Below are 70,275 nucleotides of genomic sequence, written 5' to 3'. Positions count from 1 at the left end.
TGTTCGGGAGAAGCCAAGAGGGCGGGACACTATGCTGGACAAACGAAGCGTCATCCAGGGCAATGTCAGACTAGAAGCAGCATTTAAACCGAGTTAGAGCAAGAACTCACCAGTTGTCTGTGGTCCAGCAGTGGACCAGTCGCAGGTGTCGTGGGCAGGTGGGATCCCCATGAGGTTAGATACCAGGAGAGCCCCTCCGAGCTTACGGCATCAGTGTCGTGAAATATAATACAATGAGGGGGTATATTTGGCAGGCCCAGCCAAGGTGCACCCCTGAGAAATTATGTCATGCAACAGATCAGGTGTAAAAAGATTGTTATTGGAGGAGAGGAGGGGAGTGAGGACTTGGGGAAGGGATATTGTCAGACAGGTGGACATGTAGACAGACAGACACAGGGAGAAGAGAGCCATGAGGGCAGAGAGGGCTGGGGTGGCTGGCGGTCCTTTTTATCTGCAGCCCACACTTGGCACACCTGGCGGTAAGTGATGACGTAAGCAGTTGCTAGGTCCCTTGAGAGCAGGCCCGTGGAATTGCCTGTACCCCGAGAACCAGTCTTGTAAGCAGGTTTTACATCCTCTGGTTTCCTAAAAAACCCAGTTGTGTTACCTGAACATGGTTTTGTCTTAATCCCAGATGTGGCGCTACTTTAGACTGTCCACAGCAGCTGGCTGCTTGCTTTGTGCGTGCTCTGGGAGGGCTGTGAGCTTTGCCAGCTGCAGACGCGGTTAATTCAGAGGAGTCTTGAGATGGTCTAAAGGGGAGAGCCTCAAGAGGTCCAGCGGCAATGGCTGCTCCCTCTGCTGCTACTGGCTGGTTCTGCTGCGGCGTTTATTATTTCTGGTTTACGGGACTGCTGGATATCTTCACGACAAAGAAGACTGGACTTGCGCTAAGGAACTATGTCCCTACTCAATAGGAAGTAGCAGATAGAGGTCTGTGTCCGTTTCCTCTGGAACCTTCTTTGTCTCCTACCTAGGGTTGGAAGGGAGATAGAGATAAAAGACCCCAAACAAAGTAGTCCCCCCCCCCCAAGTTATGCCTACAACACTTTGTGAGATTTTGTAAGATTTTATTAGGGGGCTTTGATGAACTGTGAGGAGAATCTCCGTAAAGACTCTCTCTGCTTTGTGTTCCTCGGATCCAGAGATCCCACGGGCTGACTAAGCAAAGATGGCTTCCAGGCCTGCCAGCTCCTGATAACAGGGCGTTATCTTTCTAAAGTGATCTTCTACAAGGGATATGCATGGGCCTCTTGTGGCAGAACTGGTTGAAGCCCTTGTCAGTCCTGTATTGCTAGAATAGCACATGGCCTTATTAGAGAGCTAAGTTTTTGGAGGAGCCAAACAGGTTAGTTTTCTTTAACTCCCGAGGAGCCGCCCACTGCCTTCGTGCTTCAGTTCCTGATCCTGCTCGCTTTGCACAGGATTCTGGGATCAGGAGCTGGACAAACGGCATGTCCCTATGCTGTGACTGTCACCTCAGTACCCTGCACCCTTCTTTTGGTGTTTATATCCCGTCTAAAGCTTAGGAAGATAGGTCTCCATGAATCAAGGATAGCCTGGTCTACATAGTAAATTCTAAGCCAGCCAAGGCTATAAAATAAGACCCTGTCTCAAAAAAAAAAAAAAAAAAAAAAAAAAAAAAAAAAGCCGTTCAAGTAAAACAGAGCTCTTGAGAGGGAAAAGGCAGTCTGCAAATCAAATATCCACACCCGCAGGGTGGCTTCACAGTCAAAGTGCCTGCCACCAACCATCATAAATCTGAGTTTGGTCCCTGGAACCCACACAGTGGAAGGAGAGAGGCGTCCTCTGCAGATTTGCCCTCTGACCCTCACATGCGTGCCCTGATGTGTACGCCCCTAGCCCTCCTCCCAAACAAAAAGAAATGTAATAAAAGCTATTCTCAAGCTGGGTGGGAATGGCATATGCCTTTTGCTCCCAGCACTCGGGAGGCAGAGGGACGTGGATCTCCTAGTTCAAGGCCAGTCTGGTCTACAAAGTGAGTCCCAGAACAGCCAGGGCCACACAGAGAAACCTTGTCTTGAAAAACAGAGCAAAACAAAAGTCAAATGACGTCCATGTTACCGCAGCTGGTAAAGGACCAGGCAAAAGGAAACACGTGACTTAGTGCTGGCGGAAACACATGACTTAGTGCTGGCAGAGAAGCGGAAGGATAAAGCCTGTGATTTCTGGAGAATCTGGACCTTATGATGCCGTATCACATGCCAGTCACAAAGCCCTGGGCTCCCGTTCTGATTCTCATCAATAGGAGACTTCTGAGAAAGGAACGTGGGCAAGGCCCCTTCCTGCAGGCTTCGGGTGACTGGCTGATCACGCACCGTCACTTCCCCTTCTTCTTCAGCCAGGCCTTTATCACCTGACTCTGGACATGTTTAGTATGGCTACACAGTTCTCTCTGTAGCTAAAGGGATTATCTGGTTTTCTGGTGGTATCAGTCCCGTAGTACAAGCGAGAACCCTACTGTAATGGTTCGAACACGTTGAGGGCTAGTGTTTTTCTTTGTGTTTGTAGTCCAGAGGACAACCTCAAGTGTCTTCCCTCAGACACCACCCACCTTTTTTTGCCTTTTGTGTGTGTGTGTGTGTGTGTATGTGTGTGTATGTGATAGGGTTTGTCATTGTCCTGAAACCCAACAAGTTGTGGAGGCTATAGGACAGTAAATTCCAGGAGTCTGTCTGTTTCTGCCTCTGCATCCCTGGTAGTACAAGAATACATGGGCCCAGCTTAGTTCTGGGAAACAAACTCAGGCCCCTGGATTTGCAGGGCAGGCAGCTTTTGCAGACTGAGATGTCTCTCCAGCCTCTGAGTGTTTTTCTTTCAAAACAAGAAGCCCAGCATGGAGAAAGGCAAGGGCCCATAAAGCTGTAGTTAGCATAGTGATTAGCATAATACCATAGTCATTGTTATAAGTACCTCTATTTTTAGATTTTTAGACTTGGTCCTTTGGTCACAAGGTGGCAGTTATATTTTCTGCCTTATGTGTATGATCAATCCAGTCAAAAAGAAGGGAGCAGAGGTGAAGTTTTTTTTAATATGGTCTTGCCGTTGTATCTGGGAAGGGTTACATTATAAAAAAATTTGAGGGCTAGACTTAGTGGGTAAGGGCACCTACCACCAAGCCGGGTGACCGTCTCTCAAGCCTCAGTACCTACATGGTGGTAGGCGAGACCCAAGCCTTACAAGCTGTCCTCTGAGCTCTCACCAGATACCTTGTTGTGTGCAGGCTTATACAGGCATATAAATACATTTAATCATTTTTTTAAAGATTTACTTATTTATTATATGTAAGTACACTCTGGCTGTCTTCAGACACACCAGAAGAAGGCATCGCATCAGATCTCATTACGAATGGTTGTGAGCCATCATGTGGTTGCTGGGATTTGAACTCAGGACCTCTGGAAGAGCAGTCAGTGGTCTTAACTACTGAGCCATCTCTCCAGCTCCTAATCATTTTTTATTTAAAATTTATGCTGTTTTTTAAAAGATAAAAAAAAAAACAACAACATGATTCTCTCCAGGTGGTTGTAGTGACAGTGGCAGTAGCAAGACACACACACCTTTAATCCTGGCACTCAACAGGCAGAGGCAGGCAGATCTCTGAGTTCGAAGCCAACTTTGTCTACAGAGTGAGCTCCAGAATGGCTAAGGCTTCACAGAGAAATGGCATATCAAGACAAAACAAAATAACAAAAAAAACCAAAAAACTAAACCCAGCCGAGCAGGGGTGATACACGCCTTTAATCCCAGCCTGGTCTACAGCGCAAGCCCCAGGACAGCCAGGGCTACAGAGAAACCCTGTCTTAAAACAAACCAAACCGAAGCCATGATTTGCCCAAGTATAAAATCTATGTGACAAGAATTTTATTTCTTTCTTTATTTCACAGGGTGTTGGCGTACAGACAATTCCGCTGGGCTCTGCCCAACAGCTACCTAGCAACAGCTTGCGTCCTCCTGCCAGGTGTGAGCCTATAAGAAGACAGCTCATTACCATATTCTCCCCCCCCCCCCTCATGCACTCACCATCTTCTTTTTCTTTCTGTTCCCAAGTGTTCCTGGCCAACCTCTCTTCCCCTGTTCCTTTCTTCCTCTCTTTCTTTCTCCATCTCCCCCTTTTTCTCTGCCTCTGTATCTTTCCAGATCTTCTTCCCTTCCCCCATAAACTTCCTTTATACTAGGTCTGTAGTATGGCGTGATTCCTCAGTGAGACATCTTAGCCATTCGGCCAGGTATTCCTGCCCCCCCACCCTCCGCTGTAATTACACCAGATTATATCACCTCATAAAACATAACACAAGGAAAGATGCTAATTACTAGTTCAAAGAGAATTTAAAAACAAAGCAAGTTGAATGTATGTCCATGGACCAGTACTTGCCTGGAATACCTGACTTTGATGTCCAGGACCAAATAAAAAACGCTTGGGCTTGCCTTAGTTAAGGTTACTATTGCTGTGACGAGACACCCTGACCTGAGCAACGTGGGGAGGAAAGGGTGTATTTGGCTTATGCCTTATCATCACTGCTTATCTTCGAAGGAAATCAGGACAGGAACTCAAAACAGGAGGCAGGGGCTGGTGCAGAGGCTGTGGAGGGTGCTGCTTACTGACTTGCCCAGCCTGCTTTCCTATAGATCTCGGGACCACCCGCTCGGGATGGCACCACTCAAAATGGGCTGTATACCCCACTGAAAGCGAAGAGTAATTATCAGCCGCACTCAGCTATGAACCCTGCAAGCTACAACTCTGGCCTGCCTGGTGAGGTATATGCTCGGGTGCTTTAGTGGCCTGAGTGCCAGTCAGTCACTTTGTTTGGACTGAAGGCCCACTCGGTGAAATGGAACCCATGCTAGACACAGTCACTGAGGTCAAGAGCCTGTGCCTAGAGGACAATGTTACCATTTTGTTTAGGCTCCGCCCCACAGTTACCTGGCAACGGGGGATGCTTGCCCCTCCTCCCTCCCTCCCCCCTCCTTCTTTCACTCACTCTGTCCTCTCGTTCCTTCCCTCCTCCCTTTCCCTCATCCCTCCCTCTCCACGTGCTCATGGCCAGCCTTTACTCCTACCTTTCTCTATCTCTACTCCTCTCTCTCTCTTTTGAGACAGGGTTTCTCTGTGTAGCCCTGGCTGTCCTGGAACTCACTCTGTAGACCAGGCTGGCCTCGAATTCAGAAATCCACCTGCCTCTGCCTCCCAAGTGCTGGGATTACAGGCGTGCGCCACCACCTCCTGGCTTAAATGTCTCCTACTGACTTAATTCTATATGCACGGATCAGCGAAGGGATCACTCATCAGAGCAGGTGCTTTCTGCAGAAGATCCTAATCAACAGAGACCCACGACTGGAGAATGGGCAGAAACTGGGAGCCCTCGGAATGCTCAGTCCTAAATGGGCTGATCCATCACGTTCCTCTGCTCAAGGCTTAGGGACCTATGTGCTAGACGCCGCGGAAAGATTTGCAAGAACCAGAGGCAGTGGCTACCTTCAAGGAACAGCATTGTCCAGATACAACAGGGCAGATGCATGCATAAACTGACAGACAGTGTGACGGTGCCAAGACCTGGACAAGCTCAAGCCAGACAAAACTCAAGCACAGAGGAAGGGAGGTGGGCACCGAGTCCCACCCCCAGCTAAGGAGTTCTCAGCGTGCTGGGCAGACATCTACTCTCTATGCTATTAGATTCTACTTTCCTATCGTAACCCCGAGTTGTCACTTAGTATGTGTCATCTGGGTTGCTCTTAACTCCGATTGGCCAACCTCAGGGCCACATGCTTATGGCTCTCCTAACCCATGGAGGCTCCCCTTCCTCCTTCACTTTCTCCTCACCTTGTGCTTCTCCTCTGACCCCAAGCCCAGGAACGCTAAACCCTACCTATGTCTCTTCAGCCCAGCTATTGGCTGTTGGCATCTTTATTTACCAATCAGAAATAACTTGAGGGCAGGGCCACATAGCGCCACTGGGGTCTATGTGCAGACTCCAGGTCTTGTGGGTTCACACTTAGCATAACAATAGACATCAAGACCAAACCTCACTTCAATGGAGGGATGACACTTCCTGGCAGGTCTGAAGTTCAGGATCAACACTAGTGGACTTGACGTTTTGTTTTGGGGTTTTGACTTGTTTGGGGGGGGGTGATAAATATGAAGTTTGGGAGATGCTGGGGTAAGGGGAATTCCCAATTAAAAATATAGTCTTAAAAAAATCAGCAAGTAAATAAATACAAAATACACCAAAGCACAAACAAAAAAACTAAGAAAACCAATGTGTGTATGTGTGTGTGTGTGTGTGTGTGTGTGTGTGTGTGTGTACAACTATATTTATAACCCTATATGCACAGGCCATCAGAAAGGCTGAGATGAATTTCAATATAATCCAGAAACTACCTAATACTGCTACACAGAGATCAAACCCAGTTTTTCCAACTGAGACTCACTTGCACATATGTGGACAGCAGCCAGTTCTGTTAGCATCAGTGTTAGGCAATCGTGAAACACCAAAAACTGTGGAAGATGGGGTGGCAAGGAAGAGAACACTAGGACCAGGTCGGTCGGTCAGGATTTAATTTTTCTTCTTTTGCAATGGGGTGTCCCTAAGCATCCCTGGCTGTCCTGGTTCTCATGACTCACGATGTAGACCAGGATGGCCTTGAACTCACAGAAATCTGCCTGTCTCCCCCTCTGCCTCTTGAGTGCTGGGATTAAAGGCACACATCACCAGGGCCAGGCTATTTAATACTTTTTTTTTTTTAAAGCACATATGAGCACGAGGATGCCATAGTAGATAGCTGCTATTTTCTTTAATAATCATTAAATTAATTTTCTTTTGTAATCATGTGTATATATCTGGGTAGGGGTGCCTGTGTTCAGAAGTGGTGCCGGCGTTAATGGGTAAGATGCCCAGCATGAGCGTTTGCAATGGAAATCCAGTCTTCAGGAAGAGAAGCAAGAACTCTTAAGCACTGGAGCCAATTCTCTAGCCCAGCCTTGAACTCTTAACCCTTCTCTCAGGTGCTGGAACTGCAGGGCATACCAACGCACCTGCTGCTTTGTCCAGAAGGGGGTGCCTTTGAATTTGAACCCCGGGGCTTTCTGCCTGCTTGCTAGACAAGGACTGTACCAACTAAAGTACATTCCCAGAGCCCTGAGTAGGGCTGTGCTTGAGAGGAAGACCTCATGTCTCTGAGAGAGATTCTCCCAACTGCTCAGTGGCACAAAATACAAATTTGGGTCCTGGTGCCAAGTGTCCAACTGAAAACCAAAACCACCATGTAAGCGCGCAAAGCAAAAGATGATTGAATTCTGCAAACCGGTTTCGTGTGGATTGAAACTGCTGAGTGGGTGTGGCCACACACGTGTGGGCGTGGACTTGAGCTTCAGCAAGATTCAGAGTGGGCGGGGCATCACAGAATTCCTGGCAATAGAATCCCCAAGAGTGAAGAAGGGGGCAGGGAGGAGGAGGGAGGCGAGGGGACACACGACATGGCAGTTAGGGCCAGATGTGTTGCTCAGGGTGAAAGAAGGCTGCTTCTATGGGCGCCTCCCACTGGCAGATCACCAGCCTAGAAGCTAGGGAACCAAAGGCTGGAACAACAGTCTGTGTGGCACCCGCTTCTGGACAAAGCGCAGGAGGAAAAGGTGAGAAATAAAAGCTCGAGGACATTGGTATCTCAGGCACTTAGCACTCGACAGGTGCCATAGCATCTGTGTCTAACAGCCATTGTCACATGCACATTATCTTAGGTACCGTTACAGTGCTACCAAGTGGGCTGAAGAGATGGCTCAGCGGGTAAGAGGACTGGCTATTCTTTTATGTTTTGTTTTGTTTTTTTGTTTTTGTTTTTGTTTTTTCGAGACAGGGTTTCTCTGTATAGCCCTGGCTGTCCTGGAACTCACTCTGTAGACCAGGCTGGCCTCTAGCTCAGAGATCTGCCTGCCTCTGCCTCCCAAGTGCTGGGATTAAAGGCGTGGGCCAGCACTGCCCATCAGCCCTGGCTATTCTTCCAGAGGACCCAGGTTCAATCTCCTCATGGCAGCTTACACCTGCTGGGAGGATCTGACACCCTTACACAGACATATGTGCAGGCAAAACACCAATATACATGAAATAAAGATAAATACATTCTTAAAAATGAATAAATGTTTAAAAATGTGAACAAGCAAACTGATATTAACAATCCATTGCTCTGCGCTTTGATGTTTTAATGGGTAGATGTATATTCATATTTGTGTGTATGTGAGGTGTGTACCTATGTGTATGTGGGGGGTGTGGTGAGGTGTTGTACCTGTGTGTGTGTGGCATGGTGTGGTGTACATGTGTGTGTGTGGCATGGTGTGGTGTACATGTGTGTGTGTGGCATGGTGTGGTGTTGTATATGTGTGGGTGTGGTGTGGTGTGGTGGTATGCATGTATGTGTGTATGTGTGGGGTGTGTGTGTGGTGTGTTGGTGTGCATGTATGTATATGTGTGTGTATATGTGGTGTGTGTGTGTGTGTATGTGTGTGTGGTATGGTGTAGTGGTGTGCATGTGTGTGTGTGTGGTGTGGTGTGTGTGGTGTGTGTGTGTGGTATGTGTGTGTGTGGTGTGGTGTAGTGTGTGTCTATGAGGGATGTGGTACGTGTGTGAGTGGTGTGGTACTGTGCATGTGTGTGTATGTGTGGTGTGGTGTGTGTGTGTGTGGTGTGTGTGTGGTGTGGTGTGGTGTAGTGTGTGTCTATGAGGGATGTGGTACGTGTGTGAGTGGTGTGGTACTGTGCATGTGTGTGTATGTGTGGTGTGGTGTGTGTGTGTGTGTGTGTGGTGTGTGTGTGGTGTGGTGTGGTGTAGTGTGTGTCTATGAGGGATGTGGTACGTGTGTGAGTGGTGTGGTACTGTGCATGTGTGTGTATGTGTGGTGTGGTGTGTGTGTGTGTGTGTGTGTGTGTGTGTGTGTGGTGTGTGTGTGTGTGTGTGTGGTGTGTGTGTGGTGTGTGTGTGTGTGTGTGTATGTGGGGTGTAGTGCATGCATGTGTGTAGGCAGGGGTCAACACCGAGTGTCACCCTTTTGACACAGATCTCTTCACTGGCCTGGACCTCACCGGATAGCAAAGGCTGGCTGCTCAGTGAACCCCAAGGATCTTCACGCTCCAGTGCCGCAGCACAGGGATTAGAAAGGCGCAGCACCACATCCGGCTCCAAGTCTTTGTTTGTTTGTCTTGTTTATTGGTTTAATACGGTTGGGCGTGCCACGGAGCGCAAGTGGAGGTCGGAGGATGACTCTGTGGAGTGAGTTCTCTCCTCCCACCATTATGTGTGTGTTCCAAGGCCCCAACTCTCAGGCTGCTAGGTTGTGTGGTGGGTCCTCTGCTGGCTTGGCATCTCAGTCTCCACCCTGGCTTTGGTCTTGCATCCTAGCAATCTAATTTAGATCTTCCTGCTTGCCAAAGGGGCCAGGCTCCAAGCCCCACCTCATGGTGTGCTTTTCTTTTTCTTTCTGGTTTGTTTTTTCCTTTTCATTTTAACCTAGGTCTTACTGTGTAGCTTTGGGTGACCTCAAACTCAGCAATCCTCCTGTTTCAACTGTCTAAGTGCTGAAACTACAGGCATATGCTACCACGTCTGTAAAATATGCATTTTTAAAAGTTTTTTTTCTTTTTTGTTTTTTTTTTTTGAGACAGGGTTTCTCTGTGTAGCCCTGGCTGCCCTGGAACTCACTCTGTAGACCAAGCTGGCCTCGAACTCAGAAATCCACCTGCCTCTGCCTCCCAGAGTGCTGGGATTATAGGCGAGTACCACCACCGCCAGGCCGCATTTTTTTCTTTTTTCTTTTTAAAGAAAGGGTTTCTCTGTGTAGCTCTTGCTATCCTGGAGCTCGCTCTGTAGATCAGGCTGACCTCAAACTTAGAAATCCTCCTGTCTCTGCCTCCTGATTGTTGGGATTAAAGGTGTGTGCCACCATGTTTAGCAAAACATACATCTTTGCTGTGTGTGTGTGTTATGTGTGTGTGTGTGCATGTGTGTGTTTCCAGTCTGTAGATTGAACCCAGAATCTTGTTCATTCAAGGCAAATGCCCTATGACTGAGCTGCAGGCCAACCACTCTGAACTTTGTAGACTCGGCTGGTCTTGAACTCAGAGATTGCCCTGCCTCTGTCTCCCAGTCTCCCAAGTGCTGGGATAGGGCTGGGCCTGTAACTCAAGGCAGAGTGTTTGTCTAGCACTCTCAAAGCTCTGGGTTCAATTCCTGGTACCCAAAGAAAGTTGCAGGAGGAGCCATGTGTTGGGTAGCTTAGTTCACCCAGGTGATGTTAAGTAAAAGAGCAGTGGTCTTTCTACCAGGCCCTTTCTGAGCTCTGAAAAGCGTCCCAGTGTTATTCCTGTTTCACAAGTGGGACTTGGGCTGAGTATGCAGATGAAGGGATTTCCCCAAAATAAAAAGAAGGAAGCAAAATTTAGACAAGGATGTGTGTGGTTAAAACCAGAAATCCCAAGACGGGACGGGAAAATCCCAGTATAGAACATGTAGAAAGTGAAATATGCACAAAGGAGCATCTGGAAACAGTTGTCAGCCTGATGATAGAAATTCGAACAGTAATTAATACGAGCTTTGCACGGGTAATTCCTATTTAGGAAATCACAATGAAATAAAACCCTATGTTTCATTCAGCCACAATCTCTCCGCCGAGTGGTTAGTCAGGACTCTAGGATGTAGCCCAGACACTGGGGCAAAGCTGTCCACATCATTAATAGGGAGTCACCTGTGACTCAAGGGCCTCTGCTCCAGTCCAGTCCACGCCCCTTGGCGCAGGAACATCCACAGCCGCTCGCTCGCCCTTGCCAATAGGTAGCGAGCGCCTCCTACTGGCCGTCCGCCTCCACGCCACTCGGTCCTATGCCCCTCCCACCCCTTCCACCCTCGTTCAACGCAGGGCGCATGCTCCTCCCTTTCTGCCCCGCCCACCCACGGTACGCAAGCTTCTCGCGACATCCGCCTAGCGGCTGCCGGGATATCGCGATAAAGGCTTATTGTCTCGCGCGAGCGTGCCTGGCAGGCGGATTTCGGGCAGCAGTGGCCGGGAAGAGGAGTTGCATGTGTCGCTTCAGCTGGCGGGAGCGGAGGCGGCGGGGGCTGTGCGACCGGCTGGGTAACGAGCGCTCGCGCTGCTGCGGCTTCGGTGGAGCTTGGTGGAGCTCTGAGGGCAGCCGAGGCGCTGCCTAAAGGAAGGGGGCCGGGCCGGGCGTCTCCACGCCCGCCCAAATGGGGGCCTCCTGTGGCGTCCCCGGGATCTCCCCTTAGCCCAGCCTTCCTACGGGCTGCCCGTCCTTTTCCTAGTCCTGGCCCGATTTCATCGTCCCAGGCTGTGGCACTTCCATCCTTGTCCCTGGCTTGGTCCCTTTCGGTATTTGGCTGTCGCCGCACCTTGCATTCTGGGCACCTCGAGTGACTCGTCCCTGTCGTGCCAAGATGTCTATAGCCTTGAACTGCAGTTCGCATCCCGCCCCTATCAGCCTCAGACCTGCCCCGTCTCTACTGAAGTCACCCAACCCAACTATTTCCCCCCCCCACTGCCTCCTCTTTTCCTCTGGTTCTCTTTTGCCCCTCGCCCCAACTCTGAGCCTTCATGGCCCATTTTTTTCTTGCTTCCCTGTAAACCCGTGTAGCAGGTAGATGAGTCTCCAATTGATCCTTAGTGAATCTAATGAGACTCCGCGTCCTTTTTTCCTTTTTCTTGTTTTTAGTAGACTCCAACAGCTTTGGTGTTCAGGGATACCCAGTGGAAGCTCAAACTACACCCCGGTGCTGCTTTTCGGGCTCCCAGATAGTGAAGTTGTCATTTTTGTTGTCAGGTTTGTGAGATGGCTACTGACATTTCTGAATCCAGCGGTGCGGATTGCAAAGGCGACACGAAGAACAGTGTCAAGTTAGACACGGATTACCCTCTCCGAGTCCTTTACTGTGGAGGCAAGTGTTGGAATGACTTGCTCACTGAATTTATACCTAATGTTGACAGTTTCACATTTGGTTGTTTTAAGTTCCCCAAAGTCCCCAAACGTTGTGGTTTGGTGGATTTTTAGTTGAGGGAGGGGGGGGGCTAGCTGAGGATCATGGGTTAATAGATACTCCTTTTCCTGTGTCATTTGGGTTTTGCTTCCTGGTCTGGAGGAGTTTACTGTCCAATTGGAATAGAGATAGACAGGTAGATGGCTCCAGCCTGATGGGTGTTGCTTTGCTAAGAGAGCTTCTTGGATATGGAGTCTTAAGGGATGGTGAAGGATGGAAGAGCTGAGGAAGGGAATTGTAAAGGAAGAGAAGTGTTAAGAGGAAGGGGCAGGGCCTGGAGATGTTGCTTAGTGGTACAGCACTTGTCTGGAAAGTTCAAAGCCTCCAGATTCCGTCCCAGTACTGGAGTGAGGAGGGGTGTTGGGGGGAGCTTGATGTCTGACTAGAATCATGAGCAGGTTTTTTTTTTTTTCCTTCTTTCTATTACCTTTTAATTTCATTTGTGCTTGTGTGTACTTGTGTCATGATCCGAGTGTGGATGTCGAGGGTCTCGTGGGCCTTAGTTCTGTCTATTGTGTGGATCCTGGGGATTGAACTCTGGTCCTCAGGCTTGGTGTCAGTACCTTTGCCCCATGAGGTCCTTGAGCAACGTTAATTCTTACAGCACAGGGAGGGGGTTGGTAGATGGAGAAGATGAGGTCGGAGCGATGTGTAGTAGGACAGTCTGGTTTGAATGATAGGATTGGGTTTTATGTGTGTATGTGTTTGCGTGTGCACGGGATGCCAGAGGCTAGCGTTGGATAACCTCTCACTCACTTCATCCTGTGGAGTCTTTCACTGCATCTGCACTCACTAATGAGCTGCACTAGCAGGCTAGCAAGGCTAGCACTGTGGTTCTGTGCATCGGTCTCCCTGGGGTTGGCACTGTGGTCCTGTGCATCGGTCTCCCTGGGGTTGGCACTGTGGTCCTGTGCCTCAGCCTCCCTGGGGTTGGCACTGTGGTCCTGTGCCTCTGTGCTGGTTTTACATGGATACTGAGGTTGCTAGGGATCCTGACTCAGTCTTTAGCCTTATGTGGCAAGTACTTTATACAATAAGACTTTTTTGCCCCCCAAAGACAAAGCCTTGTTATGCAGCCTTGGCTATCCTGGAACTCACTCTGTGGACCAGGCTGGGCTCGAACTCAGAAATCTGCCTGCTTCTGCCTCCCTGCCTAGACTTTTTTTAAATAACATAAAATTGGAGTTTAGTGAGAAGCAGGCTCCCACTCCCCCATCACCAAGGAAAGCCAGGCGCCGTCTCTAGTCATCATTCACTTGTTCTTTTTATTGTTGGATTACTTTTGGGCGCTTTGGCCAGCCTGGAACTCAGATCTCCCTGTCTCTGCTCAGAGTGTAGGGATTAAAGGTCTATACTATCATGCCTAGCTACTTTTTAAAATGGGTTTATTTGTATACCTGAATATGTGCACCACGTGTGCAGAAAACCATGGGAGTTAGAAGAGGGCATTGGATCCCTTAAAACTGGAGTTACAGGCAGTGCTGAGCTACCAAGTGGGTGCTAGGAGTCAAGCCTGGGTCTTCTGTAAAAACAGTAAGTCTCTTGAGCACTGAGCCATCTCTTTTAACCTCCACCCTTTGTCCCACTCCCACCCCACCCTTTTAAACAAGCTTGGTTAGCTTTATTGTAGAGAACCTGTGTGGTAGCCGCCGTTAAATCCTGGGTACATTCCTTGGAGATTCTGGTTTGAGTTTTCACAAGACCATCTGTAAACTACTGATAAGGGGATATTAGCCGGGCAGTGGTGGCACACGCCTGTAATCCCAGCACTTGAGAGGCAGAGGCAGGCGGACTTCTGAGTTCAAGGCCAGCCTGTTCTACAGAGTGAGTTCCAGGACAGCCAGGGCTTCACAGAGAAACCCTGTCTCAAAAACAGAAAACCAGCCTGGCGGTGGTGGCACATGCCTGTAATCCCAGCACTCTGGGAGGCAGAGGCAAGCGGATTTCTGAGTTCGAGGCCAGCCTGGTCTACAGAGTGAGTTCCAGGACAGCCAGGGCTATACAGAGAAACCCTGTCTCGAAAAAACCAAATCAGAAAAAACAAAAAACAAAACAAAACAAAAAAAAACCCAGAAAACCAAAAAGAAGGGGGGGAAGGGGCATTTTAATGAACATGGTCTCTTTCCAGAGAGTCAGCTAGTTGTAGAATCAGAGCTGGCCTTGGTGAAGTTGATCAGGTGGCTGTGTAGTAGTCTGGACTAAAGTACAGTGGTCATTTCCAGTGCTAGCCACTGGCACCAGCTTCCTGGACATAGGAGCCAAGATGGTGCCAGTGGCCTTTAGTGGAGATGCGATGAAGCAGCACAAAGCTACAGCAGCCTGCCACGTTATATGGGGTGTGCAGGTCTTGTCCCTTAGTAACCCCTCTGCGTAAGGATGGTGGAGAGCTTGGCCAGGAAGACAACTCCTTGGATGGCAGTGGCTACCTTTGGAGCATTTAACTTCAGACTAGTGCGACTGTAGTCCCCAGGGGCAGTAAATGCCTTGAATCTGGTCTGCTGGCTGTGCGCTTCTACCTCAGCACTTACCCTTAAGGGATGTCCCCAGGAGAAAGTCCGAATTCTGATTCCATGAAGGGCGGGGAGAAGATACTTGGTTCTCATGGCCTTGACCAAGTGGCTCAGCTTGGTGTTAAAGATCCACTCCTCGCCTTTGGTCTTCACTCCATGAATAAAATACTCCTGTGGCCTCAGCCCTGGCTCCTATCATGACCCCAGAGACTTCTGCCAAGGCCTCTGAGGAAGATCCAGTGGCCTCCCAGGCCTGGGCCCCTGAGCCTCTGGGTCCTCTGATATATCAGCATCAGCTCCCTGTAGGGTTTTCTCAGGGAAGATGCAGGAAAGAGTTTTAGTGTGGATCCTAAGCACGGGCTTTAAGGGAGATAGTAGGAGGTACTTAGGAAAAGGAAAGAGCACAGCCAGTTTGCAGGCTTCCTAGGAGAGCTGTCAGGGTGGCTCAGTGGTGAGGAGATGCTTGAGCATGCTTGCTGAGAGAGAGCCTGGCCACTAAACTCGTTCTCTGGATTCATGTACAGGAACACACATTGACATCCCTGCATTCATGAAGCTCAGGCAGGAAGCTCTCAAAGTCCCAGGCCAGCCTGGGCTATGTAATAGACTCTGCTTAAAACTCTTGAAAGGGAGGGAAGGGGCTGAGGTAGAAAGGAAGAAATTACATAGAACTGATTGAGTTTTGTTACGATATATTGGTTGTGAGACGTGATGGACCAGAGTGTGCTTTCTGACTTCCTAGGTATGTGACCCTAGGCAGGCTACCTGATTTCTGTAAGATTTAGAGATTTGTGTCTTAAGGTTTAAGATGAGAAGAAAAGAGGACACATTGAGATGAGCCTGGCATGGTGGCAGATGTCAGGAGACAAAAGCTATCTGGCCTGGTCTACAAGGAAGTTCCAAGCCTGCTAAAGCTATATAGTGAGAGCCAGTTTCAAAAACAAGACACAAAACCAAAAACATCTTAAGACAGATGACTTATATAAATTCTCAGGCACATTTAATCTAAGAATAAAATACTAATTCAATAGTGTTTTTCAGCCTGGGTTTTTCTATATATCCCAACTGGCCTGGAACTTGCTGCATAGACCAGACTGCCATTGAAGTCACCGAGCTCCTCCTCACTGCCTCCGCCTCTACTCCTTTTTTTGTTTTTTGTTTTTTCTTGTTTGTTTTTTTTGTTTTTGTTTTTTTTTTTTGAGACAGGGTTTCTCTGTGTAGCCCTGGCTGTCCTGGAACTCACTCTGTAGACCAGGCTGGCCTCGAACTCAGAAATCCGCCTGCCTCTGCTTCCCAAGTGCTGAGATTACAGGCGTGCGCCACCACTGCCCAGCTAGGAGTTGATGTTCTTAACCACTGAGCCATGTCTAACCCCTGGCTTTCCTTTAGGTTTTGTTTATGGTATACATTCCCATCTGTGTGAGTGGTGTCCACAGCCTGGTGTCTATGTTCTTTAGCACTATATTACTTTTCTAGCACATTCCTGTACCTTAAAAAAAGGTATTCTTTTGTTTGTTTCTTGTTTATGAGATAGGGTTTACTATGTGGTACTTGCTTGGTACTTGGTGTACTCTAGGCTGGCCTCTGCTTCCCAGCTGTTGGTATTAAAGGTGTGACCCATCACCCTCTGCTAGATTTAAGGGGAAAAGGGTCATATAGCCCAGGCTGTCCTTGAACTTGCTCTATGGATGCTCTATGGCTCTTGTTCAGCCTGCTGAGCACTGGCCTCAGCCGTGTGCCTCTGTGTCCCGTCTATAGAGTGTTAAGCATCAAACCCAGGAGTTCGTGGGTTAGAGAAACAATAAACTGGTCTACAATCCTAGACTTTATGTATGTCACCTGAAAGGTGACTTTTGATTCTGTCCCACTAAATGAACAGTTTCTGATCTTTTGTTGTTTTTATTTTACTTTTATTTTCTTGTGTATGTGTGAGCGTAGGGCTCAGGATAACTTTTGAGAGTTAATCTCCCTTTGTTGAGAAGTGAACTCAGGTAATCAGGCTTAGGCTGACTGCAAATGTCCTTACCTGCCAAATGGTCCTGTTCCCAGTCCCTAGCCTTTTTGAGAAACGTGTGCTCTTTTTTCATTTCCCTCCCTAAGTTTTGTACTGGTATTACAGATTCTAAGGGAAGGGGTGCTTCTAACTCCCAGGACAGTTAGAAGTAGATCCCACTGAGATCTACATGTGTAAGAAACCCTTGGGGGTAACGGGCTCTCTGGTGAAGGAGCTTGCTGCCAAGCCTGACGGCCTGCGTTCAGTCCTTGGAACCTACATGGTGGAAGGAGAGAATCACTTAGGGAATAGAAAGCACTGGATTAAGTAATACTGATACAGCGATACATTAGTCGAGGAGTGGAAGGTCTCTGAAGAGTGCAGTCAGGAGGACAAGCAAATGGGCTGTGTCCAGCCTTGGGTCATAGGTGTCCCACGATACTTTCTGTGAAACAACAGTTTTTATTGATTGCCTGTGTGAGTCAGTGATACGCTGTGCTTTCTGTGGCTCCAGGCTTAGTAAACCAGGCTTGTGGGGCAGAGGCTGCCAAGAGTTGTACAGTAGTGTGCTCTGATGGTGGGCTTCAGTAGCCAGCTTGGTCGGAAGTACAGTGGCATTCTTGATAGGTCCTGTCATGGTGAATCAGTATTGGTGTGGTATGTCTGGATAAGGTGCTGTGCTAGATTCTGGGAAGGACTGGAAAACAGCAAGTCTCTGCCTGTTCTCTGCATGTGACTTACATTGAGTAGCTGTTAGTATTTTGGGGGTAAGGAGCTTGGGGTATTCAGGTGTAATTGGTAGCAGAGGGAAACAAGAAATACACATCTGGCACAGTCACAGTGGTAGTGTGGAAGGGGAGGAGAGGTTCTTCCAGTTGTGGAGAGTTGGAGGAGATTCTAGAGGTAAGCACAGTTGGTAGGAATTGGAGGGAAGGTAGAATTCCTGCAGGCACAGAAGAGCAGCTAGGCCAGGCCACAGAGCAGGAAAAGATAGGAAAGGATGGGCAACATCGAGTCACAGTGTGCTTGAAGTAGGAGCAGAACATTGAGACTGCGGGGTCTGGGGCCAAAGTGAGGGGACTTGGTCCTTAGCTGCTGTAGGTCACTGAAGGTTTTTGAGCAAAGAAGCTATAATGTTCTCACATAGCTTCACATCTGGCAGCAGGATAAAAATCGGAGGAAGCAAACTTAGTGACTGAGCAGCCTATAGTAAGATTTAGTCAAAACTAAGCGGGATTTAGAAGAATGGTGTAGTGACACACAGTGTTATGTGATATAGTCCCAGCTGCTCAGGAGACTGAGGCAAGATCACCAGGAATCCCAGCCTAGCCTGGGCAGTAGTGTTATGTGACCCTGTCTCTATCTTGTCCCTCTGTCTCCTTCTCTGTTTTTATTTATGAGCCTGTGTGTGTTTATGCCACATCGTGGAAGTTCACGGATGCTGGGAGAGGGCGTCAGATCTGGAGCCCGAGTTACCGATGGTTGTGAGCCAATGATGTAGGTGCTGGGAACTGAACTCTCATCTTTTCGAGAGCAACAGGTGTGCTGAAGTGCTGTGCCACCTCTCCAGCCCCTGGAGAAAGATAGGAGTTAGAGGACACTGGTCTCATCTCTCAGCTAGAAACTTAGCGGGATTTAGAGAATAGCTTGAGTTTATTTAGAAAACATGTTTCATGTGTCTGCTCTGTGCCATTGTGTCTCCTTCAGAGAAATGAGTAATGCACAATTGTCTTGAAGCTCTCAACTGAAGACTAGCACTTTACAGATGAGTTCGAAAATACTAAAAAGTTTGATATTTAGATCAAAATGTCGGAATACTGTCATTTGAAATAATCATGTACCTTTTACCAAGGAAACCTGCAGGATAAAAGTATTTGAAAAGTAAGTAGAGAAAATGAAGGCAGACAGGCTTGGTGCATGCTTGTAACCTCAGCACAGAGAGGCTGAGGCAGAACGGTCGTGGCGTTTGATGCTGGTGTGTGCCTCCTGGCTGGTACTCAGTATTCTTGGAGCGTTAAGAGAGGGAAAATCCTAGAATATTTGATTTGAGAAGTGGAAGAGGAGGCAACACATAGGTGACTTTAAAAAAGGAGACAGATGAAAGGCTAGAGGGGAAAGAATGAAGTACTGTGTCAGCTAGAAAGTGTTAGGAGGCTGGTGTTCCGTGGTTCTAACCTCTCCATCTTTTTTCTCTCCATCTCTAGTCTGTTCATTACCAACAGAGGTAAGTCCTGCTTGGGGAGGGGGGCCCTTGTCCTCTTTTCTGCATATGACATCACTCAGTGTTAGAGCTAATCTAAGAACTTATGTTTTTCATTTCCTATCATTTGATAGTGTTTCAACTTTATCTATAGAGAACTTTGGATGAGAATACTTTGTGTGTGTGTGTGTGCGCGCGCGCGCGCGCGCGCACACACACACACACACACACACACACACACTCATGTGCACATGCCTGTGTGCGTGTCATGTTCCACATTGCACTTGTGCAGGTCCGAAGACAGCTTGGAGTCAGTCCTCTCCTGTCTGTGGGTTTCTGACATCAAGGCAAGCCAGTTTGGTGGCAAGCACAGGAACTCACTGAGCCATCGTGTGATCCTGGATCAGAATACTTTTTATCTTATAAATTAGACTTTTGACTTGTACATGTACTCTGTTACTTGCTTGTTTTTTTAATTAGAGTCTTAGCCAGGTGTGATGGTACACGCCTTTAATCCCAGCACTCAGGAGGGCAGAGGCAAGTGGATCTCTTGTTTGAGGCCAGCCTAGCCTACAGAGTGAGTTCCAGGACAGCCAGGGCTACACAGAGAAACTATCTCAACCAAAAATGAATGAATGTTGGAGGGTCTTACTATCTTGCCCAGATTATCCTTGAACTCAAGTGTTCAGACAATCCTCTTGTCTCAGCCTCCTGAGTAACTGTGACTATAGATGTCCTTTTTTCTTTAAAAAGATAGAGTTATGTGTCTTTTTTTATGTGTCTGTGCCTACATGAATTGTGTGTATTGTGTGTGCATAGTGGCCTTAGGTCAAAGAAGGTAGTGGATTCACTAGACATGGAGTTACAGATGGCTGACAGCTGACTTGTGTGTGCCAGGACTTAAATCCAGGTTCTCTGCAAGAGCTATAAATACTCTTAACTGCTGAGTATCTCTTGGCTATAGGTTTTAGATTTTTGTATGGAATTCATGGGTAGTCAACTGATGGAAGCAAAATAACCTGAAAGCCAAGACTTACATGCTTGAGTAGAGGAAGAATGAGGAGTAAACTGTGTAAGACTTTCTTTCTGTCAAGCTCTGTGGACAAGTCAGGAAAATAATGAGGGCTGGGCTTTTGTTTGTGACTCCCTGCCCTTCCTCTTGTTCCTCAGACTCATGGCCCGCTGTGTGGTTTGTGACTTTGACCTCACAGTCCTGGGCCTGATCCTCTGAGTGCTGGGCTTACAGGTATGTCTGTGCACTTGGAGTAAGCAGCTGCCCTGGGGTCCTGAACTGGCTTTTATTTCTTTCGGGATATTTCCTGGGGATGAGTCAGGTGAGGCTGAGCATGGTGACCTGTAATTCCAGCACTCCACAAGCCAGAGGACTTGGATGTAGAGGACTCCCTGGCTACATAGTGAGACAGAAGGAGCTGCAGTTTATTATTCTTTGTGGGGAGAGCATATGGGATGGTTTTTAATGGAGCTGTATTGATTGAAATGCATGATTTCTCACTTAATCGTTCGTTTCCTTCTCTTCTAGTACTGTGAATACATGCCTGATGTCGCTAAATGTAGACAATGGCTAGAGAAGAACTTTCCAAATGAATTTGCAAAACTTACTGTAGGTATGGACTCTTACTCTTTTTTGAACATTGTTTTGTTTTTAAGTTAGAATAGTATTGAACAAATGCACGTGGGAATTTTAAACATAAGAAAGATTAGCTGGGGTGTGTGTGCTGAAGAGATGGCTCAGCAATTAAGAGCACTGAGTTCAGTTCCCAGCAACCACATGGTGGCTCACAACCTGTAATGGATCTGATGCCCTCTTCTGGTGTGTCTGAAGACAGCAACAGTGTATATACATACATAACATAAATAAATAATTCTTTTTTTTTCTTTTAAATATTTATTTATTTTCTGGGTTTTTTTTGAGACAGGGTTTTTCTCTGTGTAGCCCTGGCTGTCCTGGAACTCACTCTGTAGACCAGGCTGGCCCTGAATTCAGAAATCCTCCTGCCTCTGCCTCCCAAGTGCTGGAATTACAGGCGTGCGCCACCACCGCCTGGCACGATTTATTTTTATATATATGAGTATCTAACTGGCAGATCTCAGAGGAAGATTTAGTCTCACAAATGAACTGCTGTTTTGTTTGTGGAGCAGCAAGTGAACTTTATAATTTAAGTACATTAATGACAAATGAATTGATCCTTTTCTTTTTGAGACAGGGTCTCATGTAGTCCATAATTCACTGCCTATCAAGGCTGGCCTCATGCTCCCTATCTTCCTGCTCCCACTTCCCAGATCTTGGCACACGGGCATGCCGCCATGCACTGGCTAAATGGAATTTTCTCCCAGTTGGCTGCAAGGCAACTTTTCTTTTATGAACATTGACATTTAGATTGAGTCCTTTCTGTTACATCCCTGCGGTTCTTAACTGCCCCTGTAATGTTAATAACAAGTTGTTTATATTGTTTATATTGTATTTTTATTTCTATCTTAACAATACAGGTTGTTTTGTTTTGGAGACAGTCTCACCATAACTCTGGCTGACTGGTGGGGGGAGGAGGGGAGGAAGAAAGAAAAGAAAAGAAAAGAAAAGAAAGTTTCCCTTTTTTCCTTTTTTATTATTACTTTTAGATTTTATTTTTATTTCATGTATATAGATATTTTGCTTGCATGTGTGTCTGTGCACAACATATATGCCTGTGGAGTCCAGAAGAGGGTGTAGGACCCTGTAGCTGGAGGCTGGAGTTCCAGATCCCTGTGAGCCACCATGTAGGTGCTGGTCCTCGGACCTGGCTCCTCCACAAGAGCAGTAGTTGCCTTTGCTCGCTAAGCTCTGTGGCCCTGTGAGAAATTTTCTTGATCTCAGTGTTTTGCTTCCCTTCCATGTGGCTAAAAAAGAATCATAATTAGTGAGCTAGGTGTAATGATATATCCTATAGTCTACGACCTGGGTGGCTGAGGCAGAGACTTGCTGGGTGTTTTGTGTTTTGATTTTAGATTTTTGAGACAAGGTCTTCTTATGTAGCCCTGGCTGTCCTGGAACTCACAATGGAGATCAGGCTGTCCAGTAACTCAGAGATCCACCTGCCTCTCAATGATGGGATTGAAGGCCTGAATCACAGTACCTGGCTTTAGTTTTTTGGTTTTTGTTTTTGTTTGGTTTTTTTTGTTTGGTTTTGTTTTAAACTATTATTTTTTTAAGTTAGGTGTGTGTACACTTATGTGCAGGTGTCTGAGGAGGCCAGAGGTGTCAGGATCCCCTTGGAGCTGGAATTAACAGTTAGAAGCCACCTGATGTGAGTGTTGGAAACTGAACTCTCTTCAAAAGCAGCAAATGCTCTTAACCTCTAAGCCATGTCTCTACCCTGTTTCATGTTGAAACAGGCTTTACTATGTAGTCCATTGTTCTTTATCACCATCGCTATAGCAGGCACCTAAAATCACAGACTTATAAGGAGAAAAGGCTGCTTTTGCCCATGGTTCATCTTAGGGACCCCAGTCCTTTGCTGTGGCCCTGTTGCCGTGTGCCTGCACTAAGGCAGCAGGAGCCATTCATGCCTGGGAAACGGAAGGGAGAGACTGGCTACCATGGGCTCCTGGGTGGAGCCCCCAATGACTGTCTGTTTCTAGACCATGGTGCTTCTGTCTCGATGAAACCCTTCTTCTATATCTCACCCCTTAAAGCAGGAATACCTTCTTGGGGCTAAGTCTTTAGCACCTGAGCCTTTGGAGGATAATTAACCAGACTGTGCCACTTACTGTAATACTGTAGAGTTCAATTTCATTCGAGTATAGTAAAGCCATTTCCATTTTAGATTATCAGTGGCTTTACTTATTTATAAAGTTGTTCAGAAGTGAATTTTCAAAAACATTTAGTGTTGTAGCTAAGTGTGTGTCTGTGTGTGTAGGCTAGAGGACAATTTGTGGGAGCTGTGCCAGGAACAAACTCATGTTGTTAAGCTTTGAAGCAAGTGCCTCATCCATCGAACCATCTCAACAGTCCTGTCCTGTTTTGTTTCAAGACAGATCTCTTGTAGACCAGGCTAGCCTCAAACTTGTTATGCATCAGAGGACTTTGTATTTGTATGTGTATGTGTTTTTTGGTTTTTTCCTTCCAGCAATTGAAAGAAGAGTTTATTGAGGGGAGATGAGAGGAAACCCATAAATGCAGTAGACACACAGAAAAAAATGACCTCAGCAGTACAGAAACGGGCACTGTTTACTTGCCTGCTCTTGGGTTGGTCAGTTTGAAGGAAGCAAGATGGTTGGTTGGCCCAGAACTATTGTGAGGCATGTCCTGAGCAGGCCTTGAGCTTGCTGAGCCAGCCCGGCGGGAGCAGGAGTGGGAGCCAGCTGCTAGTGGGACTAAGCCTACACGGCCTGTTTGAAGTTGCTGGGCTTTTGTCTCAACTCTGGAGGCTGAGGAGCAAGCCAGACATCTTGGAAACATGCCACCTTTATTACCCAGCCGTGGCCTCTCTTCCCTTTCTGTATGCCTACCATGGGATCTGCCAAGCTCCTAGTTTCTCCTTCCCTTCTCTCAGAGGTCACCCTAAACTGTTCTTAGGGGACTCAGGGAGGAGGATGTGTGCAGCAGTCACAGTGCCCTGGAGGGGAGTCTGTGTGGTGGCACATGAGCTGTCGGGCAGAAGACACCCATTTGGTGATGGTGTGTATCTTTGGAGCTTGCCGTCTGAGTGCAGGAGCTTCATAACAAAGCGTGAGGCTGTTAGTAGTGCTGTAATTACTGCTGAGAATGTAGTCGGAAAAAAGCTGGGGCAGCCTTGCCCTTATCAGGAAGAGAGCAATCTCAGGAATCCTTGGCAGGTTCCTTATCAACCTGAGACTGATGATTTTTCTGTCACCATTGTCTACCGTAAGATGTGCGCTATGGAGAGAGCCATTTGTCCGCTTTAAGAGTTGAAGGAATAAAGTGCACAGTGGAGCACGCCTTTAATCCCGACTCTCGAGAGGCAGAAGCCAGTGAGTTTGAGGCCAGCCATATCTACATTGAGTTACAAAACAGAGAGAAACCTTGTCTCAAAAATCGTAAGAACCAAACAAGAAAAACATTGGCCATTGAGTTTCTTTGATTGAATTTCATGGGGAACATTTAGATAGAAGGTTAATGAGGAAAAATTTTTGGCATCCTGATAAACAAAAGTTTTGTTTAATAAAACGAGGCATAACTTTGTAGCTGGCAGGAGATACCTCTGTTGATAGTCCTTAAAGAAAATCTGAGACAAGCCCTGCAAAATGATATAGTCTAGAGGTTTTAATCAGGTTCCTTTTCTCTTGTCAGTTAAATAATTTAAAAAAATAGGAAAAATCTGGTAGCAGTAGAGAAATCTCAAGCACTACAGACAATCAGCAGTGCAGAATGGCATTTGTTGGGAGTAAGGAAACACCCGTCAGCAGACACACTTGGAAAGCCAAAACTTCCAAGCCTTGCTCTTCTGGTCCTCCTGCGTCTACCTCAGTGCTAGAATTAAAGTAAGGGCAGAACCCAGGGATTTGTGCATTCATGCCTGAGCCACATCCTCAGCAGGTTTCTTTCATTTAATTTCTCCTCAGCATTTCTTTCTTTTTTAAAAATAGTATAAAATGATGTTCATGCTCTTCTGTTTCATTGTTCTATCCAGAAAATTCACCCAAACAAGAAACTGGAATTACTGAAGGCCAAGCACCAGTAGGGGAAGAGGAGGAGAAGAAAAAACAAAAAAGAGGTAAGGCCTCCACCCAGTCTTGATTCCTGCAGACATTCCTTCCTTACAGAGGCAGGTGGAGTGAAGGGGCTGCGAGCTGGAGCCCGGCTGCGGGCGATGGGAGCCAGCATGGCAGCTCACGCTCCACATGTTAGTGTTGGAGAGACTAAGGCCAGAGCACTGCTGGGGACTCAGGACCAGCCTCGGCTACACAGTGAGACTGTGGTCTCAAAAAAAGACGTCAGTGAGTTCCAGGGCAGCTAAGGGTGTGTAGAGACCCTGCCTCAGAAGGAGAAAGAAGACTTACTCAAAACACATGCACAGTTGCCCTATGTGCACTCAGAATGCAACTAGCCCGCTGACGGTTCCTTCGGTTGAGATGAAGTGTTACTCACACTAAGCTCTCTCCTCTCTCAACCGGCTTTGTGCTGGAGCACCCCTCCCCTGGTCACCTCTTCCTCCCTGTTTTGTGACTTAAATGAGCTCTTTTTTTTTTTTTTAAATATAATTTTTTGGGTTCTTTTTGAGACAGGGTTTCTGTGTGTATCCCTGGCTGTCCTGGAACTCACTCTGTAGACCAGACTGGACTTGAACTCAGAAATCCACCTGCCTCCCAAGCCCTGGGATTAAAGGCGTGCGCCACCACCGCCCAGCCCACAATTTATTTTTATTTTATATGTGTGGGTATTTTGCCTGTATGTGTATGCACCATGGGCATGCTTTGCCCATGGAAGACAAACAGTAGGAGTCCATCTCTGGAGCTGGAGTTACAGGGGGTTGTTAGCAGTCATGTGGACACTGGAAACCAAACCTGGGGTCATCTTAGAAGCATCAGGTCCTTAACTGCTGAGCCATTTGTCCAGCCTATGTTAAAGCTGTTGTCTCCCCTATTTTCCCTCGGTGCTGGGCCTTGAACCTGAGGCCTTCTACATGCTGTCTAGGAGAGGCCAAGAGGCTCTTGCTCCCTTTTCTCACTGTTTTCCTGTGTTCCCAGTCAGATGTCTGCACTGAAGTAGACTCACCCCACGCCTCTCACTTACTGCTCTGTCTTAACCTGACTTTATTTAACCTTACTGAAACTGATGTAAAAGTCATCAGTGTCTTGGTATTTGCTAAGTAGGAAGAACACATGAACCTTTCTGAAGGTGAATTTCTATGGCTCACACTTTTAATCCCAGCACTAGGAGACAGAGGCAAGTGGATTTCTGAGTTCCGGAACAGCATGGACTACACAGAGAAACCCTATCTTCAAAAAAAACAAGAAAACAAAAACCAAAACTGTATATATTTATTGTATATATACATGTGGGGGTAGGAGGACAATTTGCAGTAGCCAGTTCACATGGGCTCTGGAGTTTGAACTCAGGTCATCAGGCTTGGCAGCAAGTGCCTTTACTTGATAACAAATTCATAGGCCCATAAGACGTGGTCTTACTAAATAAGGCAGGCTGGACTTGAGCTCAGTCTGCTGATGCTACAGGCCTGCGCCACCAGGTTGGTTAAACACCCCACCACCTCTCATTTTAATGGACTGTGAGTCTGGAGGATGGGACCTGTGTTCGGTTTATCTTTGTTTTGGTTTTTTTTTTTTTTTTTTTTTTTTTTTTTTTTTTTTTTTTTTTTTTTTTTTGGTTTTTTGAGACAGGGTTTCTCTGTGTAGCCCTGGCTGTCCTGGAACTCACTCTGTAGACCAGCCTGGCCTCAAACTCAGAAATCCGCCTGCCTCTGCCTCCCAAGTGCTGGAATTACAGACGTGTGCCACCACGCCTTCGGTTTATCTTTGCACCCTGGTCCTTAGTGCAGTGCCCAGCACATAGTAGGGGCCAGTTGACAAATGTTTATTGGATAAGTAGCCTGGGTAATTTTGTTTTAGGAAAGAACTTAAAAAGAAACCAGAAGACTCAGTATTGTGTAGTGATTTATGACTGTGGTGAAGGAAGCAATTGATGTGAGTTCTTTCTTTCTTTCTTTCTTTTTTTTTTTTTTTTTGAGACAGGGTTTCTCTGTGTAGCCCTGGCTGTCCTGGAACTCACTCTGTAGACCAGGCTGGCCTCGAACTCAGAAATCCCACCTGCTTCTGCCTCCCAAGTGGGATTAAAGGTGTGCGCCACCACTGCCCTACTGATGTGAGTTCTTTCTTAATGAAGGTGGACGAGGTCAAATAAAACAGAAGAAGAAGACAGTACCACAGAAGGTCACAATAGCCAAAATCCCTAGAGCAAAGAAGAAATATGTGACAAGAGTGTGTGGCCTTGCAACTTTTGGTGAGTTGAGATTTAGTTCTTTAGCCTCAGAATATAGCGGCTAAGGTGTATAAGGTGGAGTCTGTCTGTGTCATCAAGTCTCACAGTTCTGCTGCAAGCCTGTCTGTGGTGTGAGGACGCTGCATCCCCAACTTCGTGTACCTCCATATGTCAGCGGTCCTAAAGGAGGTTGGCATTTCTTTACATTTTGGTTGTTTTGTTTTATTTTATATGTATGGGTGTTTCACCTGCATGTATGTCTTGGCACCATGTATCCGCCTGGTGCAAGAGGATTCCGGAACTGGAGAGATAGTTCAGTGGTTAAGAGCACTGACTGCTCTTCTGAAGGTCCAGAGTTCAAATCCCAGCAACCACATGGTGGCTTACAACCATCTGTAATGAGATCTGATGGCCTCTTCTGGGGTATCTGAAGACAGTTACAGTGTACTTACGTATAATAAATGAATGAATGAATGAATGAATGAATGAATGATTAAGTAATTAAGTAAATAAAGTATTTTCTTTAAAAAGGTGAGGAGGCCGGGCAGTGGTGGCACACGCCTTTAATCTCAGGACTTGGGAGGCAGAGGCAGGCGGATTTCTGAGTTTGAGGCCAGGCTGGTCTACAGAGTGAGTTCCAGGACAGCCAGGGCTACACAGAAACCCTGTCTTGAAAAAAAACAAAACAAAACAACAGCAAAAAAAGGTGGGGAGTTCCAGATTCTCTGGAACTAGAGTTACAAACAGTTGGGAGCCTCTGTATGGAAGCTTTGAATTGGACCCAGACCTTGTACAAGAGCAGCCAATGCTCTTAACTACTGAGCAACCTCTTTCTGGCCCTTGCTCTCAGAATTTTATTTTAGACAAGATCTTGCTCTATAGCCCAGGCTAGCCTGGAACTTATTGTCTAGTTCAGGCAGTCCACTCACCTTATTTTCTAGGTGTTGGGGATTATAGGCATGTGCCATGTTTAGCACGTTTGGTTTTCTGTTGTTGCTTTAAGTCTCTGTTGTACCTTAAAGGTAGGGTTGCCAGGTATGATGTATGCCCCTTTAATTCCAGCACTCAGGAGGCAGAGGCAGAGTCAGAAGCAGGTGTATTCCAGTCTGGTCTATATACAGAGTTCTAGAGCAGTCAGGGATTCATAGTGAAACCTTGCCTCAAAAACAAACAAACAACAAAAAGAAAAAAAGAAAAATGTCTCAGGCTGGGCTGGCTCTGCCAGTAATGAAGGATGTCCTCGATGATCTTCCTACTTCCACCCCCAAGTCCTGCTTTCTAGGAGGGTAGCACCCTGCCCAGTGTATGTCTGCTGCTGGAGATTCAAGTGAAGGCTCCCAAAGAGTCCTAGGCAAGGACTCTTCTTACTCATCTAATCTCCGGCCCTGGGTCTTGTATTTCTAGTTAATTTTAGAATTAACATTTAAAATCTTTTGTAGAAAAACTAGCACCTTCCCTCCCCCCTTTTTGGTATTTTTGTTTGGTTTTTGTTTATTGAGATGCTATCTTGGTATGTCGCCTTGGTGACCTCAAACTACTAATTAGCTTCTTAAGTATCTGGAGTTGCAGGTATGCACCAGTGCCCAGCTCTTAAGTGATTATTGCTTGGATATTTGTACAGAATGCAGAGGGGTAGATAGAATTTAATACTGGCCAGGACTGCTCCAATTTCCAGTGAGCTAACCAGCAGAACCACTTCCACAAAAAGAAGCAACAGTGCCTGCCCTGCATGAACAAGGCCCTGGGCCACTGACAGTCTTTTTTGAGAGATTTGAAAACTAGCCCATCTCTAAGATTTGACAGTAGAGGTGAGCGAAGGTGGGTAATGGTGGGAAGGTTTGTCCAAAGCCCTTTAGTTGCTAGATTTAAGTTGTTGAGATGGCGCATACCCATAATCCTGCCACGTGGGAAGCTAAGACTGGAAGGGAGGCGTGCAGGTTCAAGGCCCGTGGACTTAATATAACAGTTTGGGTCTCTGTCTTCAGTTTCCTACTGTAAAGAGCCTACTTAAGCATGGTGGATGTGATGCTTGGAAGTAAACGCGGTGTTTCTATGTGGCACTGGATATCCTGGGATTCACTGTGTAGACCAGGCTGGCCTGTAACCCAGAGATCGGGCTTTCTGCCTCTGCCGTATGAGTGTTGGGATTAAAGGTGTGAGTTACCATACCTAGCCATTTTGGTCTGTGATGGGATAGTGTGGAGGACGATGTTCTATGTACTGAGACTGTATGGCCTTGAACACACATGTTAAGAGCTCTGCCTATGGTAGTTTTAGTTACTCCTGGGGCAGGAGAGGGTCATTAATAACATCTGCTAAATGCTTTTAAAATGTAGATGAAATTTCAAAATAAAGAAATACCTTTGTTTTACAATTCCAATTATGTTCTCGCCCCCTTTTTTTTTTTCTAAAACAAACAAACTGAAACAGAAATTGATCTCAAAGAAGCACAAAGATTTTTTGCTCAAAAATTCTCCTGCGGTGCCTCAGTAACAGGGGAGGATGAGATCATCATTCAGGGAGACTTCACAGATGACATAATCGATGTCATTCAGGAAAAGTGGCCAGAGGTAAGTGTCTAGGACACATGTACCCATTAGAGGCAAGTTGCTTCCTTTCTTTCTTCATTTTTGCCACAGTTCATGAAGTTCTTTTGCCTGTGTCTTGTAGGTGGATGATGACAGCATTGAAGACCTTGGGGAGGTGAAGAAGTGATCCTAAGGTCACATGACTGACTATGACCGAGTCGGCACGGCCAACAGAGGAGAGGCCTTCCAGAAGTATATACATATGTACATATGTGTGTATAGTTCCTGCAGTAAAGCTGTAGACTCCTCGTCCTTGGCGTCCTCGGCGTCCTCACTGTTCTGTACAAGGCTGCTTGGTGGGTTGGTTGGTTTGGTTTTGTTTTAATTGCCAAAGTCTGAAAAGTGAGAGAGAGACTGTCATGCTTATGCATGAATCTGAATTTAGTCAAATAAAACGTTTTGGTCATTTGGTACTGATTTTTTTCTCTTTTTAACTTTTCATTTTAGAAAAATCCTATAGATTGTCCCTCCACTTAGTCTGTCAGTGGCCCAGGGCCCTGTTCATGCAGGGCAGGCACTGCCACTTCTTTTTGGGGGAGGTGGTTCTGCTGAGTAAACTGTTCAAAAGAATTTGTATTTTTTCTTCTTACTAGAAGTAGGTCTCCTTGGTTGGTGAGACTCTAATGGACCTTTAGTTGGATTAGTTCCTTCATTAACCTAAGTCCACTCTGTTGATGGAAGAACATGGGGTGGGTAGGTTTGCTCAAGCCATTTGGAGATCACTTGGTGAAATGTGTTAAAAGCCTTAGAACCTGTGCACTGTTTTTCCCCCGTAAACTGCCTCAGCACCATCATGAGTAAGCGCAAGTCCTGCATACAGCTCACGGACAGGGTACCTGCCAGCCAATGCTACTCACAGTGCTGGAGCATAAATAATACAGATGGTTACAGAAATGGGGCCGCTTCTGGTAGGGTACTTTGTATTTGAAAATGCCTTTTCCAAGAGTATTAGGAACCTGTTTGGTGATGTTGACTAGGGCCAGACTGCAAATTTGTTTTAGACATTCATTCTTAACGTTAGGAGTGAAAGATACTCAGAAGAGCTAGGGAATCTTGTTCTGGCTATACCAGAACAAGATACTATAGGATTTTACCGCGGGGTAAAATCCTAACCAATGAAAAACGGCATCTGTCTGTATAGGGAAGTAGCAATTACACTAACTTATGGAGAAACTAGTCATTTTAATGAATTAATTGGATGAACTTAAACTTTGAAAATCAGGTGTTAGATGTGAAAGTGTTTTATCTTTTAAATTGCCTTAGGTGTGGGAATATATGTAGCTGGGCAGTAGAAATGCTTACCTACCATCCCTGTAGTGTCAAAAAGACACAAGCTGTTAAAGATTCCTTTAGGAATATAGAGACCATGAAATCATTATCATGCAAAAACATCCTTCCTTGAATGAAAGGGTGCTTCTTGTTTATTTTAAAGTCTTAGAAAAAATGTGTAATAAAGATGTGAAATTAAAAATGAAATTCTTCACTAACTGAATTTTGCTAAGTAGGAACATTTGGCAAAGCAAGTTCACCAGTCATGGATATTCCAGCGTGGGTGCTGATGGTATTTTCTTGGTGCTGTAAGATTTCCCCGTGTAGGTACTACACCCTACGTGTTCGTGGAAAAGACACATCGGTGTCCACAGACTGGCCCTCCTTGGGTGTGATGCCCAAGGAAGCTAGAAGAACCTGAAGGGCCCCCTGTAGCTGGAGTTAGAAGGTGGTTGTGATCTGCACATTTGCATGCTGGGAAATGGCACTTGGGCCTTGTGCTAGAGGAGGAAGCACTGTTAGCCACTGAGCCCAGTCCCGAAACAGTTATTGAAAAATGCATGAAAAATGTTGAAAAAAGGCTCATCCTTATCATCAGCCAGATGTTACTGCTAGAAAATGAAGGTTTACAATTGTCCTTATTGATAATGTGATTTTTACCCCTTCACTTGAAATTTAACCTAATCCATAGTTTAAAGATTGACTTCAATGCTAATTGTCTAATTGTGACAATCTTGGTTTGGTTTGATTTGGTTTGGTTTGGTTTGGTTTTTTTGAAGCAGGGTTTTTCATTGTGCCCCCTGCTGTCTTGGAACTTGCTCTGTAGACCAGGCTGACTCCCAAGTGCTGGGATTTAAGGTGTGACCAACGCCTGGCTAGTTTTTATTTTTTGCTTTTAATTTGTTATTTTATTTGTTTTTTTTGGATTTGGTTGATTTGGTTTTTTTTGAGACAGGGTTACTCTGTGTAGCCCTGGCTGTCCTGGAACTCACTCTGTAGACCAGGCTGGCCTCAAACTCAGAAATCTGCCTGCCTCTGTCCCCCAGAGTGCTGGGATTACAGGCGTGCGCCACCACTGCCCAGCTAATTTGTTACATTTTTATTAGGTGTGTTCGCATGTGGTAAGGCGTTTGCTTCCTGATGACGACAGGGTATATTATACATGATCCTTAGTACACGTGTAATTTTAAGTTTATTCGCTTGTTATTTTGGTGTGTGCGTTCGTGTGCAGAGAGAGAAAACAACTTTGAATTCTCTCCTTCCATTGTGGATTCCTAGGCTAGCCTCTCAGGTGGTCAGGCCTGGGTGGAGATCGCCCTTAGGGTCCAGGGTCCTTCTGCTTGCCCTCCTCTGACCCCTAACCTAAAACAAAAGGCCGCCCGCCTGTCGTGTGCAGTGGCAGCCCTAGAGCTGGGAAGCAGGCAGGTTACTCTAGAAGTTACCCTCTCCGCTGCGCACGCACGGACGCAGGAATGCGAACACGCGCAGATAAGTGAGACCCAGAGCCCCCCAGGTGTCGCCTCTCCACCTCAGCCGCGGATCCAGCAGTAACAGTAAAAGTGATAACGGAATGTTCTCATCACTATGAAGAGCAGCTAGATGGCTGATGTGGACCCACTACATGTCCACAGGGAGGCAAACAGCAGACGCTCTAGCTGAGGTAAAGGGGAGCCAGACACCAAGGGAACCAGGGTCACTGGGACCCAGAAACGGCTTTTCATTTCACTTGGTCTTTGGCGCCGCGACGCACTCCCAGCGTGGGAATGTAGGTTCGCGTTCTCAAGCCGCGAGCACTCAAGTCTCGCGAGACTCGGAGCGTCCCTCCTGCGCGACGCCCTAGCGCGGCCGGGCGGTTTGGGTGCGCATGCGTAGCCTTGAGGGTGCGGCGTCCTGGGCCGTGGCCTTACCCCCGCCGCTGCGGCCCTGCACCTATGGCACGTCTGAGGTGACCCGCTGCTGGCACCAACTCTCTCTGGGGGCGGGGGCATCATCCATGAACCCTCCGGCGACCTTATACCGGCGCCAGGTGAGCGCCGCTGCCCCGGGAGGCGATGCGGAGAGGCCGTTTTCTCAGCCCAACAAAACCCGGACCCTAGCTGGGACCCGGCGCGCAGGCGCGAGCACCCGGGCACTGCAGTTGAACGTTGGCGGGGACATTGCCCTCCCCCGTTTATTTAACAGTAGCCTAGCGAGTGGACGGACTTCTTACTTCCCTTTAGCAGACAGTCTTGAAAGTGAATTTGCCCAAGGTTTGCACTTCTGTATCCGTGTAGGGTGACGTGCACACTTGGTGTGTGCTTGGTTTATTGCCTGGTTACCTCCACTGAGCCCCGCTGCCATTCCTATAGACTGGAATTCAGGTATTGTGACTTGGAATTCCAAGTTCTTTTGTGTGTGTATTTAGGTACTAGTAAGTAACTGTAAGTCATTATTTATAAATCTTTTCCAAGAAGCATATACATGACTGCCCTGTGAACTTGTACTGCCCTCCACGCCCTGGGTAGACCACGCTGGCATCCCTGTAACTCCGCCCCTTCTTGCCCCGCCTCCTAAGTTCTGAGACTATTGGTGTGAGCCATCGGATCCCAGCGTTAAATATTGTCTTTAAGCTGGGGTTAGGCTTAGCTTAGGGGTAGAGTTATCTAGCATGCATGAGGCAAGTTCAGTCCCCACCTTTTTTACACGAAAACAGAACATAATTTTTACCATTTGATTTATAGTAAAACTTAATAGTAGCTAATATTAGGCCAATGAGATGGCCCAGTGGTTTCATGAAGCTGGCCAGATTTGTGTTCTATCCCTCGAGTCCATATGGTAGAAGAAGGGAAACCAACTCCTGAAAGTTCTCTTACCTATACACATACACATGATTAAGCTAGGTGTGGTGGTGCACGCCTGTAATCTCAGAAGGTGCATGGGAAGTAAAGGCTTATTGAGTTCTGTGAGTTCAAGGCCAGTTTGCAGAACTGACAGGGCTGCATAGCAAGGCCCTGTCTAAATAATAATAATGGTAGCTAATGTTGCGTGGTCACTATATGCCAGGCACTTAAAAAAAACTATAGGTCTGTAATCCCAACTACTTTGGAGACTGGAAATTTCAAGGCCTTAGAGTGAGCCCAGGAGCAAAGCAATTTAGTGAGACTAAGTCTCAAAAGGTATTTTTTTTAAAGGCTGTAGGTATTAAAGAGATGGTTCAATAGTTGGCTTAAGAGAACTGATTACTCTTCCAAAAGACCTAGGTTTGATTCCCAGGGCCCATATGGTGACTTGTAAATGTCAGCAGCTCTGACAGCAACTTCTGACCTCCACAGGCACCAAGCATGCAAGCGATACCCCAGTGTACATGCAGTAAAACAATCATACACAAAAGTGATAATAATTAAAAAATACTGTAGATACTGCTCAGTGGTAGAACACTTGCCCAATAGTACTTCTGTTACCATTTGACAGGTAAAGAAACGAAGAGTGAGAAATGCCAAGTAACTTGATTACGGTTATATAACCACTAAGCGGCCAACTCCAGAATCAGGTTGATAGGACCTGACATACACTGGACTTTAAAATGGTTCGTCACAGCCAGGTGGTGGTGGTACACGTCTTTAATCCCAACCCTGGGAGACAAAGGCACGCGGATCTCTTGAGTTCAAGGCCAGCTTGGTCAACAGAACAAGTTCTAGGACAGCCAGGGCTATACCGAGAAACACTCTCAAAAACACAACAGCAAGGTGATAATAACCAAGAAGGATTATAGGTAATTTTTGCCTTGATAAGCACCACCATGCCTGGCCTATTGTTTAAATTACATGTGTGCATATGACATGTGGATGTAGCACATGTGTACATGTGTGTGTGTGTGGATGTAGCACAAGTGTACATGTGGAAGCCAGAGGACAGCTTTGTGGAGTTGCTAAGTTCTTTCCCTCCAACTTTTACCTGGGTCCTGGGCATGGCCCTCATGTTGCCAGGCTGTAAAGCAAACACTTTTGTCTCCCGAGCCCTCCCACCCTTTTTATGATTTATTTGTTCTTTTATACACGTGGGTGTTTTACCTGCATATATGTCTGCACACCATGTGTGTGCCTGGTGCTCAAGGAGGCCAAAAGAGAGCATCAGACCCTCTGGCCCTAGAGGTGAAGGCAGTTCTGAGCTGCTATGTGGGTACTGAGAATCAAGTCTGAGTCCCCTGGGTCCTCTTGGCCCTTGCTTTAATTATATATGTTGAGGATGACAAGCAACAATATTACATTTCAGGGCTGGAGAGATGCCTCAGAGATTAAGAGCACTGCTCTTCCAGAAGTCCTGAGTTCAATTCCCAGCGACCACATGGTGGCTCCTAGCCATCTATAATGAGTCTGGTGCCATTTTCTGGCCTATGGGTGGGCATACCTACAAGCAGAACACTGTATACATAATAAATAAATCTTTAAAAAATGCTAAATTGCCCTTGATAGATTGAATATTTCAATAATGCATGTGTTAATATTTAGAATTTAATTAGTTTGTTTATTTATATTTTTGTTGTTGCTGCCATAGAGTCTAACTATGTAGTTCTGGCTGGCTTGGAACTTGATGTATAGACTAGATTGGCCTTGAACTCATAGAGATCCACCTACCTCCACCTCTGGAGTGCTGGAACTAACGAGTTGTACTACCACAGCTAGCTTAATTTTCTTACAGATTAAAATTCCCATTATTTGATGAGAATTAGCTATAATATTGTTAAAAAACAATTATTTCATGTTTATCTTTTCCTTTGTTTCTCCAAAATTTTTAGGCCAAGGATTGGGGATATAACTTAGTAGTTAAATCACACACTCATTAATGCTCTGGGTTTGAGCTCCAGTACCACACACACACACACACACACACACACACACATACACACAAAGCAGCAGGAGGTCTCTACGTGTACGGTGTGCACATGTGTGCATGCGTGTGCTGGAGTACACAGAAGGACAGAGCATTGTTGACTGTAACAGGAAGATTGACAGTAAAGGGCGGGGAAAGCAGAAGCTGAGGGCCCTGGAATTAGCCAGAAGCTTAGGACGAGGTCCTAATTGTATGATGGAGGATGATGGGGCAGACTGCAACAGGCTTGAACATAAACAGATATAACTTGATATATTGTTCTTAAAAGAGCATACAATTTAATTTCACAGTTCAGAGATGGCCACAAAAGAGTATAGTTGTTCGGAAAGTTAATTATGGCTGATGTGTGGTGTTGGGTTTCTCTTGATTCAAAACCACCCTCCATATTTAGAACATCGGATCAGAAGTTGAGAATTCCACTATTGAGAAACAGCGGAAGGAGCTTCAGTTGCTCATTGGAGAATTGAAAGATCGAGATAAAGAGCTCAATGATATGGTTGCAGTGCATCAGAGACAACTTCTTTCGTGGGAAGAGGATCGGCAGAAAGTATTGACTTTGGAGGAACGCTGCAGCAAATTAGAAGGTCAGAAACGTGAAGGTCCTGTGCATATGCGTGTGTGCTGACATGTTAAGAGGGCTCATGAGAAAGCACATAGAGGTAAAGAAAACGGCTCCTCATGTCATGGGGTTTGGCCCTGTTGAAGATGGGAGGACTTTATAAACAGTCACCCTGATGTACAGACACAAGAGAGGCAGAGTACTCAAATGTAGGAAGTGCTGGCCAGAGCTACAGTTAAACACGGTGTTAACATGGATGATATCTGAGGGTGTAGTTCAGTGCTAGGGAATGCTCAAAGCCCTGAGTCACCATGATCATGTTTTAAAATGGAGGAGGGTGGCACGGTGGCTCGGCACATAAAGGTGCTCCCTCCTAAGCCTAACAGCCCAAGCCCAGCCCTTAGTGCCTAAGCTTGGGGAGAGAGCGTTGACTCCCACACGTTATTTGATGAGTTTATGATTATTATATTTTTTTAGGGGGGGGTTTCGAGACAGGGTTCTCTGTGTAGCCCTGGCTGTCCTGGAACTCACTCTGTAGACCAGGCTGGCCTCGAACGCAGAAATCCGCCTGCCTCTGCCTTCCAGCTTTTATTGTTATTCTACCTCTCCAGCTTTTATTGTTATTATGTGTAGGGTGTGTGTGTATGTGCATGTGGGTTGGTACTAATGCCAGAGGGTCCTGGTGGCAGAGTCTGATCCTCTAGAGCTGGAGTTAAAGGCAGTTGAGCCGGGCGGTGGTGGCGCACACCTATAATCCCAGCACTCTGGGAGGCAGAGGCAGGTGAATTTCTGAGTTAGAGGCCAGCATGGTCTACAGAGTGAGTTCCAGGACAGCCAGGGCTACACAGAGAAACCCTGTCTCGAAAAAACAAAACAAAACAAAACAAAAAAAAAAAAAAAAACAGTTGTGAGCCACAGAGTGCAGGTACTAGGAATCAAACTTGAGTCCTCAGTAAGAGCAGAATAAGCTCTTTAACACGGAGTCATCTCTTCAGCACTTTGTCTTTTATTTATTTTTCAAATTTGAGATAGAGTATTCTGCCATTTAGGCTGGTTTTGGACTTTCTTTGTAGCAAAGGATGAACTTGAACCCCTATTCTTACTGTTTTCACTGACCTAGTGCTGGAGTGCTGGGAGCTAGGCACTGCATGCCTGGATCAGGACCCTGCATTTCTAGCAGTATCTCCAGTGATCCTAAATCTGCAGGAGTAAGGACCACATTTTGAGCAGCAAAGCAGAAATACCTCAAGATACACATAAGGGGATATTCAGAGCAGCACTATTTAATAGCTGCCAAGTGAGGACGACCTGCGTAATCACCAAGAGCAGAGCAGATACGTACATGTTGCTGTTCTAACTTAATAAACTGTCATGTAGCAGCGTTAGTGATAAATATAAGTTACAACTTTGATGGCTCTCGGGATCTTACAAGTGAAGAGACCAATTCCTGAGTATAATTCTGTTTGTATATGGTTATGTTATACTTTGGGGGTAGATGCAGAGATAGGTAGGAGAACAATAATAGTAAAAAGCAAGGCTGTTGGCCTGGAGTGTAGCTCAGTGGTGGACAGGTGCCTGGCCTACCACCCTTAGCATGGGGAGTGGATACCCAGAAAGGCAGTGATGATTCTACAATCCGGGCAGTGGCTGGGATGTGGACATGAACAGAGATTATGTGTACAAAGGTGACTTTTGGTTGGTGTCAGTGTTTGTGTCTGGAATTCATATGGTATTGTACATTTCATAGTAAAATGGTTTAAAATGTGCATCCTTTTATTTATTGAAAGACCTTTATTTCATAATCACTGATTTTGAAAATGCTGCCTATTACGTCTCAGTATAGACAAAGTGACTGAAATTTCCCTCAGGTGAGCTGAATAAAAGAACTGACATAATCAAGTCACTCATGAAGAAGGTCAAAACCCTTGAATCCAATCAAACAGAATGTCAGACAGCTCTTCAGAAGACTCAGCAACAGCTCCAGGAAATGGCTCAAAAGGCTACACATTCTGCCCTCCTTTCTGAAGACCTTGAGGTTTGTTTTAATTTTTGATGAACTTTATTAGTCTGAATTCTGGGTTTCAATTACAGAAAACTTAACTTTAAATGTCATCATTAGAAGCAGCTGTGTGTATGGGAGCGTGAAGTGTGTGTGTTTTGTCCATCTTAGCTCTGTGTTTGCCCTGCCTCCTGCACAGCTGCACAGCTGCACAACTGCACAGCATTGCTCTGTGCTGGGATGAAGTCTCATCACAGTCTATACACATAGAGGGTTTGCTATTTGCTTTAGAGCCAGTGTCCATTTGAACAACAATGGGTTATTTCAGAAAACCTTTCTCAAAGTCTGAAATAAGAATCTTCAAGTTTGGTTAGCTTCAGATATGGCTTTCCAGATCCTGAATCCCTCCCCTCCACTTCCCTTGGCCTCTCTCATCCCCCCCTTCCCGTCTCCCCTCCCTCCCCTCTCCTCTCCTTTTCCTGTAGTGGAGATTAAACCCAGGGCCTTGATGATGAAAATACTTTATATTCCCAGAATTTTTTTTTTAATTTTTATTTTGAAACATGTCTCCCTAAGTCTCCTCTAACTAGTATTGAGGCTTCAGTCCTCCAGTCTCAGCCTCTGAAGTACTGGGATTAACCTAAGGTCTTGTCTGATATGATAGACACACCCATGCCAAAGCTAGGAACTCATCTGAGATAAAATTGGCAAAATTGGGTTTGTTTTCTTTCCTTCCTTCCATCCTTCCTTCTTATGGACTATGTAGCCTAGGCTGTTGTCCCTGCTGCCTTAGCCTCCTGAATGCGATAGTCACAGTGGGCCACTATGCTCAGCTAAGCTTTATATCTTAGAGCAGTTTTAGGGTCACAGCAAAACTGAGTGGAGAGTCCAGAGTTCCCATGTCTGCTGTGTTCACACACATGGCACCCCACTTCTGAGGCACTGCACCATGGAACTGCTCTCTGGAACTGGTGAATACATGTGGACTCAGTCCTCATCACCCCAGCACCGGTTTATGTAATGGCTCACTTTTTGTGCTTTACTTTCTATAGGATTTGGACAAATGTATGTCAGCTATTGAGCCAAACCCAGCGTATTGAGCCAAACCCAGGGTAAAGATTTTTAGCCTAGATGTTAAAAAAAGATGTAGCCAGGTGTGGTGGTGCACGCTTCTAACATCAGCACCTGGGAGGTAGAGGCAGACAGATCTTGTGAATTAGAAGCCAGCCTGGTCTGCAGCGTGAGTTCCAGCACAGCCAGGGCTACACAGACAAACCCTGCCTGGAAATGAGTTGCTTCCTCTTTAAGGAAGCTTGGGATGATTTATTTGTGTATTAATTAAAACAATGATTTTACTTAAAAAGAAATGTTTATAAACATAACCTATATAAGTCAGTACAAGTTCGAACAACTGCTAAGTATTGAGAGGAGGCTAGGGCTAACAGAGGGGTAGGTATTTGCATTCCTTTTGATGATTGTTGCTTTACCCACATAGTTCCTGGAAAATGTTAAATAAAAAGAAAAAAACAGAAACAAGTGTTGATTGTGGTTGGCAGCACAATGGAAGTGTTAACAGACTGACTAGAGTTTTCTGTGTTGTTTTCTTGTAGGCTAGAAATGAAAATCTCAGCAGCACGTTAGTGGACCTCTCTGCTCAGGTAGGACAATTGCAAGCTAGAGAGCAGGCTCTCACTACCATGATAAAGCTAAAGGTAATTGAAATGCCTTCCATCCACCTCAGAGCACTCTGCAGCTTACAGAGCTCACCCATCCTTCCCCGAGCGCTTAGCCCAAAAACACAGAGCCGCTCCGTTCACCTTCTGCTTTTAGAGATGAAAGGGGCAGCCTTACACAGTGTTCCCAAAGCCTCTGGACTCGTTCAGTGAATCTTTCCTGGGATCTGCGGTAGTTCTCCTGAAGATACTGGCCATTAGATGCTTGCTAGTCTTTTATTAAACAGGAGGAAGCTGGGCAGTAGTAGTGCAAGCCTTTAATGCCAGCATTCTGGAGCTAGAGGCAGCTGGATGTCTGTGAGTTCGAGCCAGCCTGGTCTACAGATGGAGTTTCAGAATAGCCAGGACTACATACAGAAACTCTGTCTTGAAAAAACCAAACAAAAAGAGAAAGAGGAAAACTGGAAGCTGTCAAACACTGGTAGAGTGTGAAGCATGGAGTCCTCAGAGAGAAAGAGGGAGAGGGTAAGAGTGAGGAGAGAGGGAGAGAGGAAGAGAGAGAGCGAGAGAGAGAAGGAGGGAGGGAGGGAGGAGAGAAAGGAGAGAGGGGAGGGGGAAGAGAGGGAAGAGGAAGAGGAGGGAGAGAGAGGCCTTTTGCATCTTTGCCAGTTGCTATGCAGGGGGAGTTGTTGGTATAGTTGGGGCATTTGCAGGTGTGTGCCATTGATTTCCTGACATTAACGTTGTGACATGAGCATAAGCAAGCTTTCTGAAAATTAAAGAGAAAATGCTAAAATTTGTAGAATTAGCTTTAGTTAAAATAGTTGCCACCACGCCGCTGGCAGAGCTTGGGATTGATGAAGATGCCTCCTTCATGTTAGGACAGTGTGCTCCTAAAGATGCAGAACTCCCATAGCCAAGAGCTCTGTTTGGAGGGAAATGGTCTCTACTAGACGCACATGCCTATCAGGACACACTTAGAAAGACAGAGTAAGAAACGCCTATGCTCCTCGTTTAAGGCTGATATGGATCGAAGAAGTTATCTCTTGTAATTGGCTTAACTGCATATTTTTAAACTGGTCTAGTTGTTTGGGTTATTGTTTTGTTTAATAAAACAAATTTGCTTATTTATGGTGCTGGGGACTGAACCCAGGGCTGTTTGCATGCTAGGAGAGCACTCTACCACTGAGCCACATCCTTAGCCCTTCCTCTGGTTTAAATTTTATTTTGTCTACTAGCCTGAAACTTGTGATGTAGTCCAAGCTAGCCTAGGACTCAATGATTCTCTCAGCCCCCAGCATGCTGAGATTCCAGATGTGTGCCATCACTGCGCTGTCTTCCAGTGGCTGCTAGGTGGTTAGCCCAACCCTCTGTCTCCCCACAAGCTCACTGAATTTATAAGGGTTTTTTTGTTTGTTTTTGTTTTTTTCCCCAAAATGCATGCTTGGTGCTGCTGTAGTGGCGGGTGTGCTCAGGAAGGTCCCCTTGTTAATCATGGTAGACTTCAGGAGACCAAGGCTTGAGCTGGCTGGGCCCTCACAACTGATGGGCAAGTGTGCTCCCACTGAACTTCCTCCCTGGCACCTATTGTTAAGTCTAATTATGGTTAGAATTGCTTTTCAAGCCGGGGTGGTGGTGGTGCACACCTGTAATCCCAGCACTCTGGGAGGCAGAGGCAGGCGGATTTCTGAGTTTGAGGCCAGCTTAGTCTACAGAGTGAGTTCCAGTACAGCCAGGTCTATACAGAGAAACCCTGTCTTGAAAAAACCAAATCCAAAAAAAAAAAAAAAAAAGAATTGCTTTTCAGCAAGCAGGGCCTTTTTTGTAATTCCAAACAGCTTTAACCACAAAAGCTTTTAATGCAGCACGTTGGTTGAATGGGGTCCTAAGGGTCTATCTATCCTTTTATCAAGCTGAAAGTGGGTAGGAATGTGGGCCTGCTGGACTTACCTGCAATCAGGGAACACTATCCCCATCCGAGAGCAGAGCTGCCAACTCACCTGCTGACTTGTAGCCTGGCCATCAAATCATCTGATTGCTGCGGGATGTGGTGGCGCACAGCATACCTTTAATCTCAGCACTGGGAAGCAGAGGCAGGTGGGTTTCTGTGAGTTTGAGGCTAGCCCAGTCTTTATAGCATGTTCCAGGACATCCAGGGCTATGTGAAGAGAGCCTGTCTAAAAAAGTATCCGATTTTCCACTTTTCAAAAGAAAGTAAGGTGTCATGACAGCACGTAGGTTCATAAGGCAGCCAAGTAGACTGAAGGGCTGTTGAGTGCCATGGTCGGTCAGATAAGAACTTCTTTCTGTGTTTGCTGACTCCTTTGTCACTTGGTGACGTCAAGTATCGGCAACTCAGTTAACCCGAAAGGTGTTAATAAGTGAACTCATTGTGCAATGCAGTCTAAGCTAGAACGACCTCACTGATTAGTTGGAATTTAAAATATGGCCTAACTGTTTTCCCCTTGGTTTTTAGGACAAAGATATTATTGAGGCAGTCAATCACATTTCAGACTGTTCGGGTAAATTTAAGTTGTTAGAGCATGCTCTACGTGATGCTAAGATGGCAGAGACTTGTGTTGTGAAAGAAAAGCAAGATTATAAGCAGAAGTTGAAGGCGCTTAGGATTGAAGTCAGTAAACTGAAAGGTAAGGAGATGACAACTTAAGGTAGTAGTACTTGTCTCTGGGGTTCCTGTCCTTGTCTGGGCTCCCGTGGTCTTGTACTTGAGAGGGTTTACTCCTGCCTATAGATCCTAGCATTCCATGGCTGTTTCATTTATGTAGGATTAATGCCACACAGTTTGTGATATAAGGTGACAAAATTGTGGTTAGACTGCAACCTTTTTTTTTAGAGCTGAGGACCAAACCTGGGGCCTTATACTTAGAAAATTTCTAACCCTGAATCATGTTTTTAATAGAATCCGGCTTCAGTTCGCCTGTCTGTGTCAGGTGGCTGTTGCCCATGCATGCTGTGTAATGAACAACAACAATGTAAGTGCAGTGGTTGTTAGACTCCGGTCACTGGAGTCGCTCCACATAAGTTGGTTGTTTTAGCCTAGACCTGTCAATCAGACCAGTTCTCATCAGACCAGCTCTGCTTCAAACATGAACAAAATGTGGAGAGGACTGTCACCTATTCTCAGACTAAACTGTTTTAATTAAGAGGTTCTGAGATTAAGTCAGGCACAGTAGTCCAGGTACAAGCACTTACAAGGTAGACAGAGGATCATTAATTCAAAGTTATCCTCCCCCCACACAGAGATTTCAAAGCCCATCCTAGGCTCTATGTGACCCTGTCTCAACCCTACCCCCAAATCTGAAATTTTTATCATGACCAATTTAATGTAAATGATGCAGCATTTTTATAATCTTGGGCTTACCATGACTTCAACAATCATCCTAAGTCCTATCTCCATGTATACCGTCAGCTAAAGCCATCGTTTCTTTAGCCTCATGAAAATAGTGGGGACAGATTGTATCTCTGTCTTTGTGTCAGCACAGCACCAACAGGTTGAACACTGTGGCTCATCACTGTTTATTAAGTGTGTGTGTGTGTGTGTGTGCCAAGTAAGATGTTCAAGTAGAAGTCTGTTGTGGCAATACTTAACCCAGTATTTATTTAGTTTTTTTTTTTAAAAGATATATATGTAAGTTTATGTATGCCATTTTCAGACACACTAGAAGAGGCATCGCATCCAATTACAGATGGTTGTGAGCCACCATGTGGTTGCTGGGACTTGAACTCAGGACCTCTGGAAGAACAGTCAGTTCTCCTAACTGCTGAGCCTTATTTAAAGTACATTTTAAAAGTAGAGTAATGGGAAGTAGAACAGAGAGCAAGGAGCCGGGCAGTGGTGGCGCACACCTTTAATCCCAGCACTTGGGAGGCAGAGGCAGGTGGATTTCTGAGTTCGAGGCCAGCCTGGTCTACAGAGTGAGTTCCAGGACAGCCAGGGCTACACAGAGAAACCCTGTCTCGGAAAAAACAAAAACAAAAAACAAAACAAAACAACAACAACAACAAAAAAAAACCCAGAGAGCAAGGGAGAAAAAGTTCTCTAGTCCAGGTTGACTGAGAAAGTAATTTTGAAGAGTTAGCATTTGAGGTATGACTGGACTGTAGACAAAACTAGCTAGAACCTGACTGAGAACCTTCTAGGCAGGAAACAGGAAGAACAAACGCAGAATGGATTTTAAGTGGGGACATTCTGCATTTGCTTATTTGTTTCCTTCTTGGAAAAAGGAACTCTATGTTTTCTTTATGGGTTGAGTGCACAGACAATTCAGTTTGATGCTTTTGGTGTGATCTATGTACCTGGAGTTAGTGACATCCTACAGGTTCCTGTCCCTTGAAACTATCCCATTAAGACACCAGTCCCAAATCCACGGGAGCCTCCCATACTTCTCACTAACCCACTGGACTGAAGGTAACTTAGGGCTTTCATAGCCTCCCAAGCAGCCTCTGTCAATTGCTGCAAGGTTCAGGAAGCTCAGGGCAGCAGATGGGCGTGGCTCCATGTGCAGAGCTGGGCCCTCTCCAGAGGGAAGGAAGCCTGACTTCCAAGAGAGTCAGAAGCTCTTCACCGAGAATGGAGAACAAACCCAAATCATTTCTCTATCCCAGAGGCCGGCAAGAAACTGAGAGAAAAACTGAGAGAAAAGGGGTAGCAGTGGGGAGCAGGGGGCAGGGGTGATGTCACCGTGGTCCTTGCTGTTTATAGTAAAGAACTGGGGTTCATCTTGAGCACAGCAGGGAGTCTCCTTACCAAGAAATGACACAGGAGTTTTTATTTTTAAAGATTGCTCTGCGTCCCTTGGTTATAGCAAGAGAGGCCAGGCCAGAGACAGCGAACGACCAGCCCAGCATGGATTGAGCATAGACCTAGCAGAGCCGTCAGAGGCTGCTGAGGATGTGGAGTTTTTGTATAGGACCTGTGTTTCCTAGGAGGCTGGCATTTACTTGAGGATTTTCTTCCTTCTGTATAAAAGAGGATCTCAATGAGAAGACAACAGAAAACAACGAGCAACGGGAGGAGATCATCCGGCTGAAGCAAGAGAAGAGCTGTCTTCACGACGAGCTCATTTTCACTGGTAAAAGAATTAGATTGCATGTCTATAATGTCATCTTTCTGTCATAGGCTAAAAGATGTGCACCTACCTTAAAATAGACTTTTGGGAATTTTGCCTGAGTCTTTTGAGGAATTGGTAAAGGACTGGGCCTAAGCTCTTAATATTTTTATTCTCCTCCAAGTAGCTGTTTTCTTCCTGTGAGGTGGAGCTACATTCTTATCCAGCATGAATGGGTCATTATCCTTCTCAAGAAAAAACAAAATATTCCTGCCGGAAAGTTCATTTTATGGTAGGAGTGTAGGTGAAATGTCTGCCCACCACGCTAAGCCCTGGGTTCAAGCCCCAGCAGGAGCAGCTGGACCTGGAGGTATTTAATTTGTAATCCCAGAATTTGGGAGGCAGAGGCAGAAGGATCAGAAGTGACATCATTTCAAAAGACCCTTATGGATTGATACTTTCACAGATACTAAGTAAACAATTAGGAGTTCAAAGGACCAGGGTATAACCTAATGTGTACAGTCCTTACCTAGCACTAGACTTGGGCTCTGGCACTTAAAACTTGAGGAATTCAGCATTCAGTTTTTCAAATTAATTACCTATAGTCACAGAGTTGGGAAAACACGTATATTGTTGTACTGGTGTAACCCAAAGTAAGAACGCTAGGCATGAATTTTCCTTATCAGTTAGTGTCGTGTGCAGCCTCCCAAGCTTGCCCATCACACAGCACATTCCCCTGAGACTGTGCCTGGTGAGTCCCCTCCTCACTGGACACACTGAGCCTCTGTACCCTCCTGTCTGCCAAGGCTTCCCTAGGCTCTCATGTCAGCCATGGCATTAGGAAAACCATGGATTTAGACGGAGAATTTCAAAGAGAAAATTAGATAAACAGTTTTTGGCCCAGCTGTTCCTATCTTCAATTCCCTTCATATTAAGAGAAGAATCAATTCCTACAGAGTAAAGGAAAATAGAGCATTATCTTTAGAATTTTTTTTTATAAATACAGTGGAATCCTTCATTTTAATCTCCCCTTTGAGGATTGCCAGTTCCACCACTAGAGGGCACTGTGTTCATTATTTCTAGGATTCCTGTCTTAAACTGTGTCCTATGTGTAACTAAATGTACAGTGCATTTGCCACTTTACAGCTGAAATCAGTCTGGGTCAGCGTGTGTGTGTGTGTGTGTGTGTGTGATTCCAATAGAGCTTAGACACTTATAAGCCACAGAGACTTAGGACTAAGCGAATGCTGTGAAGACACTGATTGATTTTCCTCTCATGTACTCCGAGGTACATTGCCAAAGGTCAATGCCATGTAAGTCTTCTACCACCTGCATATTACATTAAGATGCATGCACACATACATGCATATACATGACACTGCATGGGAAGTCAGAAGAATAGTCTAGTTTCAGGCTACTTTATACCATCAGCCTCCAGTTTGGTCTTGAACTGAGACTCATGGATGTGGACCATCACACCAGCCCACTCTTGATTCATAGATATAAAAGTCTCCTCGGTTCATAAAATATGAGACTTGCTAAATGAAACTATAATTCATTTTGGAAATAACTTTTAAAAACATTTCCTCAACTAATTGTTTTTCTGCTGAAGACAATTATATATCATTGCTTCAAAAAGTTTTTGTTTGGTTTGGTTTTTGTTTTTGTTTGTTTATTATTTTTTGTTTTGTTTTTTTGAGACAGGGTTTTTCTGTATAGTCTTGATTGTCCTGGAATTCAAAGGCCTAGCTGGACTCAAACTCACAGAGATTCTCCTGCCTGTGCCTCCTGAGTGCTGGAATTGAAGGCATGTACCACCACTGCCTGGCCAGTTTTATGTTTTAATTATAAAATTGAGTCAGGGGCTAGGATGTAGCTCAGATGGCAGAGGGTCTGCCTGTTGTATGTTGGGTTTATTCCTCAGCATCACAAAAACCAAGGTAGAGCTGGTGTAGTGGCATAAACATTGGATCCTAGTAGACAGAGGAATGTGGACCTATGTGAATTTGAGGCCAGCCTAGTCTAGGTAATGAGTTCCAGGAAGCCAGAGCTACATAATAAGCCCCAGTCTCACAAAACATACATGCATACATGCAATAACAAAACATTGAAAAACCAAGTCGTGTGTGTGTGTGTGTGTGTGTGTGTGTGTGTATGTGTGCGCGCGCACGGTGGTATAGGTGGACACCTGTAATCCCAGAAGGATCTCGATGGCAAGGTCAGCCTCAGTTCATGTAGTCATTTCGAGGCCAGCCTGAATTATGTGGGACCCTGTGTTAAAAAGAGAAGAAACAAGCGAGGGCCAGGGATGCGGCTCAGTGGTAAAGCCCAAGCCTGGCATGCTCATGGCTCTGGTACATAAACACAAATGCAAAACTAAGTAAACGAGTAAGAACTGGAGGTATGTATGGAGCTCTGTGGTTGGTGCCTGCTTGCCTAGAATACACTAGACCATGGGTTCCTATTCAGTGGAACAAAGGTGAGTGGAGTAAGAAAGTATTAGAAAAGGCTTAATTGTAACAATGCTGTCCTGCTCTATTGAAGAACTGTGGCAGAAACTTGACACATTTTATTCCAAATTCAAAGTTGTTCTAAAGTTTTACTTTCAAGATCAAAATGTATTTTCTCTTGTTGAAGATAAAGTTATTCACATAGGCTTAGAGACATTTTTCATTTTTTTGTGCCATATGGTCATTAGGAGTTAGCAAAGAAGATGATTTTAGTGTGTCTTGACTGCTGGGATGGAGGCTCAGGCTACAGCCAGACTCAGACATCCCAGAGTACCTTCCTCCATATGGTCTTGTGCTCAGGATGAGCTATTAACACAACTTCATACAAACTCTTTGGTTTCTGGAACCAACCTGTAGAAATAGACCCACTCCACTCTGATCCCTCATCTGCGCAGCTCTACATACCGCTGTCTGGACTAAGGAAGCATGGCTTTATATGCTAGAATTGCAACAGGAAGTTATTCTAAAATGCAGCATTAAGCTGGGTAGAGTGGCATTTGCCTGTAATCTCAGTCCTTGAGATGTAGAGGCAGAAGGATCAGGAGCACAAGGCCTACTTTGGGTATATAAGGTAGTCAAGGCCAGCCTGAATTACACAGGAACACATACTTAATGGAGGACAGAGGATTTGAGACTTAGTTCTCTTCTTCCACAAAGTGGGTCTAAGGAATTAAATTCAGTTCATCAGCCTTGACAGCAACCATTACTCACTGAACCATCCTGCTGGCCTATATCTGTTTGTTCACACCAGTGCTATACATGTGGACGTCAGCACCTTCATGCGTCCATCCGTCCGTCCATCCATCCGTCAGTTCTCTCTCCAACCGTCCAGGTCTCGGGGACGGACCTTTGGTCCTCAGGTTTGGCAGCGCAGGCTTTCCTGGGTGAACCATCTCTAGCACCTAGTCTCCATCTCTTCTGTGAGACAACGTCACTCCCTGAATCTAGTTGAATCTGAGTCTACACAGGCTAGAACCCAGCAAGCCTGAAGGACCTGCCTATCTCTGTTCCCCTTAGAGCTGGGTAATTTCAGGGATACCTGGGTGGTGCCGGGTCCATCTGATCCTCTGAATAACAACGCAAATACTCTTAATACTCTTAACTCTCTGAGCTACTTCCCACCTCCACTGTGTTTAGTTTATTTTTTTAAAAAAAGATTTATTTGTTAATTATATGAGTACACTGTAGCTATCTTCAGACACACCAGAGAGGGCATTAGATCCCAATACAGATGGTTGCGAGCCACCATGAGGTTGCTGGGAATTGAACTCAGGATCTCTAGAAGAGCAGTCAGTGCTCATAACTGATAAGCCATCTCTCTAACCTCCTCAAATCAGTTCTTATGTGCACTGTACACTGTTAATGTATGTTTAGGAACAGTACCTTGTTTTTTGTGTCTTTATACTACCTTCTTTCTATATACTCTTTATTTTTTCATAATGCCGGTGCTAGGGATCAAAGCTAAGGCCTTCCATGTACTAATTAAGCACTCTCTACCTCTGAGCCATATCTCCATCTCCTAAAAATAACTTTTTGTTGTTGGGTTTTTTTTTTTTTTTTTTTTGGTTTTTTTTTTTTTTGGTTTTTTCGAGACAGGGTTTCTCTATGTAGCCCTGGCTGTCCTGGAACTCACTCTGTAGACCAGGCTGGCCTCGAACTCAGAGATCTGCCTGCCTCTGCCTCCCAGAGTGCTGGGATTACAGGCGTGTGCCACCATCGCCTGGCTATATTTTTATAATGTACTAAGTAGGTCCTTCTACATTGCCAAGGTTGTTCTCTAACTCTTGATCTCCAATTCTTTTCCAGTGTCAGACTCTAGAGTAGCAGGGATTCCAGGTACACATAACCAGACTCAGCTTGTTTAAAATAAATGGCTAGGACTGGAGAGACGGCTCAGCTGTTAAGGACACTGACTGTGCTTCCAGAGAATCCAGGGTCAATTTCCAGCACTCAATGGGTACAGACAGCTCACAGATGTCCAAGGGATCTGCCGCTCTCTTCTGGGACACTGTGTGGTGTACATACACACATGCAGACACTCACATACATATAACTGAAATGGTTAAAAATAAGAATAAGTCGTTAACCAGGGATGGGAGGATACCACAATTCCAACATCTAGAGGTATCGAGAGGATCATAAGTTCAAGACCAACCTAACAGAGGGGACTCTTCTCAGTGAGTAACAACTCTTTCTCAATACTTGCTTCAGGCTTTGGTTTTGTTTATCTGTTGTTGTTTTGAGTTAGGATCTTATGTACCCAGTCTATCTTTGAACTTCTGAGTTTCTTACCTCTAACTTCCAAGTGATGGGATTACAGATGTGTGCCCCTGGGCCTGACTTGCTTTCAGGTTTATTGTATGCATATTTTCTTATAAGCACATGCATATGTTTTAAATCCTTTTGACTTATATTGTGCATTTTCTTGTTTTATGAAGGATCCAGTTAGATTCACAGATTAAAGCTTTTACCAGTCATTCTGCAATTTAAAGTTTAAGAACAGCAAAAAACATTAGCTATTAAATTGTTAGAATTTAGCTGGGCGTGGTGGTGCACACCTGTAATCCCAGCACTTGGGAGGCAGCTTGGCAGGCAGATTTCTGAGTTGAGGCCAGCCTGGTCTACAGAGTGAATTCCAGGACAGCCAGGGTTACACAGAGAAACCCTGTATAAAAACTTGAAAAAAACAAACAAAAACCCCCACAATTGTTAGAACTTGAGAATTTGTGTTGATATTACTGATGAAAAATAACCTTGTTTTCTCCTTAAACAGTCGAGAGAGAAAAGAGGAAAGATGAATTACTTGATATTGCAAAGTCAAAGCAAGATCGTACAAATTCAGAGCTACACAATCTGAGACAGGTATGTCCTGACTATATGCACTGTGACACAGGTGGAAAATATTTGGGAATTAGGAAGCCATCTGCCTGTTGATTTTTGTGTGGGTTTTGTATGTGTGGGGTGTGAATGTGTGTGTTTGTTTTTGAGACACTTTCCCTGAGCATCCTGGAACTTGCTTTGTAGACATTCTGGCCTGGACCTCAGAGATTGTCCTGACCTGCCTCTGTCCCCCCAGGGCTGAGACTACAGGCATGCACCATGACCGCTCAGCGCCTGTTGATTGTTAGTGGTGCCTTCCTAATCCTCGCTACATCGAACATATGATGTCATATTTAGCATGGCAGATAGTCTTGGCTGTGGGGATTAGTGGTTAGAAGATGAGATGTATGGAAATATCCCGTTGGAACCATAGGAAACAGCAAAGCAAACTGTCAAGTCTGTTCTAGTATTACAAAATGCCAAACTATTGATTCAGTTTGGTTTGGTTTTTATTGTATTGATTTGTTGATATCTCTGGCAGATTTATGTAAAACAGCAGAGTGACCTGCAGTTTCTTAATTTCAATGTAGAAAATTCTCAGGAATTAATACAGATACATGGCTTAAAGATGGAGGAACCAAAGGCCCTGGAGTGCAGGTAATCTTAGCCTTGCCATTGGCGTTGATTCTGCTTCCTCCTTAGGTCAGTCTACTCTGTACTCACTATACCTGCTGCTGCCACCTGTACAGTAGGCTCTACATTTGGGTGCACTCATAATTATGACAATCCTAGTCCTGTGGGGTACATGATATAAGAATGTTTAGATGTGATCTGTAGGTGACAAGTAGTCACCTAACAAAACTAAAATCATGGACCAGGTTTGTGTGTCTGTGGGTAAAAGGCTCTGAGCTGGGCTAGACAGTACAGAGATAGCCAGGCCTTCAATAAGGTGCTGGGCTTACCGTAGGGAATAAGATCTGTGGGACCTGATACCTGCCTTACAGAATAATACAGAGACCAGCATCAGTGGCTGCAGCAGGAGCTGAGGTCTTCTGGTTTGTTTGCCTGCTAATAGGAAGCATCCTTCCCTCACTGTGACAAGAATTGTGGGGATGATGATAACCTGAAACACTTGAAGGGTTTGCTAGCGCAGAGAAACTACCACAGCTGAAGACCATAGCCCTTGCTTTGCTTGCTTTCTCTCTCTCTCTCTCTCTCTCTCTCTCTCTCTCTCTCTCTCTCTCTCTTTCTTTCTCTTTCTCTTTTGCTTTTCTTTTTCTTTTTCTTTTTTGGTCTTTGTTTTTGTTTTTTCAAGACAGGGTTTCTCTGTGTAACCCTGGCTGTCCTGGAACTCACTCTGCAAATGAGGCTGGCCTCAAACTCAGAGATGTGCCTACCTTTGCCTCCCAAGCACTGGGATTAAGGTGTGCACACACATCTAGCCTTTCTTTTTCTTTTTCTTTTTCTTTTTCGTTTTCTTTTTCCTTTCTTCTTTTTAAACGCTTTTGTGACAAGTTCTCACTAAGTTTTCCTGGCTGGTCTTAAAACTAATGCCATTTTCCCCTTTTACTGGGATTACAGCCTATGCTGGCATGCTTGACTAAAGCCATTGTACTTTTCTAGAAGAGAGAATGGGGAACCCCTAGTCTGCAGGGAACTGTGATGCCTGAACTCACTTGGCTATGACTGGTGATGCCAGCTCCTTTCCCTGGGAAAATTGGAGTTAGGAGCTGCAGGGGTCAGGGTGTTGGAGGCTGTATTGCAGGTGGCAGTAGGACTTACTGTGCTCTGCTGTACTTCTGTCTTGATGCCCTCTGCAGGGGGTGTTTGACAGACATCTTTTTTCTTTTTGAACGACATTGCCACTGGGAGGCACTGGATGAGTTGAGGTTGCTCCTTAGAAATGGTCCAAGCCTGCCTGGTGCGCTCTCTCTCTCTCTCTCTCTCTCTCTCTCTCTCTCTCTCTCTCTTACACACACACACACACACACAAAATCAATAAATATACAAAGTAAAAACACCAGAAAAGTGGTTCATGCCATCATAGAAAGAGCTCTTGAGCTGTGCTTTCTAAGGGATCAGAATTGGTGAATACAAACCAGGCATGGTGTGTACACCTGTATTCCTTGTACTCAGATCACAATTTCTAGACCAGGCTAGGCAACAATGTGAGAACCTGTCTTAAATCAAATTGACGGAATCTCTGATAGGAAAACCTTAGAGGAAGGCATAGAAAAAGGTCTATATGCATTTGAGAGGTAGTCTTGACTTTGTTGCTGGTGTTTTGATAGTAAACACAATGAATGAGGGGTGGAAAGGGAGGGCAATGCAGACTCAGTGTTCAGAAAGGCTTCCTTAGGAGGCGGGGCTGGAGTTGGGCTCTAAAAGTCAGACTAACAGGTTTTATTGGGATTTAGGTCTACTATGAGGCTTTGGGGAGGTGATGCTAGTAGATGATAGATAGTGTCAAGTCTATCTTATAATTCCTATTTTTTTGTAATGCCACTGTAGCAGAGACATGTGTTTATCAGACCTTGACAATAACTACCCAAAAATCGATATTAAAAGAGAGAAAAATCAGAAGTCATTGGTTAAGGATCAAAAGTTTGAGGTCACGTTGGCTCAGCACAATAGGTCAGACAAGAGCTCTTGTGATGCATGCAGAGAGAAGAAGCTACAGGTTAATACTGCATTCGGGGAAAAAAGTGTAATTGGTCTCTCATCTCTATTTACCAAAGACTTACTGGAGAAACAAAAGTCTTGGTCTCTGGGTGGAAAAATCCAGACTGAACCGGAAAACACAGTTACACTATGCAAGGTTCATGCAAAATCACCAAAATGCAATGGAGTGGAGCTTCAGATGGAAGAGAAGCAGCTCTCGGAAACCTCACTGGCTGATGAGAGGCAATGGCATGACATCAATGTATACCTGGGCCTCTCCAACTGCTCCATCTCAAAACAGCCAGACAAGCAAGACGGGGACTGCCACGACCCCACAGAAACATCTGAAGTCTCATACTGCACCCAAAATGAAATGTGCATAGGTGACAGTGACCTGTGTGAGTCCAAGTGCTGCCACCCAAGTAACATCATCATCGAAGCCCCAGGACATATGACCGATACAGAGTGGATGAATATTTTCAAGCCTTCCAAAGCGCAAAGGATTGTTCGCCACAAAACCTTGTGCACTTGTTCAAGAAGTGTCAGTGCAATGAAATATAATTGCTCAGCAAGGTTAGTGATGCTTACATCTGTAAACAGAGGTACACACACACACACACACACACACACACACACCCGGCAGCAGGGCCGGAAGGGCTGCAGTAGACGGGCACACTTACGGCTAGCAGGAAAACACTGCCAACCACAGCCTACTTCAGACAAAGCTTTTGCTCTTTTCCTCAGGGCATAGACACTGGGGTCTTTGTGCAAGAAGACATAGACTCCAATGGAGAGTTCCCACTGAGGGCAGCTTCTAAGGCAGAGGTTTTGTTTAAAAGCAGAACCAGTTATGAGCTGGGCAAAGATGTTTTGTTAGAAAACAAGCAAGTAGGTCACTCTGCAGAGAGGAATGCTGTGCTGGAGCATTCCTCCCAGGTGCGTCCCTTTGACAGGCTGACCCCTTTGAGGCCCAGACCGCAGTGCAGACCCCAAGTCAGAGCCATCTAGGATTACTCCACAGTTATGTGCCCAGCTCCTCTGTCCACACAGCTCATACCTGTTTTCAGTTTTTTATCACCCCGAATTTCCTAGTTTCTAAATATGATGTGAAAGACAGGACATTTGTCTTTAAAAGCTGATAAAAGTAAATGGCTTCTTTTTTCCTAAGACAATTAGTATATGCTAAATTATTCAAGCTTGTCTTATTGTCAGAGTTGGTGAGTCTTGTGGCTGAGTGGCACTGTAATAATGCCTGCTATTTTTAAGTAAAGCATAACTCTTCAGAGCACAACGAGGATGGAGTTTCTATATCGAGAGCCTTATTTTAGTCACTGCATCGACTTTTACAAGACTTTATGATTAAAATTTCTAGTACTTACATTATGTAGGGTATTCTTTGAACCTTTTAAAAAGCTTGGGCCATTAAGAACTACATAGATATTTTGCTAAGTGCAAAATTAAAAAATCACTTGCCATATTAAATATCATTAAGTCATTTGATTTTTAAAAATCTTTGGAAAGCTGAAAGTGTCAGGAAATAGTCATCTATACCTAGATCTTCAAGATCTCTCTCTCTCTCTCTCTCTCTCTCTCTCTCTGTGTGTGTGTGTTGGAAATTGAAACATAGGCTTTGTTCATGCTGGGCAGGGGCCCACTCACTGAGCCTTGATTGCTGCCCCCCAACACACACACACATACACACACACACTCACACACACTGTCATTCTCTTCAGACACTCCAGAAGAAGGCATTGGATCCCATTACAGATGGTTGTGAGCCACCATGTGGTTGCTGGGAATTGAACTCAGGACCTCTGGCAGAGCAGTCAGTGCTCTGTCCATCTCCAGTAGCCATCTCTCCAGCCCCCAAATACTCTTTATTCATAAGGGGAAAGCGTGCATTGGCTGGTTTTGAGAGGGCTGTGTATGTGATGTACAAATAAACTCAAGCTTACATTCTGGGTTTTTGTTCAAGGCTTCTAAGACCTCACTAACTTCTATAATTTAAACGTCAACTTGTTCTGCCAGCTGAGCCTCAAGCACAAGTTATGATAAGTAGAAATGATTGTGGTATGTTCTTGTTTACCTCAAGTTACAAGAACCTGTGAACCCACATTATTATCTGAGTAAATATTCTGATTTGTGCCCTGCCCCACTTAATAAGCAAGGTCTGTGTGTGAGGGAACCCCAGGTGCCTGCCCTCCTGTGGGGTTCCTGAGACTCCCTCAGTGCCTGCAGGGGAGTGGTTGGTTGGCCTTTCAGTTGCTGCTCCACTTTGACCAAGGCAGGCAGGGCACTTGTTGACGTCACAAGCTGCAGTCAGCTTTTCACAACTAAACACTACCTACCCTGCCTCCTATGGGATCCTGTCCCTAGAACCTTCTTTATTTTTTCACTAAAACTTAGTTTCTTTTATTTCAGGGTTTGAACCCAGGGTTGAGAATGCTAATCAAGCACCTTACTAGTGAGCTTGCACCCCTGGCCTCTGCACTTCAAAAACCGTGTGTGTGTGTGTGTGTGTGTGTGTGTGTGTGTGTGTGTGCGCCATAATGCTTGTGTGGAGGTCAGAGGATGGCTTGTGGGACTCACCTCTCTTCTTCTACCCTGTGGGTCCTGAGATTGGATCCTGGTCCCGGGCTTATGGCAAGTAGCTTTACACACTGAGCCAGCTCGGTGGCCCTTCTGTGCTGTTCAAGTTTCATGTGTTGCTTTCTTTTTTCACTAATTGATATTTTTGAAACAGTTTCACATTATAGCTCTGGTTGGCCTTGAACTCACAGAGATCCACTTGCCTCTGCTGAGTTCTGGGATAAAAGGTGTGCTCAGTATGCTAGCTTTTTTTTTTTTTTTAGGTTTTTCTTTCTTTTACTCCCCACAGCCCCACCCTCTACTTCCAGACAGGGTTTCTTTGTGTGGTCCTGACTGTTCTGGAACTTGCTCTTTAGACCAAGTTTGGGTCCAGGCTGGGATCAAACTCAGGTAGCCACCTGCCTCTGCCTCCTGAATGCTGGGATTAAAGGTATGTGTCAGCATTACCCAGCTGTTTAAGAATATTTTTTAGTTTATTTTTTGTTATTTATTTAGCTGTGTGTGTGTGTGTGTGTGTGTGTGTACACATATAGATATAAGGTCAGAAGAGGGTGTTAGATCTCTGGAAGCTGGAGTTGAACAACCATGTGGGTGCTAGGGATGAACTTGGGTCCTCTGTAAGAAAAATACATACCTTAACCAGTGAGCCATTTATCTAGCCCCACCTCTGTACTTTTTTGGTTGGTTGGTTGGTTTTTTCAAGACAGGATTTCTCTATATAGCCGTGACTGTCTTGGAACTCACTCTGTAGACCAAGCTGGCCTTGAATTCAGAAATCCACCTGCCTCTGCCTCCCAGAGTGCTGGGATTACAGACGTGCGCCACCACCGCCCAGCTGAAATTTCTTATTCTTTTTTTTTTTTTGAAATGTCTTATTCTTATAGTTAACCTGAACTACTGATTTTAATTCTTACTTGCAAAAATGCATTAATGTATAATACCCTATCCAGATCTACATTACTCCAACCTTGGCTTCCTCAGTTCAAAAACACATTTAAACTAGTGATGGTCATGTATGCTTGTTAGCCTGCACCCTAGAGGCTGTGGTGGAGGGTGTGAGTTCTAGTCCTGCGTGGGAGCCAGAACAAGTGAGGCCTGGACTCACTTCTTTGTCCTCTTAATATAGTCTCTTAAGTGTGTGTGGCATGTGTGTGATGCTGTCTCTTTGGTCTTATTCTCTGCAGTGAGCTCCTTGGCATCCGGCCTCCCCAGTGCTTGGGTTCCCTAAATCCCGGAGGAGAAGATGAGGCAGAGGCCCTTCCTGACAGAAGGACCTCATCCAATGAAAAGGTTTATGTTTCCTATGAAAGTTCTCGGCTTATTCCAGCAAAGTTTCTCCTTGACATACTTTTAGTCTTTGTAGCTTGTATTCATTGCTAGGTCTTTATAAAGTCGAAGACCTCCCTCCATCTTGCACCCTGGAGATGGTCTGCAGGCAGTGCTTGCTGCTTTTGGACAGGACCCAGCTTTGGTGGCTTACAACTGTCACTAGTTTCAGGATGGGTATCAGGCACATGTGCACATTCAGGCAAAATACACACATAAAATCATCAAAATGGGTTTTCTTTTTTGTTTTTTGTTTTTGTTTTTTTTTTTTTTTAAGACAAGATCTCTGTATATAGTCCTGGTTGTTCTGGAACTTACTCTGTAGACCAGATTGGCCTCAAACTTAGAGATCCACCTGCCTCTGCATCCTGAGTGTTAGGACTAAAGACCTGTATCACCACATCTGGCACTAAATTTGTTTTAAAATCATAGACCTTTATGGTTACTTGAAAATGTTTATTCTTTCACAATTTTATACACACAGAGACATACATACACATACACAGGCCCACGAGCCGCTGCTACACCCCCCCCCCATTCTTTCCCTATTGTTTTCTTGTCCCTTTTTAGGTTCTCTCTCTCTCTCTCTCTCTCTCTCTCTCTCTCTCCCTCTTTCCCCCTCTCTCCCTCCCCCTCTCTCTCCCTCCCTTTCTTTCTCTCTCTCTCTCTCTCTCTCTTCTCCCTCCCTCCATCTCTTCCTTCCTTCCTCCCTTCCTTCCTTCCCTCTTTTTTTCCTTCTTTTCCTGAGACAGGGGTCATCTGAGTAGTTCTGGCTGTTCTGGAACTCACTTTGTAGACTGACCTTACACTCAGATCCACCTGCCTCTGCCTCCCTCCCAAGTGCGGGGTTAATGGTGTGCACCTCCACTGGTTGGCACACTTTCCTTTTCTAACTGTTTATTATTACTGTCTGTATGTGTTTTGTGCATGTGTGAGCACAGGTGTGAGCGCAGGCGTGTACATTCCTGGGGACATCTGAGGCTGGCTTCCTAGCTTTCTGGTGTTGGTTTTCTCTCTCCACTGTGGGCCCCAGAGATTGAACTGGGGCATCTTGCTAAGCCCTTGAGATTCTTATTAAACAATATTGTTTTTCTTTCAAAAGTTGTTGTATTGATTATTTTTTCATCTTGAAGCCAACAATACAAAAGGAACTGGAAGCAAATCCTACTCAGTCACTTGTCTTTAGCCACTCCTTCCCTCACACACACCCTGGTCACAGCAGCCTCCAGAGTCAAAGGCCACAGGCTGGTGACCTTAGACATGGCTACAGAAATAACTGTGCAGCACTGGGATTCCACTGGAGGAGAAAGCCGCTCACCTTATGAGTCCCCAGAAGCTAGGTGCAGATTGAAATCTCCATTCTGCTGACCTTAATGGGCAAGATGAGGCATGGTGGTGGATCACAGGATGCAGCTTTCCTTCCACTCTGTGTGTGTGCTGCTGGTGTGTGTGTGTGTGTGTGTGTGTTTAGGGTTTTTTGTTTGTTTGTTTTTATTTTGAGACATAGTCTCATGGAGCCCAGGATGGCCAACTCTGTAGCTGAGGATACTCTTGAACTGTCCTTTGTTGCCCACATGCTGAGATCATGGATGTGACCACCCCAGGTGTTCAGCACCCATCCTCTTCCTCCTCTTCCTCTTTTTCTTTCTCTAACAGAATCTCCATCTTTAGTGCTTGAATTACAGATATGAGCCACCATACCTACATTTTCCTCCTTTTTCTAAAAATTAAACAACAACAAAAAACCTAGCCAGGTTTACCTTTAATCTCGGCACTGGGAAGACATAGAGAGCAGGCAGATCTCTGTGAGTTTAAGGCCGGCTTGGTCTGTACAGTAAATAAAAAAAGAAAGGAAAGAAAAGATGATGATTTAGCATATGATTTAAATAATAGGTGAGAACAATAAGCTTTGGTCAAACAGTTTTTCAAAATTCTTATTTCCTTTTTTCTCCCTGCATATATCTGGTAGAAAGGAAAGGAAAGGAAAACAGGTCAGAAGTTGTAGTATGCATCTGTAGTCCTGACACTCTGGAAACAGAGGCAGATGATTGTGAGTTCTAGGCCAGCCTGGGCTGCAGAATGAAATCCTAGTCTCAAGAAACCAGAACTGAGCTGGAGTTTACTTGTAGGAGAAAAGTCATCCTGAAAACACAATGCAGGTCACAGCCCTGAGGGACATGTTGAAGTGTTTTTGCATTTCTAACATTTATTTAGGTTTACATTCATTTATTTGATTGTAGGGCGTTTTGGTTTGGGGTAAAGGCAGTCACAGCAAGCCTGACAGACCAAGTCCAGTCACCTGAGTCTACTGGGTACACATAGAAACCTGACTCGAAATGCTTCCCTCTGACCTCACGCAGTTGGGTGCTTTCCACACACAAAGCAAACAGGTGTTCTGTCCTTAGAGGCCATCTAGACTGCTCAGAGAGAGGGTAAGGTACTCGCCACCAGGCCTGACAACCTGATGTTGGCTTCTAGAACTTCTGTATTGGAAAGAGTACAGACTCTTACCATTTTCTGCTTAAGAATTGACTATTTTGCTGGTTGTGGTGGCACACATAGGTAGGATTTGCTGAAGAAGCCTGAGGCAGGAGGATCACCAGCTTGAGGCCAGCTACACATTTTAAAAAAAGCATTTTCTAACTTGTCTTCTAATCTTCATCCTCAAAAAAAAAACAATAAAAATATAATAGCCAGATTAAACTAAAGTGCATCTCCACAGATTCTAAAAGCCCACATGCTTCAATCTCAAGGTTCTGTTTCACAGGTACTTAGACCTGCTAATTATGACTTGACTTTTTTTTTTTTTAAACAAAAGGTGTCACTACATAAGTCCTGGCTGGCCTAGAACTCATTAGGTAGACCAGGCCAACCTTGAACTCAGAGATCGGCCTGTTTCTGCTTACTGAGAGCTGGAATTAAAAGTGTGTGCAGCCGTGCCCATGTGGCTTGATGCTTTGTATTTAGGAAAGACTTTTTTTTTTTTTTTTTTGAGACAGGGTTTCTCTGTGTAGCCCTGGCTGTTCTGGAGCTCACTCTGTAGACCAGGTTGGCCTTGAACTCAGAAATCCACCTGCTCCTGCCTCCCACAGTTCTGGGATTTCAGGCGTGGGTCACCACTGCCAGGCTTAAGAATCTTTTCTTTTTTATCTTTTTTTGCTTTTTCGAGACAGGGTTTCTCTGTGTAGCCCTGGCTGTCCTGGAACTCACTCTGTAGACCATTCTGGCCTCGAACTCAGAAATCCACTGCCTTTGCCTCCCAAGTGCTGGGATTACAGGCGTGTGCCACCACTGCCTGGCTTTAAGAATCTTTTCTAATAGTTAGTCATAGTGTTAATTATGTTAATTAACAGTCAACTGTTAATGTTGCATTATTTCATTGAGTAAGTTGTAAGAAATGAAAGGAATTGGGTACATTTAATAATACTGATGTCTCTGTTGACAGTTAATGTCTGTAAGTTGTGATTGTGCAAAACACTTAGCCATGCCCCTCACGGCTGTGACTGGCATTGTTGTTTCAGGATGACTTTTCTCCTACAAGTAAGCTGCAGCGCCTGCTGGCCGAGTCTCGGCAGATGGTCACGGACCTGGAGCTCAGCACGCTGCTCCCCATCAGCTGTGAGAGCCTCAACAGAAGTGTGCGTTTCCTTTTCTCTTTCTGAAAAAAATGTGTAGGTGTATGTTTAGGGAGGGGTGTGTGTGTGTGTGTGTGTGTGTGTGTGTGTGTGTGTTCGTTCTCGGCCAGAAGACAACCTCAGTGTTGCTCAGGAGCTATCTGCCTTATTGTTTGAGACAAGGTCTGTCCCTGTGGGTGCTGGGGATCAAGCTCGGGTCCTCATGCTTGTGTGACTACACTTACTGACTGGTCTGTGTTCCTAGCCTCAGTTCCCTTCTCCTGAGCCCTACAGCCATAGCGTCTGAGTATGGGAGGTGCTGTGTCAGGAAGAGAGGCACAGTGCTCAGGAGGCTGAAATGGGGCTCCTGTGCTGTGGGTCTAGAGAGACCCTGTTCCAAACTGCGGCTTTCTCCGTTGTGGGATGTCTGAGGGCGGGCCCTGGGCTTGTTGTTCTCTGCTGCTGTGAGTGGAACCTAGGGCCTTGAGTGCCCTACCTCCAGCCATGTGCTTGGAGGTGTTTCAAAACACACAAACTTTTAAATGTGTTTATTTTTTGTTTTGTTTGTTTGTTTTAAGACCCGGTCTCCCGATATAACCCTGGCTGTCCTGTGCTCTGTAGACCAGGCTGGCCTTAAACTTGCAAAGATCCTTGGGCCTTCTGAGTGCTGGGGTTGAAAGTGTGCACTACCATGTCTGGTTACAAAATTTCAAGTTTAAAGTGTATATAAGATTTTAAGAACATTCAAAAGTAGAAAAAAATACAGTTTGTTTGTTAGACATGGCCTCTCTGTACAGCCCCGGCTGCCTGAAGCTCTGTGTAGGCCACACTGGCCTTAGACTCCCAGGCCCACACGCCTCCGCCTCCGGTTCTAGAGTCAAAGGCATGTGCTGCTCCCAACTCCCCTCTCACTCCTTTAGCATTTCTGTTGCTTTGAAGCTGGGCTGGAGTTGTCTTCTGGATGGAAAGTGCATCCATTGCTATGTTGTGTGCACTTTCCTCTGTTCTCTGTAGTTCCTTTACACTGGTGTTTAGATCTAGGGATTTGACTAGGTTCATCCACTAAGCTATCTCACTAGGCTGAAAGCTGTCATTCTTTCAGAATTTTACACATTGATTTTGGCTATTTCTTCTGACCATGGTAAGATTTCAACAGTAGTTGTATAAGCCACCATATAGATGTTATTGCCTATTATCTAAACAATGTACAGAACACTAGACTTGACATATAGTCCCTCACTGTAAAGTAAGAGCTCATGGCTTACACTTCCCATTTCAGACTTAAGGTACAGTTTTTGGGCATGCTATCTGCATAATTAAAAAGATTTGACCCTGTCTCAAAAAACCAAAAAAAAAAAAAAAAAAAAAAAAAAAAAGAAAATTGAAAGCCATTTAAGTTAGACTGATTTCCCATCTCTGACCAAAACTCCAAATAATAATAAGTGAGAAGCCTACAAGAATACTGCCCAGTAAAACAATTGTACTGGTTGTGTGGATGTGGATGTGCACATGCGTGGAGGCCAGAGGACAATTGCAAGTACGTCTCCCCCTGCCATGTGGTTCCAGTGATTGAACTCAGGTCATCAGGCTTGGCAGCAAGCTTCTTTACCTCCTGAGCCACTTACCAACCCCTTTATTTCTTTCCTATTAATATTAATGTTGCTGGGGGTGTAACTCAACAGTATATTGAATTTTGGATATATGCAAGGCCCTGGATTCCATCTCTGTGAGTAAGAAATACCCCTTTCCAAAAAAACTCCAAAAATACCAAATCTTAGTGAAATATAATTAACATATAATAAAGTGAAAAAATGTCATTAAGAGTTATTTCAATGTGGGGCTGAGGAGATGGCTCAGTGCAAAGAGTGCTTGTTGTATAAGTGTGAGGACCTGAGTTCAGGTCCCTAGACCCACATAAAAAGCCAAGTGTGGATGCATGCTGTGATCTCTAGTCTCTGGGAGTCAGAGCCAGGAGGATCCTGAGGCTTGTTGGCTGCCAGCCTGGCTCTAGAATCAGCAAGGGACTCAGTCTCAAAGGATATATGGTAGTGAGAGTTAGCACCCACATTCTTCTCTGGCCCTTACTCACAAGTATGGGCACTCATACCTGCACACACAAGTACACAATACACACACACACACACACACACACACACACACACACATATGAGATGCCGTCAATGTCTTCCCTGCTGTTTTGATGAAAAAGTAATAAAACTCACACTGCTTCAGTAAGTTGTCGTGCATGTGAACCCATGCAGTGCTCACTGAGAAGAGAGTCTCCAGAGGGAGGTCCCTGAGCGCCCTTTGCAGTGAGTGTCTCTGTACTCATTCCACATGCTGTGATTTTATCACTGCAGACTAGTTATGCCTGTTACGGAGCATTGTGGGAATGCAGTCACACAGTATATATACTTTATTTCTTCAATGTTGGTCCTCAGAACCAACACGGGCCTTCTCCAGCCTGTGTACTCTTCACCTTTTTCTTTGTATTTTGAGACTCATTTGCGCTGTTGGGACATTGGTGCTTTATTTTTCTTAGTTCCAATTGCTGTCTTATTGTATGGCTGTGTGCATGTGGGAGTGCAAAGGCTGTGTGTAGACATTGGGGGTCAGAGGACAGTGCTGGCTGGTACTCTCAGGCACTACCCACCCACCAGTGTGTGAGACAAGGTCTCCTGCTGGAGCTCACCAGGTAGACCAGTGTGGCTGGTTAGTGAGCCTCCTCTCTCTACCTCGCCAGCTCTGACATTACAAGCCAGTGCTAACACACTTTGTATTATTTGTTGTTGTTGTTGTTGTTGTTTTGTAGACAGGGTTTCTCTGTGTAGCCCTGACTATCCTGGAACTCACTGTGTAGACCAGGCTAGCCTGGAATTCAAAGTTCTATGCCTGCCTCTGCCTCTGCTGCAATTCAAGGTGTGTGCAACCACTGCCTATCTCATACTTGTATATTTTGAAGGATTATTTTTATGTGTTTTGCTAGCCTGTGTTATATCTGTACAGCACTGAAAGAGGCCAGAAGAGTGCATTGGGTCCTATCTGCTATCTCAGATATATCCCAGAGTGCCCTCATTTTGGCCTCCGTGGTGTGAGCTGCATGTCTATATATCTCCATCAGTTTCCATCATGGTTCACAATGGTGGATCACCTGCTACAGCGGCTGCCCAGTAATGACCTTGAATGGAATTGAGAGGAAAATGCAGGGGAATGGACCTCATATCTATACTGAAGTTCTGTGAAGCTGGCAAAAACTTGGGTTGAGAGAATTTTTGAGTTGGAAAGACCCAGAAGAAATCTATGATCCCAACCCTTCACCTTATAGATGGGGGAAGGAGATTAAGTCCTTTGATCAGCATTCCATAGCCAGAATCAGAAAACCAGTTGATTGGAAAACAAACAAACAACACTGGCTCCAGGCAGAATATATTTGCAGATTGATTAGCTGATTCTGGAAACAGAATCTAAACAGCAGAAATGGACTTGGCAGTGAGCTTCATACAGTTCTCCCCATGCCGTTGAACTTGTTAAAGCTAAGAACAGGAAAAGCAAATAACTGTATGAAAATATTCTTGTTTTTACAACAAGGAAGCAGGGTAAACCTTTGAGTGTCCTGTCTGCCTTTTTGAGGTGTCACCATTGGAAGCTAATGGGTAGTAAGTAATTCAGGCCTTTCTGTGGAAGAGCCGCTTTCCTGCCACACTGGGGAGCTCCAGAGACTCTTCCTCCTGAAGGAAACAGCAAGGCTTCTGCCCCTTTGACCAGCAGTGTCCTTTGTGATTCTCCCAGACACTTGTGCATGGGTAGGAGATGGCAGACGGTAGGATAGGGACTGTAACTGTTGCTAGCAGGGGGCAAAGGGAAGGTACAGCCCACACTCGTTGTTACACTTACCATGTGGGCTTTAACACTGCCATGGTGAGTCTGTGTGCTGAGTGCGTCTACGTGTGCGGCTCCTGGGTGCAGGTCAGAGGGCAGCTTGCAGAAGACTGCTCTCCTTTCATCATCCAGCGTGGGCCGGCAGGCTTGATGGTAGGAAAGACATCTCACTGGCCCAGTTTGTATTTTGTTGTTGTTGTTTTAAATATTTGGTCTTTTGAACCAGTGTATTGGCTGTTCAACAACAACAACAACAGCAGCAGAACTCCAGTAATTTAAAACTTGACCAGAAAAAAAGCAGGGGGTGGGGGGAGTAAGCTTGGCTCTGTGACTAATGCATAGGACTGGACATTTTATGTATGAATTTAAGATTTGTGCCTGTAATCCCAAAACTTGGGAGGCTGAGGTGAGAGGATCATGAGTTCAAGACCAGCCTGGGCTACATGGTGAGACTCAGACTCAAAAAATAAAATAAAATAAAATAAAATAAAATAAAATAAAATAAAATAAAAAGGAAAAAGAAAAAGAAAAAGAAAAAGAAAAAGGAAAAAGTGGTCAGGCAAGGGGCACAAAGGGGGCGCAAAGGGGGTACAAAGGGGGCACATACCTTAGTCCCAGAACTCACCAGGCAGGCTGGTCTGGCTGGTCATGGTCTATTTTTCTGCCTCTCCAGTTTTGAGATTACAAGCCCATCCACACTTGTAGTTTTTACCCTTTGAGACAGGGTTTCTCTGTGTAGCCCTGGCTGTCCTGGAACTCACTCTGTAGACCAGGCTGGCCTTGAACTCAGAAATATGTCTGTCTCTGCCTCCCAAGTGCTGGGACTAAAGTCATGCATCATCATTGCCTGGCCACACTTGTATTTTTAAAAAGATATATTTATTGTTATTTTGTGTGTGTATGAGTGTTTTGTGTGCATTTATTTTACACCATATCTGTACAGTCTTGTCTACATAGCAAGTTCCAGGCTAGCCAAGGCTATATATCAAGACCCTCCTCAAAACAAGCATGCAAGCAAATAATAAAATAAATATGAAGCTGCAGGTGTTGGTGTACATCTCTAATCCAGTGTTCTGGAGGCAGGAGCAGGAGGAGCTCTGTGAATTAGAGACCAGCCTTGCCTACATAGGGAGTTCCGGGACAGCAAGAGCTATACAGAGGGATCCTATCTAAGTAAAGAAAGAAGAGGTGGGGAGGGAGAGGGGGAAAGAGAGAGCTATTAAGCTGGCTGTGTGGGTCTTGTAGAGACTCTTGCTGCCTCAACTGACATCCTGAGTTGAGTCCCAGGTACATACATGCACACAGATAAGTTAGTGTAATTAAAAAGAAAAAAAAAACTTTTAAAGTGGCAACAAAATGGTGGGTTGATGAGATGGCTCAGCCTGTAAAGCAGGAGAGACCCAACTCCCAAGAGTGGTCCTCTTACCAACAAACACATGCCCTGAAATGCGCTCTCTCTCTCTCTCTCTCTCTCTCTCACACACACACACACACACACACACACACACACACAAGGCCATACAAATAAGTTGAGAAAGAATGACAACAAAAAGACTTTGTAAACCAGGCACAGTGGTGAGTACCTACTGTGCAGATGCATGGCGACTGAGGTAGGAGAACCTGAATTAGCCCAGCCCAGCTGCAAACAACACAGTAAAGTGTTCCCCAAAGAGAACACCAGTTTCAGGGTTTTTAGTTGTGTGTGTGTGTGTGTTTGGCTGCGTGTGTGCTGTGGTATCTTTGTGGTTGGTCAGGGAGTTGGTTCTTTCCTTCCAGGTACCAAGTTCAGGTTGCGGGGCTTGCTCAGCAAGTGCTTCTACTGTAAATCATCTCTCCGCTCCCCCTAAGGTTTTTGAAAGATATTTGTATTTAGTTGTCTAAAGTATTTTTTAATTTCTCTAACCTGGATACTAATTTTGGAGTTGTTTTTTCTAGAAATTAGAAGTCTCAGAAGATCCAGATGAAAAAACCACCCTTGTCAGTCACTGAAAGACAAAGTCAACTTGGACATTCACTGTGGCCATGCGTAGGTCACCTTTCCTTGTCTCACCCTGTATCACAATTGGTATTAATAAGTAACTAGGAATGTCAGTAATGTAGAGTCAAGGCCACACATCCATCAGACCCAGTGATTCTTTCTCTTTTGCCTGATTTGCTTTTACTATAACGTGAGAGGAATGCCAGTTACTTGTAAGAGAAATATAAATCAAAAAAATGTTTGTTCTCCATACTGATAATTTTAAATCTAAGGAAGCTGGTGTATCCACCCAATTTTGAAAATTGGTATCTTAGCTGGGCAGTGGTGCCATACTCCTTTAATCCTAACACTCAGGAGGGTAGATATCTGAGTTCTAGGTCAGTCTGCTCTGCACAGTGAGTTCTAAGACAGCCAGGGCTATACAGAGAAATCCTGTCTTGACCTCCCCTGACCCCCACCAAAAAAAAAATCTTATTTGGATCTTCTGACACAGTCTGTAAGATTCAGGAGAGGCTGATGCAGGAGAATCATAAGTTTGATCCACCGTAGTAAGATCCTGCCTCAAAAAGTAATCCTAGCACTTGGGAATTTGGGAGACTGAGGCAAAAAGATGAGTTGGAGGTAAGCCTGGGCTACATAAGTGAGACTCTGACCCAGAAAATATAATTTTTCAAAAGGCATCTAAATTTACATTTGAACATTGCTTCTGTATGTCTGTCTAGAAAGAATGACTTCTTTCTTTCTTTCTTTTTTTTTTTTCGAGACAGGGTTTCTCTGTGTAGCCCTGGCTGTCCTGGAACTCACTCTGTAGACCAGGCTGGCCTCGAACTCAGAAGTCCGCCTGCCTCTGCCTCCCAGACTACTGGGATAACAGGCGTGCGCCACCACTGCCCTGCTAAGAATGACTTCTTGTGTGACTTTGAGTTTTGTGAGTCTGTTGTCCAGGAAGCACTCTCTTGTGTTGTTTGATTCTGTCAGACCTTCTCTCCAAATGCAGTTTAATGAATTCCATGGTGTAGGTGCTACAGGTGTCTCCTGTTAAGCACTAGAGCCTTTCCAGAAGGAGGCAGCACATCTGAGCTGCCCCCGCCCGTCTCCCCCCTTGCTCTCACTGCTGGGAAGTGTTCTTGTACAGAAAACACCGTAGTGATGAAGACCTCAGTGGCCTGTGCCAGGGTCTCAGATGGGGGCTCTCAGCCATCCACTGCTGGTTCATGTCCATCTTGCTGACTGTTTTTGTTTTCTCCCAGAAACAGGATTCTCTTTGGAAGGCGGAAAGTGGATACCTAGGTCAACTGCAGATAAAGAGGACTGTGACCCCACATGAGCAGCCTTCCATGCAGAGGCAAGGAGACACTCAAAGTTGACTTCTTAAAGTATCAATATTTTGTTTTTGATGAACCATTTTTTTTGTGTAAAAAATAATTTTTATGCCTAAAAAATGAGGCCTAACTCTACACCTGCATTTGGAAATACACTAAAAAGACAAAAACCAAACTGTCAAGATGCAGAAACCTTTTAACAGCATCCTGGAGTATCCGACACCCTGTGTGTAAATCACCACTTCAGCTGTCTGCCCCCTTAAAGTCGGTGTGTATATTCACATTAACTGTAAGTTCCCAAGAGTCAGCTTCCTGTCTCTGACACCGTCTTTCTTCTCTTCTGGTTTTAGTGTTGGACTTTGCTGTAGTGATGGACATGAGATAAGATGGTGTAAAGTTTGTAGAAGGACACTGTTACCTTGGGTGCTAGCAGTTAGGGCCCGTGTGTCCTCAGGCGACAGCTGTGTCTGCCTGGCCCTGTAGTAGACAGTTCGCTGACAAAGGGCAGTGCTTCTGGGAGATCAAGTTTTATATGGATGTTAAAGAAAATATTGAATACTAAAAAGCCTATTTTACTTGTAACTTAGTTTTTTAAAAAAGATTATACTATTTGTCTCTGTCCTTTCTACCATAATTGACCAGTGTCATTCAATAAAAATATTTTTAATAAAAAATATTTTGTTTGGTTTCCTTTTAAAATGTATTTATATATGTATTTAAGTATGTATTTATTTAATCAATCTTTTTGGCTTTTCCAGACAGGGTGTCTTGTGTAGTCCTAGCTGAGCTGGAACTAGCTCTATAGACTAAGCTGGCCTCAAGCTCACAGAGCTCTGCTTGCCTCTGCCTCCAGTGCTGGATCCAAGGCGGGCAGGCTGCTGGCGGCTGAGAGGGACGTCTCTTCAGCACTGCAGTGAAGGTTGTATTGTGCGGGTCAATGCCCCTTTGTTAGAGGCCTCAGGGTTTCTTCCCAGATAATTTTCATGCATGGGGAAAGGCTGTTGAGCTCACCTTTGTAATGAGGGTGCTGAAAAGAAACTGGGTGAGGCTGGCACCCTCTATAAATACTTGGTTTCTCTTTGGACTGGTTGTGCTGAGCCAGACTATGAATGTAGAGCCGGTTCTGAGCCAGTGCCCGCCAAGTGAGAAGCCCAGATGCCCTCGGAGAGGCCAGGTTCCAAACTGAGAATCCAGATAGCAAACTTTTCCTGTCTGATAGGCTCACGGCTGCTTCTCCACTTGCCTGCGAATAGGGAATACTCGATTACATGCTCCATAGGAAAAGGTAGGGTAGAACAGAATTTGAAATACACTATTTTATAGCTAAGTATAATTTTATTTCATAGGCTTGAAATATCTATAGCACCTATATATTCCAGGCTGGCTCAAACTTGTGGTGCCCCTGCCTCAGCTTCTCCAGCACTGGAATGACAGGAGTCTACCACTTGTATGTCACCATACCCTCTTCTGACCCAATAAGATTATTATGAATTAACATGAAATTCAGAATGGCAAATTTTAATATGATCAACTGTCTTGACATGTTATTATTTTATATCGGAGCAATTTCTTGTTTTATGATAAACTAGCCTTTAGGATTTGCATTTTGTCATCATCATCTCTAAAACCAACAAATCAGGAGGCAACTGAATTATACTATAATTCTCCTGCTAGAAATGATCTCAGCATTGGAAAAGACCGATACAGGGTATTTTTAGAATGTGTGAACAGACCTTTTAGACAGAAATAGAAACACCCCCTCTAAAAGAAATTCTGAATCAAGATTACACATAAACACTTTAAACAGTTTTACCCAGAAAGTGCCAAGAGAATGCTTAGAGCTGATGCTGTGGTGTGAGCCCAGGGTGGGAGCCCTGCACGGAGGCCTTGTCACACTGAACAGTGACCCACAGCTGCTTCTGTGTCCCTGATTTGTAAGACTCTTGCTAGAGTAACACCTGTAGCTTTCTTTCCCTTAAGGCAGTTGGTGTGATTTTGGTTTGGCACACTGCAGGAAGGCCCACCACGTAAGCCCCAGGAGAATGATTCTAATCAGTAACCCCAGAGTGAACAAAATCAACCAAGATGCCAGACATGAGCATCATGGTTAAATCGGGGTGGCCTTCCAAATCAGTGACAGCACACATTAATCAGCCCTGTTAAGGAGGACTTGTGGGTTCTCAGCCTGGTAATGCTAAAAACACAGAAAGGATCTGTAAGCCCATCTACTGGGGATGCCAGGCCCAAGGATGGGGAGCTTAGGGAACAGAGCAACTCTAGTGAGACCTGATTTCAAAACAAAGTAGAAAGAGGGCTGGAGACAGAGCTCATGCTTAGAATGCTTTTCCAGCATGCACAGGGTCCTGGATTCAATCTCTGGTACCTCACACATACAAACTCATTGTGAGCACACTACGCAGCTTTGGAGGCCTTGGGAGATAACTGGGTAAATCCTGCTTGCATTCCAGTAGGGAACCCAGACCTTAAGTAATCACATGAAGACTGGTGTTATGAAATAGAATGTTGAGATACTGAGACATAGGTCAGGGCGGAGGAATCAGGGAAGTTTCCCTAGAGAAGTAGCATCTAAACTAGCTGCACAGTAAGCACTCAACCAGGCAAACAGGAAGAGAATTCCAGGTATACTGACAGCATGTGCAAGGTCCCTGAGGCTCTGGAAGGAGCGTGATACATGCGCCAACTTGAAAATCCAGGATGGCGCAAGCGGAACTGCAGAGGGGCTGGGTGGGTATTGCCTGTGTGTCAGTGAGGCGGTAGCTACTGCAGTATACAGTCTTTTCCAGTAAGCCAAAAACAAAACTTCGCTGTTTTCCTGGGTTCT

General features: G+C 45.3%; 2 protein-coding genes and 1 long non-coding RNA gene across 3 annotated transcripts in view; 2 read left to right on the top strand and 1 right to left on the bottom strand.

Annotated features, from left to right (window-relative positions):
- The window catches only part of LOC127672849 (uncharacterized), a 4,003-nt gene extending 3,601 nt beyond the window's left edge, over positions 1–402 (bottom strand). The window contains exon 1 of the long non-coding RNA XR_007975031.1: positions 111–402. This is a non-coding gene — a long non-coding RNA (uncharacterized LOC127672849). The remainder of the gene's footprint in view (positions 1–110) is intronic.
- A 10,619-nt stretch (positions 403–11,021) lies between these two features.
- Positions 11,022–29,713, top strand: Denr (density regulated re-initiation and release factor). The gene is made up of 8 exons (XM_052168039.1): positions 11,022–11,134; positions 11,838–11,952; positions 18,759–18,778; positions 20,295–20,379; positions 24,403–24,486; positions 26,613–26,729; positions 29,139–29,278; positions 29,379–29,713. Exons 2-8 carry the CDS (start codon positions 11,847–11,849, stop codon positions 29,421–29,423), a joined length of 597 nt encoding a protein of 198 aa, XP_052023999.1. The 5' UTR covers positions 11,022–11,134; positions 11,838–11,846; the 3' UTR covers positions 29,424–29,713.
- A 2,716-nt stretch (positions 29,714–32,429) lies between these two features.
- Positions 32,430–68,071, top strand: Ccdc62 (coiled-coil domain containing 62). The gene is made up of 13 exons (XM_052168360.1): positions 32,430–32,591; positions 35,826–36,018; positions 37,862–38,028; positions 39,603–39,704; positions 42,142–42,313; positions 44,657–44,758; positions 50,018–50,106; positions 50,606–50,721; positions 52,576–53,298; positions 56,499–56,604; positions 60,162–60,278; positions 66,069–66,159; positions 67,362–68,071. The coding sequence occupies exons 1-12, from the start codon at positions 32,430–32,432 to the stop codon at positions 66,120–66,122; spliced, it is 2,103 nt and encodes a 700-aa protein (XP_052024320.1). The 3' UTR covers positions 66,123–66,159; positions 67,362–68,071.
- The last annotated feature ends 2,204 nt before the right edge of the window (positions 68,072–70,275 follow it).

This window comes from Apodemus sylvaticus, chromosome 22 (assembly GCF_947179515.1).
Source record: "Apodemus sylvaticus chromosome 22, mApoSyl1.1, whole genome shotgun sequence".
NCBI lineage: Eukaryota > Metazoa > Chordata > Mammalia > Rodentia > Muridae > Apodemus > Apodemus sylvaticus.
Note: the sequence above shows the minus strand (reverse complement) of the source record. Positions and strands in the feature narration are given on the sequence as shown.

What these genes read in the sequence shown, in the direction of transcription:
- Denr (XM_052168039.1), top strand. Translation starts at nt 11,847, where the DNA reads ATGGCTACTGACATTTCTGAATCCAGCGGTGCGGATTGCAAAGGCGAC. An exon ending in CCGAGTCCTTTACTGTGGAG is followed by an intron (nt 11,953 to 18,758) that starts GCAAGTGTTGGA and finishes CTCCATCTCTAG; the next exon opens with TCTGTTCATTACCAACAGAG. An exon ending in ATTTGCAAAACTTACTGTAG is followed by an intron (nt 20,380 to 24,402) that starts GTATGGACTCTT and finishes TGTTCTATCCAG; the next exon opens with AAAATTCACCCAAACAAGAA.
- Ccdc62 (XM_052168360.1), top strand. Translation starts at nt 32,430, where the DNA reads ATGCGTAGCCTTGAGGGTGCGGCGTCCTGGGCCGTGGCCTTACCCCCG. An exon ending in TCCTTTCTGAAGACCTTGAG is followed by an intron (nt 38,029 to 39,602) that starts GTTTGTTTTAAT and finishes GTTTTCTTGTAG; the next exon opens with GCTAGAAATGAAAATCTCAG. An exon ending in GTGAGAGCCTCAACAGAAGT is followed by an intron (nt 60,279 to 66,068) that starts GTGCGTTTCCTT and finishes TGTTTTTTCTAG; the next exon opens with AAATTAGAAGTCTCAGAAGA.